This window comes from Saccoglossus kowalevskii, chromosome 20, assembly GCF_978046115.1.
Source record: "Saccoglossus kowalevskii chromosome 20, keSacKowa6.1, whole genome shotgun sequence".
In the NCBI taxonomy this organism is placed as follows: Eukaryota; Metazoa; Hemichordata; class Enteropneusta; family Harrimaniidae; genus Saccoglossus; species Saccoglossus kowalevskii.
The window spans coordinates 14017919-14090007 of NC_140660.1; the positions used below are offsets into that span (position 1 = coordinate 14017919).

A 72089-nucleotide genomic window follows, 5' to 3' on the forward strand; every position below is an offset into this window, starting at 1 on the left:
CCCACGAAAAGTTTGACCACTAGTGATGTAATGAAAAATTAATTCCTCTGTTTTCTTATCAAAGAGAAGCAGAGGTCTGGCTTTTGTCACTCTGTACATGAAATTTGAGATCTATGAATGAATTCTGGCGATAAAAACAACTTGTATCTGCTGCGAAATGCCCTCAATATCGGGTATAAAACGGGCTGTGAAGTCGACGACAAACGTCGGCTTTGCCTGGCGTAATTTCGCCTCTAGAGGGCCAGTTCAATGATGTCATCAGTCAACACTGATACTTGAACCCATTCATTTCTAGTACGTCCCATAGAAGTGCTACTATGAAAGACCTTGTTAACTGACAATTTAAAAGTTGAAACATGGTAAGGTGTTGTTCGTATGAATGCCATAACGATTCATGTTAAGTCTCTCGAAATCCCATATGAAAAATTTTACCGACGGACATTTTACCTAAGCTATTTGTTGATCACTTTGAAGACGATGATATTGATTTCATTATTTGATCTATGTTGTGATGGTTCCACTTCGAGAATTATTAAACGACAAGGACACAACAAACGGTCTATTAATGTGCTTGATACGATAAAGCTCATTCATGAGACTGATGAAGAAAATTAACCTTGTTTCGTGGCAAAGGGTTTGACCAAGTTACCCCCAATCGATATAACACATGTGGACGTATCTGTTATGGCAAAGGAGTTGAAATCATTAAGACGTGAGGTATTAGAACTTAAATCAGTGACAAATAAAGATTTGCAGGATTGCATAGTACTGTATGGTGACATCATGTCAAGATCCCATTGAAGTCTCATCTCGTAGATAGCGAGACTGAGGCTACGACCTTCTGACATGATATATATCAATGTTCAAGGTTTGTAATGAAAAAATAAAACTTTTCTTGCCACTATCTTAGTAAAATATGTAATACATCGAAAATGTACAGAAAATATAGTTCTCGTAATCCGTCGTATCGTGCCTGGGCAGCTATTTTGATCCACCTGGACATCCCAGTCTCCTAGTTACCTCGGGCATGCGCATTCGCATTTTTCTGAGTTGGAACGCTTATGCGAGAGCGAGATTGTAACGGGATCTTGGTATCATGTCACCGTAGTTACAAACCCCAAGTAATGTACCTCTGATATTATATATTTGAAATAGGGCTATATAAATACGAATTTTAGTTGCTAAAAACGAAGAACATTGTACCTGAAACATTCCTCTATAATATTTACATAAAAAAATATATTCAGTCGTGCTGCAAATAAATTATTAATTGCGTCATTAACCGTTTTACTTCATTTACGCTTGATCCTGTATCACGTGACTTGGCATTCGCACAAATTACAAAAAAATGGCATATTTTCAAAATTTGAAACAAGATCTTCATTATGGTATATAACATGTATGGGTAAAATGTATGTTTCAGTCTGTAAATTGAGGCCAAAAAATTGAACCAGCGAACATATGCTAACCCCTTAATCAGTTTAATCGTGGATGGATGGATGATGTCGATTTGATTCTGTCGTCAGCTGTTGAACGCGAAATCGCACCTAATGTCGATGAATTAGTAATACGTGAAACAGACTGTAATTTAAGTAGGCCTATATCCGGACATACGATTGGAAAAAAACACCAACTCAGATGTCCATGCAAACTGAATCAGTTTATGCTGATTAGACCATTTTCCGCTCACTGCGAGAATCACGCGTTATGCGTGAAATCGAACGTAAAAACAGGACAAACAAAGGTCATAGCGTCGTAGTGGCGTCAAACATCGCGTGGGATTCGACAAACGCGAAGTATTTTGGGGGGCATTTCCATGCATAATAATGTGCTGTTCACATTTGATGACGGGCAATTTCGATTAAGTAAGGGTATTCGGAAGCAATATTCCTCTGTCGAAGATCGGCCGATCGATGTGAGTTACGAAATAAAGAAATTCTAGCTCAAAATCAAATCGTTCGACTTTTGCGGCAGACGTTCGGCGCGCGTCTTTCGTACATCTCGCGAGATCTCGCAATTGTACGGAAAATCACCTATTGCAAAAACACACCGACATGACGTAACCAAGAATGTGCCACTTTAGTGTCGAGTAAAGTCATCAGTTAATCAACAAACAACTATAATAATGAATTTACTATGGTACTACCCCAGACCATTCGTCCCGGTGTTATCGCTATCGCCACACGAGACTCCAGCTTGTCTCCTATACAATTTGACTGCGCACATCCAGAAAGTAGATGTAGCTGTGATTGGTGGAATACTAATGAGTTGAGTGTCAATCAAACGCCCACGCTATCTTTAGTAAACAAAGTCACGTGACACGCGCCATTTTAGTTTTGATTAGTTCATCGGATCGGAGTGTCGGTGCTCGCCATCCATAAATCAAATCAAAATGATTTCTAAGGAAATTGTCGCTAAGTACATTTGAACTGCGGTCATCATTGCAAATTGAATGTGAGAAAGTTATGGAACGTCGTTTTGAACTTGAACGTGGTCGGGCAGGCGATTTCAAGGCAGCACGCTTAACCCTTTCGTTCACAGGTTGGGAGATATTAGAATGACTGACAATTTCACGCCACTGTTTTACATTATTGGCGGATTTTTCTGCGCTATCAATCTTTCTCTTACAAACTAGACATAGATGAGACGACAGAGTCGCTCCTTTCACAACGTCGCACTGGATCAAATTGGAAAGACGATTTCCATAAGTTATCCCTCCTGCTTTTCCTGGCTTGAATAAATTCACACACGACTTTAACTGTCCACAAACTCGAAGACTATACTACACGAACACAGTCTACAATAGTCGTCCGCAACAATATGTATGTATTTCTTCGGTGTACTGATGCACGAATGCACCGTGACACGGTGTTTCTCGGGTGTCACCATCGCTGAGAATGCCGCCGGCGCAATTTTTCACCCAACTCGCGATTCTGTTTTGCAACATTTTATCAATATTCCCTTTGACAAAATCGCCGACAAAAGCACCGCTTTGCTGATCTTTTGTTCTATAATTCTTAATGCAAACACCGTCCCTAGTAGTAATTAGTAACGTCGCCTAGTACATATGAACGGTTGTCATTGCAAATCGAACATCCTTTTGAAATTTGGACGTCGGGCAGGCGATTTCAAGGCACCGCACTTAAATATTAGCAACATATTTTTCTGAGCGGTTGTTTATTCTCTTTCATACGAGACATAAATGTGACGACATAGTCGATCCCTTATCCACCGCTAAGAATGCCGCAATGTTTCGTTCGTTTTGCAACATGCCACAAATCGTCGAAAAAAACACCACTTCGACGGAAGCTTGCGTAATAAGGGGGTTAAAACAAGAAAACAAATGCCATGTTTAATACATATCGACCTGTTTTACTTGCGAAAGATAACGGAACATGAACTCGTTTCGTGCGACTTCGGAACCCGAAGGAACACACCAACAACGTTGAATTTACCCGCTATCTTCCAAATATGGTATATTAATTTATTCAGTTGTTTATTTAGAGTGACGTCCGCGGTCGAATGCGATTGGCTATCGATGTCAGTGCAAAGGTCATATGAATATTAAAATTAAGTGGGCGGAAGGAAAATTGTATAGGAGACAAGCTGGAGTCTCGTGTGGCGATAGCCATAACACCGGGACGAATGGTCTGGGGTACTATGGTACACAAAGACGACGAAAACGGCGCCAGCAACCAACAGTTGGGAGAGCAAAAGTCGATGATACTTGTACTATCAAGGTAGCTCATTCTAGCCCTCCTTTTAAATTATTTGTCACGAGACTTGCTCCATCTACCACGGAACAGGATATCTGCAGTTATGTAAATAAAGCGTTTGATATAAAAGTGAAATGTGAAAAACTTGAGTCGAAATTTGATACATATGCCTCTTTCCAAGTAGAAACCACCCGTTCTCTCGCGAGACGAGATGTCCTTTAAGTCCGACGTCTTGGCCAATTGGTGTTTCAATGCGTAAGTTTTATCAATCGCATCAATATGAGGAATATTGAAATAACTACTTTAAAAAAAAACACTGGTTAATTGTAGCAATGTAAACCATATTAAGAATTAGGTTACTTCTATTCGGAAATACTAGTAGTTCATTCTATGCAACGGGCATCACAGCAAAGTATACCGGCTATAAAACCTGCGTCCGGTTATGAAATCCCCGGGTAAAATGTAAAATGTCCGCGAATATCATCACATCGCTCGGGACGCCTTCAAGATGTGTGTATCAAACGGAAAACCGCGGAGTGGGCCGCTTTTGGAACTTGTGCGGAAAACTCGAGCAAAATTTAAACTCGTGTCACGTATTTGTAGAAGAAATGAGAACGAGGCAAGGACCAACGCGATGGCCAACAAACTGTCCAGATGTGACATAGATAAGTTTGGGAAATTGGTTCAATCAGATACAAATAAATAATGCCCTTCTCCAAGTATTGTGGGTGGCTGTAGTGGGCATTTAAACATTACCAATATGTGGAAGCATCCCTACGAAAGGTTGTTGAACTCAGTTTCTGGCTGTAAGTATAACAATCACGTGACCTCATCATTACAGAATATTGTATTTCACGATGACATGATTGTTACTACACAAGAAATTGTTGAAGCAGTCAAAAAATTAGAAAATGGGAAGGCTACAGGAAAAGATAATTTGTCCTCGGAGCAATTAATTTTTGTCAATCCGGCTTTTTATCCGTTGTTGAGTATGTGTTTTACTGCCCTATTTGTTCACGGTGACTTACCTGGTGATTTAATGAGCGCGGTTATTGTACCTATCATAAAAGATAAAGCTAAAGATGTAACATCTACTGATAATTATAGACCCGTTGCACTGGTGTCTGTGATTTCTAAAGTGCTTGAATTGTGTATTTTGACAAGATTAGAAATGTATATTGGGACGAATAACTTCCAGTTTGGGTTTAAAAGTCACCACTCAACTGACCTGTGCATATTTATTCTCAATGAAATTGTTGATTTTTATAAGAGGCACAACTTTCCTGTTTTTATCCTGTTTTATCGATGCCGCAAAGACATTTGACCGAGTCAATCATTGGTCTTTGTTTCATAAGCTTATAAAGAGACAAGTGCCTTCAAGTTTGTTCGTTGTGCAGTGTTTGACCAGGTGGTACCGTAACCAGTTAGTTTACGTCCGTTGGGTGTTAGGTGTGTTCGAATCTTTCAAGGTCTCCAACGGCGTTCGTTAGGGAAGCATTTTTCCCAAAAACTATTTGCGGTATATGTAGACGATTTAAGTGAAAAACTAAGGCTGGCGAGGGTCGGGTGTCACTTACGAGCACGTATTCTGAACCATCTTTTATATGCAGACGACATAGCCTTGATGTGTCCATCTGCTAAAGCTCTACAAATGCTTGTGTCAATTTGTGAGAAATATGGAGTAGAACATGATATTAAGTTTCACACTATAAAAACAAAATTTATGGTCTTCCTTCCCAGTGCATGGAAACCTAATAGTATCCCCAACGTCTATTTGTATGGTAAAGCTTTGGAATATGTTTCAGTTATCAAATATCTTGGTTACATTGTGTTATCGTCAGGCAGTGATTGTCAAGATATGCAAAGACAGCTAAGATCAATATATGCAAGGGCAAATATTATTTTGCGTAATTTTGGTCTCTGTTCAGAGAATGTGAAATGTACACTTTTTAGAGCGTTTTTAAACAGTTTTTATTTTCTTGATATTTGGTGTAATTATAGTGTTCGGCAGCTAAACAAAATGAAAGTTGCCTATAATAATACCATACGATTAGTTTTTAAATTAAGACGTTCCTCAAGTGCTAGTTCTAATTGTGTCGGTAGAAATATTTTTAATTTGTCATCTCTACAGAGAAAAGCGCTGCACAATTTTAATATGCGACTTTTTCAAAGTAAGAATAGTATAATTTCCGATTGCATTAATTGCGATTCTTTTTATAAATCAATCTTTTGGCGCCATTATAGACGCCTTTTGTATGTTTAAATGTTTGTTATTAATAGTTTTATTTTAGTATGTTTTCTTTTTTGTGTGTACTTTGTGGGCTGTGTACCTGAAATAAATAAATAATAAATAAGTAAGTAAGTAAGTAAGTAAGTAAGTAAGTAAGTAAGTAAGTAAGTAAGTAAGTAAGTAAGCAAGCAAGCAAGCAAGCAAGCAAGCAAGCAAGCAAGCAAGCAAGCAAGCAATCAATCAATCAATCATGTTTGATGTTCCATTACCAATGAGTGTTGAATTGCCTTCCCATCGTTTACTGTGTATATACACACACGTTGCAGCGTTTGTTACTGTAAAATACTTTATTTTAGCTGGAATTATTTTCGCTGAAAACTTTTTGTATGGAATTTATTTTCACTGATTTTTGTCAAGTTGAATGTAAAATATAGAAAAAAAGGTATATTAGCTGAATTTTATTTTCACTGAATCATTCCTTCAACTGTTTGACGTAGAAACTAATTCTGGCCCAATCGTGGAAATTTTATTTTCCTCTAGAACGAGTTTGTAGAATCTTTCGCGTTGACCACGATTTAGGATTGTTTTTTTTTTTATAAAATTGGCACCAGTCCAGGCAGAAGTCTACTCATAAATGCAACCACGCGGAAGGTTGTTTCATGGTGCCATGGAACAATAGATCTATGATTGTACATAATAAACAAAGAATTTTGACATGCGATTTATGACCAACTTTCTCAAGTTACTACTACTTCAGAAATTACATTCACAATCACACTTAACATCAAAATAAACATCCAATACTGTAATTTATACCATGCGGTAGGTCATGTTCGTAAATGATACAATTTGAAGCGGATATTACTCAGGCATGCTTCACAACTTGTAATTAATCACCCCTTTTAAAACAACTATATATTGGTAAACAATTTTGACAAGTCAGTTTACTTTGGTGCGTGGTTACGTTCACTTCGTTCGAATCGATTTTCAATATGGCTTCCTGCTTTGCTCTATTGTCGCTGTTTTTGGTCTGTGATGTTGTCAATGTCGTTGTCACGGCCGACGATTTTGATTTTCAATGGGAGCAGTGTGGAGGTAAGTGAAATATACCTAGAAGCCTACTCATAAATTGAAATACCCAGAATTTATTAATTTTGCAATAAATTGTACTCCAAGGCAATATAAGGATATTGACCTAAAAAAAGTTGGGTGTCATTAGCCTTTTTTCGAGAAGTTGATGGTTGTATTTTAGTGGAAAATCGCCATTTTGACACTATTATAACACTTTTACCACAGGTTTGTATGGCAGAGATATTATGCAATATCTCAAAATCTAGCCTGGTGACATAGGCTGAAAAAATCATATATTGTTAATAATGGAGTACTTTTTGTTGTTCTAAATTATTTAAAAAATGTGAGTTTTAAAAAGTGTCAAAAAATGCAATTTTTCTTTAACATTGTGTTCTATGGAATTGTTATTATATTATATTATAGCAATTTTCAAGAAATATTAGGACGCGTTTCTCAAAAAGCATAACTGCAACACACAAAATAATGCTATTTCATTGTACCATGAGACATTAGCTTCATGATTGTACATAATAAACTAATGAACATTGTCATGCGATTTATGAACAATTTTGTTAAAAATTATGACTAGTCTTCTACCTTAACGTGTATTATGTGTATTTTCTGTCTGCGCAGTTGTTCCGACAAAAATTGGCCGAAAATGGTAATATTACAGTTACATTACAAAACGTATGTATGAAAACCATACATGTTGCATACAGTCAGGACGCAACCCACTGTCATAGAGGGCGCTTATTAGACATAAGTCATGTGACAAATTTTAATACATTCCTTGATTTTTGATCGAAAACCTATAGAACAACGTTGCATTTGAGACCTGCACATTAGTTCATCATTTTAAATTATGATTTTTGCCAAAGATTCTAAAATAACACAAAAAGAAAATACCGCGGGAAATTACCACATCACTTCCGCATTTATATAAAAACAGGATTTCGTGCCGTTGGTGGCGCTACTCAAATCTAATAATCGCGCCCAATAACGGTCAAAACGCTTGGCTGCGTTCCGGCTGCATAGTGAAATTGGATACACATTTGAAACCGCAATATCCTGAAAAAAATTGCTGATTCATTCACTGTGACTGTTATTTTGTTTTTAAAAGAATCCGACAAAACGATGGGATATCCGAACTAGCTTTCGAACTAGCAACCTAAGTTGAATGCATATTGTCAGCCTGAGGTTTTTAATTCAGTATCGCCATAGGAATAGGGTTTAACGCTGCAGGGAGATCACAATGTCATTGTTTCTATAGAAACAAATTCCTCTAGTTATTTTCTCTATATCATTTCACACTGCAAAATGCAATTAATTTCCGTTCACTGCGAGATCCCGTGTTATACGTGGGAATTACTCGATTTTGCGACAGACTTTCGGCTCGCGCTTTTCACGCATTACGCGACACGTCGAATATTGAACATCCCTAACACCATGGAACTAGTTCCATGCTAACACCGTGCCAATTTTATTCACTTTTCTATTCCGTAATACGAGATATGCACCCTTTTGCGGCACCCTTGCAATAACCTTATTAATATACATCTTCCCGACGTTATACATCTTCCCGACACAATCGCTTGGTGTGTGAAGCAAACGTACCGTATTTGGAATGTGGGTTTCCTAAATGGCAGCGCGCAACTATCCCGTAAAATATCGTACAATGACGACACACAATGACTTATGGTAATAAGGTGACACATTTATAATAATATATCATTTAATTGAACCTTTTAATCATGTAAAATAACCGAACACGAAATTCCATTTAATCTGACTTCCGATATTTAATTTTTGGTAACTGTAGTTTTTTTAATAATTAACAGGGAATTCTATCGAATTTATAGAGCTGTCCATTACACCCATGCCAATCAGGTCAATTCAGGATATTAACATCGCATTTGATGTGGAAGTTGGCCAGTTAGGTCCTGATCTGGAACTGGATATCAGTATAAAAAAAGTGGTTGACCTCGGGTGGTTCGGAAATGCTCGGGTTTCCGTGCCGTGTGTGTTCGATGTCGGATCATGGTAAGTGTCTGTTTTGCTGCGTCATCCAGTGATAAATCGCTTCTATGTCACAAGTCATTGGTTCCCGGCGTCCTTTGCACAAGCCGCATGCGCAATGGCGTTCCTGACAATCTAAAAACAAGTCGTCTGCGCAATTATGTAAGCGAAACGCAGATTGGTGACAGAAGAAACCTTCACTGCGTCGTTGTTATTGTCCCTATCTCTCCACGTCATGCTGACTTCACAGAAGTGCTTCGTACGCCGTTCATTGTTTTAGTGATATATTTATAGGCGAATAAATAATAAACAAATAGTTACCAAGGTAGTAGAGGTCAATATTCAGTTTTAATGAACCAAAAAGGAAATAATTGTCCACCCAACTGACGCCTAGCTGCGACCTTAGTAATATCTCATCGCGATCAGTTATTGACCATAGATTTGATTGGTTGATTAAAAATGACGTCAACGAAAACACCGGAAGTTGCGTAATTATGGGTAATTCTTCGCGTTCTGCTCTCGGTTAACTAGGCAATGAAAATAGAATTTGAATAAATCTGAAAGGATAATAAAATATTACTTAGATTCCAGGTTGTGTACGTTAAAGCAGGGGAGTCGTCACCTGCGCATGCGCCACATGGCCATAGCGTGTCATTGTTTACAAACAAGCGTCTACCCATGAGCCTTTGCGTTTTTAGCGTGTGTTGTTATCGTCGCTTGGGACTCAATTCCCGCGCGTGCGCAGGTGCCCTCCCGCTTTAAACTCTCCCCTTTATGGTCAGTCACTCCTCATAAACAACGTGTGTAATGTAATTTCTTTGTTTTTAGGGCAACTACGAGGCCAAGTTCACGTTGACACAGGGAAACGGGGCTGTCGAAGCATGTGTGAAGACAAAGTTTAGCCTCGATTTATAGCTTACCTACTATATCTAATACAGTGTGTACTGCGTAACTACACCAAATAAAAGAGTTTAGAAAAACAAGTACCCGTCCGTGTATTGCCAAATCATAGTGAAATGAAAGGTTTACTGCCCTCAAGGTAACCTTCACGCCACGCATGCGCGAGAGTATGAACCAAGATGGCGACTGTGGGAGTTTCGCAAATGAACGAGCATAAAAAGAAGACGTTACAAATATTTAACAAAATAATGCCCTTTATGACTAGAACGCATAGCAGAATACACAAAAGTCGGTATTTAGTCCACATCGCACGCAGTTTAAAACTCGTATTCGTATTTACTATTAAAGGGCGGCAGTCGTCGTGCCGCGCCCTGTTCGATATGGGACTAATAGCGACGTATACAACGCGCGTTAAATACATAGTTTATTTACATGAAATTCGAACACGCGCTCCCCGGGCACCTTTTATCATAAAAGATAAAGCTAAAAATGTAAAATCTACTGATAATTATAGACCCGTTGCACTGATATCTGTGATTTCTAAAGTGTTTGAATTGTGTATTTTGACAAGATTAGAAATGTATATTGACATGTGCGTATTTATTCTCAAAGAAATTGTTGATTTTTATAGGAGTCACAACTCTCCTGTTTTTAACCTGTTTTATGGATGCCACGAAGGCATTTGACCGAGTCAATCATTGGTCTTTGTTTATAAAGAGTCGGGTGCCTTTGTTCATTGTGCGGTGTTTGACCAGGTGGTACCGTAACCAGTTAGTTAATACGTTCGTTGGGTGTCAGGTGTGTCCGAATCTTTCAAGGTCTCCAACGGCGTTCGCCAGGGAAGCATTCTTTCCCCAAACGTATTTGCGGTATATGTAAACGATTTAAGTGAAAAACCAAGGCTGGCGAGGGTCGGGTGTCACTTAGGAGCACGTATTCTGAACTATCTTTTATATGCAGACGACAGAGCCTTGATGTGTCCATCTGCTAAAGCTCTACAAATGCTTGTATCAATTTATGAGAAATATGGAGTAGAACATGATATTAAGTTTCACACTATAAAAACAAAATGTATGGTCTTCCTTCCCAGTGCATGGAAACCTAATAGTATCCCAACGTCTATTTGTATGGTAAATCTTCGGAATATGTTTAAAGGGGAACCGCTCAATCCCATGGATTGCACCAAAGAATCATGGGACACTATTGTTTATGTTGTTTACAATGTTAATCTATCTTTTGTTATCCATTGTTATTTTAATCCAGAAAGTAAATTTGTTGTGAGATTAGGCTTAACTGGAAGGTGCCCCTTTAAGTTCAGTTATCACATATCTTGGTTACGTTGTGTCATCGTCAGGCAGTGATTGTCAAGATATGCAAAGACAGCTAAGATCAATATATGCAAGGGCGAATATTATTTTGCGTAATTTTGGTCTCTGTTCAGAGAATGTGAAATGCACATTTTTTAGAGCGCTTTTAAACAGTATTTATTGTCTTAATATTTGGTGTAATTATAGTGTTCGGCAGCTAAACAAAATGAAAGTTGCTTATAATAATGCCATATGATTAGTTTTTAAACTAAGATGTGCCTGAAGTGCAAGTTCTAATTGTGTCAGTAGAAATATTTTAAATTGTTCATCTCTACAGAGAAAAGCATTGTACAATTTTAATATGCGGCTTTTTAAGAAAGAATAGTATAATTTACGATTGCATTGATTCTTTTTATTAATCAATATTTTGGCGCCATTACATACGCCTTTTGTATGATTAAATGTTTGTTTATTTTAGTATGTTTTCTTTTTTGTGTGTACTTTATCGGCTGTGTACCTGAAATAAATAAATAATAAATAAATAATAACCTTGTTTGATGTTCCATTACCAATGAGTGTTGAATTGCCTTACCATCGTTTACTGGGTGTATACACACGTTTCAGCGTTTGTTACTGTAAAATACTTTATTTTAGCTGGAATTATTTTTCACTGAAAAAACTTTTTGGGTGTTTTGTATGAAACTTATTTTCACTGATTTTTGTCAAGTTGAATGTAAAATATAGAAAAAAGGCATATTAGCTGAATTTTATTTTCACTGAATCATTCCTTCAGTGAAAATAGCGAAAATTAATTCTAAGCGAAAATAAAGTATTTTACAGTAATCGCGTGTTCTAATACATTATGGAAGTATTGTCACTAACAGTTTGGAATAAAACTTTGATTTGAATGAAGCATGTTATTAACTTTTTCGAAGACTCAAAAAGCTGTTCTTCAACTGTTTGACGGGAATTGTTCTGAAGGTTGAAACTAAGACTGGCCCAATCGTGAAAATTTGATTTTCCTTTAGAACGAGTTTGTAGAATCTTTCGCGTTGACCACGATTTAGGATTTTTTTTTTTTATATAAAATTGGCACCAGTCCAGGCAGAAGTCTACTCATAATTGCAACCACGCGGAAGGTTGTTTCATGGTGCCATGGAACAATAGCTCTATGATTGTACATAATATAAACCAAAGAATTTTGACATGCGATTTATGACCAACTTTCTCAAGTTACTAGTACTTCAGAAATTACATTTACAATCACACTTAACATCAAAATAAACATCCAATACTCTAATTGATACCATGCGGTAGGTCATTATATTTGTAAACGATACAAATTGAAGCGGATATTACTCAGGCATGTTTCACAACTTGTAATTAATCACCCCTTTTAAAACAACTATATATTTGTAAACAATTTTGACAAGTCAGTTTACTTTGGTGCGTGGTTACGTTCACTTCGTTCGAATCGATTTTCAATATGGCTTCCTGCTTTGCTCTATTGTCGCTGTTTTTGGTCTGTGATGTTGTCAATGTCGTTGTCACGGCCGACGATTTTGATTTTCAATGGGAGCAGTGTGGAGGTAAGTGAAATATATCGACAACAATTGACCGAAAATGTTAATATTACAGTTACATTACAAAACGTATGTATAGAAACCATACAGTGTTACATAGTGAAATTGGATACACATTTGAAACCGGAATATCCTGAAAAAATTGCTTATTCATTCATTGTGACTGTTATTGTTTTAAGAATCCGACGAAGCGATGGGGTATCCGAACGAGCAACCTAAGTTGAATGCATCATGTTGTCAGGTTTTCAATTCAGTGTAGCCATGGTAGTAGGGTTTAACGCTGCAGGGAGATAGCAATGTCATTGTTTCTATAGAAACAAATTCCTCTAGTTATTTTCTCTATATCATTTCACGCTGCAACCATTTTCCGTTCACTGCGAGATCCCGTGTTACATTGTATACGTGGAACCGAACGTACACACAAATAAACAAAGGTCAAAGGTCGTAGTGCCGTCAAAACATCGCGTGGGATTTGACAAACGAGAAAGTATTTCCAGGCTTTAATGTGCTGTACATTTTTGATAATGGTCAATTTTGATGAAATATCAGAATCTGAACGCCATATTTCATATGAAAAGGTGAAATTCAAGTTCAAAATTAAACGATTTTGCGACAGACGTTCGGTCCGCGCTTTTCACGCATTACGCGACTAGTCAAATATTGAACATCCCTAACACCATGGAACTAGTTCCATGCTAACACCGTGCCAATTTTATTCACTTTTCTATTCCGTAATACGAGATATGTACCCTTTTGCGGCACCCTTGCAATAACCTTATTAAGGGCTCATACCACTAATTGAATTTCCATACACGACGATGTTAACATATGACGAGATTGCTATATGAAAATGATGAAGAAAGTTGAAAACATGGCTCAAAAATGGGAAATCAACATGCTAGTAATCAACCATATGAAAAAAACTAACATGTTGGCCAGCTCAAACTCTTGCAAATCTCAGGTAAACAAGACACACCTACTGTATTTGTATTGCACCAAGAGAAATCACTGGAAAAACATCCAAATACACACAGAATAAACCCACAGGTACACAGCCGCTAAGTAGTAAACAAAAGACCACATGTTGGTCTCACCTTTGACCCAGGTGATTACGCCCTCAAACAGGGGGCACCTGAGAAAAAAAAATATATAAAAAATGTCATTGGTTCTTACAAGGCATTTAAATTGAGCAGCCATTGGTTGATTAGTGGCATGAGACCATTATTATACATCTTCCCGACACAATCGCTTGGTATGTGAAGCAACGTACCATATTTGGAATGTGGATTTCCTAAATGGCAGCGCGCAAATATCCCGAAAAATATCGTACAATTACAACACACAATGACTTATGGTAATAAGGTGACACATTTATAATAATATATCATTTAATTGAACCTTTTAATCATGTAAAATAACCGAATACGAAATTCCATTTAATCTGACTTCCGATATTTAATTTTTGGTAACTGTAGTTTTTTTTTATAATTAACAGGGAATTCTATCGAATTTATAGAGCTGTCCATTACACCCATGCCAATCAGGTCAATTCAGGATATTAACATCGCATTTAATGTGGAAGCTGACCAGTTAGGTTCTGATCTGAAACTGGATATCAGTATAAAAAGAGTGGTTGACCTCGGGTGGTTCGGAAATGTTCGGGTTCCCGTGCCGTGTGTGTTCGATGTCGGATCATGGTAAGTGTCTGTATTGCTGCGTCATCTAGTGATAAATCGCTTCTATGTCATAAGTCATTGTTTCCCGGCGTCCTTTGCACAAGCCGCATGCGCAATGACGTTCCTGACATTCTGAAAAGAGGTCGTCTGCGCAATTAGGCCAAAAAAATGTTTTGTTGCTCTTAGCGACCGACCGAAAAATATGAAATATCGGGTCTCGTTTTTTTTTTTTTTTTTTTTTTTTTTTTTTTTTAATAGGCCCAAATATTAACCACGTCTTTTGCATTTCGGGCCATTTTGCCATTTGCGATTCGACGGATAGTTGGTTCACAATATTGAAAATATTGCCGCACCAAGTATTGTCTCAATTAAATAAAAACATTATTTTGAATCAAAAACAATACGTTTGTTGTAGTAAATATATTTTTTAATTTATGAAATGCACAAAAATGTATTGAATTTACAAAACGTGACATTTTATATTAGAACTCTCGTGCGCTTACATCACAAACAAAACGACGGCTTTTGAACGTTGTTTTAGCACTGTCAGTATTCTCACTTCCGGGTTTGTCATCGTGTGTACGTACATGTGTACAGCAGTAGCGAACATGGCGAACACGTTTGCTGTGCGCATGCCAGCAAAAGCTGGATCAACTATTGAATTTTAAATTAAGTTTTAAAAAAAAAAAACGACCGACCGACCCATTTTTTTCAATTTTCCGACTTGAGGGCAACATAAGTTTTTTTTTTGCCGTATGAAAGCGAAACGCAGATTTGTGACAGAAGAAACCTTCACTGCGTCGTCATTAAAATAGAATTTGAATAAATCTGAAAGGATAATAAAATATTACTTAGATTCCAGGTTGTGTACGTTAAAGCGGGGGGAGTCGTCACCTGCGCATGCGTCAGATGCCATAGCGTGTCATTGTTTACAAACAAGCGTCTACCCATAAGCATTTGCGTTTTTAGCGTGTGTTGTTATCGTCGCTTGGGCGTGCGCAGGTGACGACCCTTTTCGCTTTACCTTTTCGATTTACTGTTTGTTTTCCAGTGAATACAATATGTGTGATTTGATCGAGACACGAATCGGTCATGTATGCCCGGCAGGAGATAATGGGGTATGTTCCTGCATCGACAAAATTGGTCATTTTACTGACGAGATAAAGATCAGCCTGGGTGATCCTTCTATCGTAGTCTCCGTACTCGGATCTGTAAGTAGAATGCTTAGTTGTTACTAAAACTATAACACTCCTGCCAGTCGCGCCCTCTAGCGACAGACACATCTGTAACGTCAGTTTGACATTGCAGACGGACAATTCTATTTGGATGTTATGTCATTGCTCATTTAGAATATATATCACGTTTCTCATTTTTGTTTCAGTTCCGAGATGTATTTGAGTGATATTTCCATACGGATCATTGTTCGCATCATAAATCTGAATTAAGAGAGACATTTGTTTTTGCCAATTGTATATTTAAAGCGGGGTAGTCGTCACCTGTCAGATTGCCATAGCGTGTCATTGTTAACAAACAAGCGTCTATCCATGAGCCTTTGCGTTTTTAGCGTGTGTTGTTATTGTCGCTTGTGACTCAATTACCGCGCGTGCGCAGGTGACAACTCTCCCGCTTTAACCTCTTCCCTTTATGGTCAGTCACTCCTCATAAGCAACGTGTGTAATGACGTAGATTTCTTTGTTTTCAGGGCAACTACGAGGCCAAGTTCACGTTGACACAGGGAAACGGGGCTGTCGAAGCATGTGTGAAGACAAAGTTTAGCCTCGATTTATAGCTTACCTACTATATCTAATACAGTGTGTACTGCGTAACTACACTAAATAAAAGAGTTTGGAAAAACAAGTACCCGTCCGTGTATTGCCAAATCATAGTGAAATGAAAGGTGTACTGCCCGCAAGGTAACCTTCACGCCACGCATGCGCGAGATCCCATCTGAACCAAGATGGCGACTGTGGGAGTTTCGCAAATCAACAAGCATAAAAAGAAGACGTTACAAATGTTTAACAAATGCCCTTGGTGACTCGAACGCATAGCAGAATACACAAAAGTCGGTATTTAGTCCACATCGCACGCAGTTCAAAACTCGTATTCGTATTTACCATTAAAGGGCGGCAGTCGTCGTGCAGCGTCCTGTTCGATTTGGGACTCACAGCGACGGATACAACGCGTGTAAAATACATTGTGTATTTACATGAAATTCGACCACGCCCTGCGTGACGGCCACCGCGCTTTAAGATCGCGCTGATGCCTGTTATGAGACTCATAGCAGCGTACACGATGCGTGTAAAATACATTGTTTATTTACATGAAATTCGACCACGCCCTGCGTGACGGCCACCGCGCTTTAAGATCGCGCTGATGCCTGTTATGAGACTCATAGCAGCGTACACGATGCGTGTAAAATACATTGTTTATTTACATGAAATTCGACCACGCCCTGCGTGACGGCCACCGCGCTTTAAGATCGCGCTGATGCCTGTTATGAGACTCATAGCAGCGTACACGATGCGTGTAAAATACATTGTTTATTTACATGAAATTCGAACACGCTCTGCGTGACGGCCACCGCGCTTTAAGATCGCGCTGTTGCCTGTTATGAGACTCATAGCAGCGTACACGATGCGTGTAAAATACATTGTTTATTTACATGAAATTCGAACACGCTCTGCGTGACGGCCACCGCGCTTTAAGATCGCGCTGTTGCCTGTAATGAGACTCATAGCAGCGTACACGATGCGTGTAAAATACTACCATCCTTTAACCAATGAGCATGATCACCATACTAAGTTTGAAGAAAATTTCCTCTCGGGAACTGCTTCAATTTAATGCTTAAAATCTAATTGAATTGAATCACAAAATAAAATATGTTTTAGTTTATACTACATATTTTTATTCATATTTTGTATTTTTATCATGCAATACTGGTTTACAGGTTGACATCATATTTCTTCTTTAATAATTCAAACAAGTATGGCCAATTTGTTTTTCTATGATGTCAATGTAGATTCTTGAAAGTGCCCTCTAGTGACAAGAAAAGAAAATTCTTCACAGTGCCCTCTACGGTCAACACATGTAAACAATAATCTGTTCGGAACAAAGAAATAGTATGTGCACAGTAGTCGGGCATTGCGCATAGATAAACTGATGTGTTTCACTAACTTAAAGGGCGGCGGTCGTTGCTCTGCACATGTGCATTGCGCATAGATGGACAAATGAACAGAACACAAATCAACAGTCATCAATATCATCTGAAAGTTTGACTAGCAAACTGATGTGTTTCAGTAACTTACATAACAGCGACATTTGATTTTCCCCACAATCCAATGCGCTCTTCAAATGGAAATCACAAGTATGAGGTTTGACCTAGGCGCGACTTGCACTAATTACCGCCAGTGATTCATTTGATACCTTCCAATCACCTAAAAACGTGGGTGTCCGTTTATTGCGCGTCATATGATGATTGGCTGCGGAGATCCGCCAATGGCGTTATTATCATCCACGACAGCCTCCCGCCCTGTAACATATGTGATGTTCATGCCAAGCTAGAAAAAAAAACAGGCATGACTGCAAAAAGTTGTGATTAACTATACACTAGTAATTAACAAGTGCTGGTACCTGTAGCGCTTACATACCCACCACGACCACGAACACCACTTACCCCAGTATATATTCAACTGGGAAAAAAAAAAATACATTTGAAAGAAACTCAGTGTGTGTTAATCTAGATGACAGTTGTATTGAAATATGCAAGTTTATTTTTTGCATTTGCCACCCACTTCAGACCCCCTGGCAATGTTATGAATATTACCTGAGAATTGTGTCAACACTATACACCCAACTGTTTTTAATAAGCACTCAGTTAAAGCGCGGTAGTCGTCGCACCATGCATGTGGAGACATATGGGTCTCGTATAAACAAAGATGGCGATTGTGACTGTTGCCCAGATCATCGAGTACAAACTGAGACGTTACGAAGCTTTAATTAGGTATTTTTAGGTGATTGGAAGGTATCGAAAGAGTCGCCGGCGGTAATTAGTACAAGTCGCGCCCAGGTAAAATCTCATACTTGTGTACCATTAGAAGAGCGCATTGGATTGTGGGAAAAATCAATGTTTATCAACACAAATTTCACACATGTGCAGCGCGACGACTGCCACCCTTCAAGTGTTGATTTCAGTTGGAAAAAATTAATTAATTTTAATTATTTTTAATTTTAATTAAATTTAGCCAGAAATGGGTCTTCCATATAACATAACATAACCTCCTACAAGTTGACATACATTGGAACAGAGAACATTCAGAATTCACGACTGACAATGCATAATATTTAGCTCTTAATTCCAAAAGACTGTGCATAGGCTTATATTTCCAAAGTGATTAGGAAAAAACAAGTCATTGTCAATGACACGTCCCCGTTCCGTTCATATTTGAGTGACATATACATTCAAAGCAGATCATGACCGAAATGCACCTGCATATGTACAACACATTGTGCTAAATCTGAACAAAATCCATCCATGCATGCCTGAGATCCGGTTCTGGAATTGTGAAAATACGTGATTTTGATGCATTTTTGGCCTTAAAATGGCCATCATTCCGCTATTGTTAAGCAGATCATGAAACAAATGCACATATCTATTTGTGACATGATGTACCATGTGTGTTTGAAGTTTGAACTTGATCAATCCAGACATGTCTCGGATACGGATCCAGAACTGAATTCTTTAAAACAAAATGGCCGCCAGTCGGCTATTTCGAACTTGATCCGAAAAAAAAAAATGACGTGCATCAAGGTCCTATTATGTTTAATGTATGTACCAACTTTGAATGAAATCCGTCCATGCATAACTGAGATCCGGGTCCGGAATGGTGAAAATGTGCGATTTCAATGCATTTTCGGCCTTAAAGCGGCCGCCATTTAGCTATCGTTAATGAGATCATGAAACAAATGCACATACATATTTGTGACATGATGTACCTTGTGTGTGTCAAGTTTGAACTCAATCAATCCAAGCATGTCTCAGATACTGATCCAGAACTGAATTCTTTAAAACAAAATGGCCGCCAGTCGGCCATTTCGAACCCGATCCAAAAAAAAAAAGACGTGCATCAAGGTCCTATTATGTTTAATGTATGTAGCAAATTTGAACAAAATCCGTCCATGCATAACTGAGATCCGGGTCCGGAATGGTGAAAATGTGCGATTTTGATGCATTTTCGGCCTTAAAATGGCCGCTATTCGGCTATCGTTAATCGGATCATGAAAAAAATGCATGTGCATATGTTCCATATAATGTGTGATGTATGAGTGAAGTTTGAACTTAATCGGTCCATGCATGTTCGAGATACAGGTGATCACGGACGGACGGACGGACGGACGGACGGACGGACGGACGCACACAGGGCAAAACATAAGTCCCCGTTTTCGGACTGCGTCCGAACGGGGACTAAAAAACAATACGCACAAACCAAGATGACGTGATTCTGCAATCTTTATTGTTGGTTACCATGGTTACACATTGAGGATAGCAAAGAAGATGGCCAATGTCACAACAAAAATGAGAACAAATTCTGGCACTTCTTTTCTACAAAAGAGTGGAGGGATACTGCGCAAAGTGGTCACCAATGTACAAAAATCACAGACACACCAACATGAGAGTAATAGCTTGATACTCATAAGTTTACTAACAATATAGCGATGAAAATTCCAATTAACCTTTCCACCACCAGTTTCCTCTTTTCATCACAAATTCACAAAATAGTCTTTCAGATGATTGGGGCAAAAATTAGGGTTCATTTCTAGAAATATTGAAGAATATTAGAAAAGTCTGGTGGTGAAAAGGTTAACTGTGCTTATGGAAAATATAGTTGATTAACTAAGCTCTCCAGATAAGATTATTAGTAAAACTATCTAAATTGACAGTGCCCTCTAGTGTTATTACACGGAAATTGACAGTGCCCTCTAGTGTTATTACATGGAAATTGACAGTGCCCTCTAGTGTTATTACATGGAAATTGACAGTGCCCTCTAGTGTCATTACATTTCCCTTGGTTCGATAGTATAGAGGGAAAATACTGTCTTCAATGATACGGTGACAGTAATTGATGAGATGGGTGGGGCAATCAGATAGGGAATAGCGGGAAGCAGTAGGAAGTTAGTCAGTCTAGTCAGCAACTCAGCAGCTCACAGACGTTCAAGTTCAATTACATCAAATATTAATTTTAAAAGTTCATTTAGTTTTGCCCTTATGTGATAACAGTGTAGTCCGACACTGTCCCTGTACTATGTGCTGCATTGCTTTCGGACACAGGTTTCCAGAGAATTTCCCGCAATATAAAGTATAGGGTTTTTACCTCTGGTTTTTCCTGAGTGGCGGGCATAGTATAACAGGGAGATCACAACAAGTAACAGCCCACCCTGGTATAACGTGTCACGTAATAATTTCTTTTTCTATCCACGTCTGTAAATAAAGCTGCCGCATCTCTGGCTCATCCATCATTATTGAATCAATGAAGTGTAATGGAATTTATTCAATGGTATAAGAGTATAGTGAAAACATGGAAATATAATCTAAATTGACAGTGCCCACTCATGTCATTACAAGGAAATCAACAGTGCCCTCTAGTGTCATTACATAGAAATATAATCTCAATTGACAGTGTCTCTAGTGTCACTATAAGGACAAAAAATTCTCAATTGACAGCGCCCTCTGGTGTTATTATATAGAAAATATAATTTGTCCTAAGAGTGTCATCAAATGACAGATATAATGTAAAATGTTCATTTTAAAATGTTCATTTTAAAAATACAATTAAAGTAGGTAAATCTTGCTTTTTAACGTTTCTCTGGCAACAGTGAAAGCATGTACAATCAATGCTGTGTGTTTTATCTGTACTCCTGAAGGCGTAATCCAAGAAAATGTAGAGAGATGTCGATCATCTACTTAGACATCCCAAGATGCATCAGTTTTCTCCACACACCCGGTCCATTCCACAATCCTCTGTGATACAAAAAAGGTATACTTAGATTAGAGTTGAAAGCATTATAACTGTTTTAAAAAACAAGAATCCCTTAAAGGGCGGTGGTCGTCGCACCGCATCCTGTTCGATATGGGACTCATAGCGACGTATACAACGAATGTAAAATACATTGTTTATTTACATGAAATTCGAACATGCATGACGACCACCACGCTTTAAGTAGTCTTTGTCACAATATTTTTACTCACTCAAGTAGCCTTTGTCAGTATATTTAATACTCACTTAAGTAGTTCTTGTCACTATATTTTATATTCTTTTAAGTAGTCATTTCCTTGTCAGTATACTTATTCCTCAATTAAGTAGCCCTCATCTCTATAATTTCTACTCACATAAGTGGCCCTCATCTTTATAATTTATACTCACTTAAGTAGTCAATTTATTTTCCACTCACTTAAGTACCCCTCATCTCTATTATTTCAACTCACTTAAGAAGCCATCATCTCTATCATTTCTACTCACTTAAGTAGCCTTCATCTCTATCATTTCTACTCACTTAAGTAGCCTTCATTTTTATCATTTCTTCTCACTTAAGTAGCCCTCATCTCTATTATTTCTACTCACTTAAGTAGCCTTCATTTTTATCATTTCTACTCACTTAAGTAGCCTTCATCTCTATTATTTCTACTCACTTAAGTAGCCTTCATTTTTATCATTTCTACTCACTTAAAAAGCCTTAATTTTTATCATTTCTACTCACTTAAGTAGTCTTCATTTTTATCATTTCTACTCACTTAAGTAGCTCATCTCTATTATTTCTACTCACTTAAGTAGCTCATCTCTATTATTTCTACTCACTTAAGTAGCTCATCTCTATTATTTCTACTCACTTAAGAAGCCCTCATCTCTATCATTTCTACTCACTTAAGTAGCCTTCATCTCTATAATTCTACTCACTTAAGTAGCCTTCATCTCTATTATTTCTACTCACTTAAGTAGCCTTCATTTTTATCTTTTCTACTCACTTAAGTAGCCTTCATTTTTATCATTTCTACTCACTTAAGTAGTCCTTGCCAGTAAATCATTGGCATCATATCAGTCTTCATAATGTACATTATTCGACTTTCTTTTCCTTGATCAATTATCGGAAACGTTTCCAACACCTCGGCGTTGTATCCGAACTCAGCTAATATAAGTTTGCCATACTGGGTGATAAGTGGACAAGAAGTATAACCATCGTACTGGAAGAGAAACAGATAGAATAATTAGGATTGTTGAAGGTTTCGGCAGTGGAAGTCAAGATTACTGTTTTTTTTCAAAGGTGGATGCTTCGTGGGATCATCGTTAATTTTAAACAAGCAGCCTCTCGGCTGAGATAGCTCTACTGTTAGCAATGCACATTACAATTAAAGAACTGAAGATATCATTAGAAAATGAACAATATATATATAAAAGCAATGGGACAAATCTGAAAGAAGTCCACACGTAGTACGTATATATGTAATATAAAAGCAATCGGACTTGCGGTTTTCAACAAGAAGTCAAAAATATCACTTTTCACCAAAAAATGACAAAAATAATCATCAAAATTAAATAAATGAAGATTTCACAATGAAATTAACAAATCTGAAAGAGGTCCACATGTAGTACCTATATATGTATTACAAAAGCAATCGAACTTGCGGTTTTTAACGAGAAGTTGAAAATATTACTTTTTACCAAAAATGACAAAAATATTCACCAAAATTATAGAATTGAAGATATCATCATGAAATGAACAAATCTGAGAGAGGTCTACCCAAGGTACATATACACCAAGTATCAAAGCATTCAGGCTTGTAGTTTTCAAGAAGAAGTCGAAAAAGTAAAACATTGACACGGACGACAGACACCGGACGACGCCGGACGACGCCGGACAATCACTCATATGAGCTAAAAAAAGAGAATTGAAGTTTTTGTCATGAAATGAACAAATTCCACCCAAAGTACCTACTTGGTACCTACATTTCAAGAAGAAGTCAAAAATAGATTTATTCATCAAAATGAAAAACATATTGCACAATCAGCCGGTCGGCTGAGATAGCTCCACTGTTAGCAATGCACATTTCAATTAAAGAACAGAAGATATCATTAGAAAATGAACAATATGTATAGTATCAAAACAATCGGACTACTGCTTTTAACAAGAATTCAAAAATATCACTTTTTACCAAAAATGACAAAAATATACAGCAAAATTAGAGAATTGAATATATCATCATGAAATGAACAAATTTAAGAGAGGTCTACCCAAGGTACATATACACCAAGTATCAAAACATTCACGCTTGTAGTTTTCAAGAAGAAGTCGAAAAAGTAAAACATTGACACGGACGACGGCGGACAATCACTCATATGATAAGCTCCGCTCGACAAAGTAGACAGCGGAGCTAATAAAAGAGGTATATTCACTGAATTTTATTTTCATCCCTACAGCAAAAATAAAGTATTTTGTTTAGGCAACCACTAAAAACTTTTTTACAAAACCTAAAACACTGTTTGAATGTGTTCGAAAGTGTTATGGGCGTGCTCAAATGTGTTCCTTATTTGTAAAATTTGGGTCAATTTATGCAATTGAACCACACTTTAATTAATTATTTAAATTGAATCACATTAATTAACATCAATTAACTATTTAAATTGAACTACATTAATTAACTTTAATTAATTATTTAAAATGAACCACACTTTAGATCATCTACATCAACTGGCAAGTATTCTTGATGAATTAATTTTGATGGAGTATGAATAGTTTGCATATAATTAGCATATATGATTTGCATATAATTAGCATATATGATTTGCATATCAATGCCAAACTTAAAATTATTCAGTTTTTAATAGTTTTTTTCAAATCAAATCATTTACCAGTTGTTTCGGTTCCTTTCCTTGCATGACTGACTTGATTGTTTTGTCCAGAACGCCGCATTGTCCAGCTGTAAAAATATAAAATTAATAATGCAATTTATTACACCGAGAATACTCAATGTAAGATTTAATAGACCATTTTCCGTTCACTGCGAGAATCACGCGTTATGCGTGAAATCGAACGTAAAAACAGGACAAACAAAGGTCATAGCGTCGTAGTGGCGTCAAACATCGTGTGAGATCCGACAAACGCGAAAGTATTTTGGGGGACATTTTCATGTCAATAATGTGCTGTACACATTTGATGATAGGCAATTTCGATTAAGTAAGGGTATTCGGAAGCAATATTCCTCTGTCGAAGATCGGCCGGTCGATGTGAGCTACGAAATGAAGAAATTAGAGTTCAAAATCAAATCGTTTGATTTTTGCGGCAGACATTCGACGCGCGTCTTTCATGCATCTCGCGAGATCTCGCAGTTGTACGGAAAATCACCTATTGCTACCATGCTCAAGATGCTAATTGATATGACAATGTTCCTGTTTTATAAGAGAGACAGGATATACCGTATTTATAAGAGCCCATGCCCGGGGAAATGCCCCCCCCCCCACTTTTGATACAATAATAGGCGATTTTCCGTTCAACTGCGAGAACATGTGAGTTGCGATAAAGATGCGCGTCAAACGTCTGCCACAAAAATTTGATTTGATTTTGAACTCGAATTTCTTTATTTTGTAGCTCATATCGACCGGCCGATCTTCAGCAGAGGAATATTGCTTTCGAATACCCATACTTAATCGAAATTGCCTATCATCAAATGTGTACAGCCCATTATTAAGCATGGAAATGTCCTCCAAAATACTTCGCGTTTGTCGAATCCCACGCGATGTTTGACGCGACTACAACACTATGACCTTTGTTTGTCCTGTTTTTACAGTCGATTTCATGCATAACGCATGATTCTCGCAGTGTACGGAAAATTGAGATAATTATTGGGCATACGCTCAGGGGGTCTTTTTCTACACATAAAATAACAAAAAACCTATTTTCTATTCATTGACCTGTGGTTGTATTAATAATTGACTTTCTTGCAGTCTGTTGTGATGCATGATGCTGATAAACATTCTTTAAAAATAATTGTTAATTACATCAAAGAAGGGGTGAACTCGAAATAGGTGTGACAGCAAAATAGGTAATTTCGTGTTCTGCCTTCACGGCAGCGTGTTCAACGCTGATTTGAATTTATTTTTCAAGATTTTTTATTAGAATCATAACAGTCAGCAAGTCTACAAAAATGTATATTAAAGCAGAAACGATAGTTCTCTTTTTGAAATATGTTGTGGCCCTAAAATAGGCCGGTCGTTTGGTTTGTGCTTCCTAAAAAATGATTCAAGCAAATTTTACAGTTTATGGAGAGCTGCGAAACAAGTGTCGCACTCAGTCGGCCCTAGCGTCATCGACAATGAAACCAAGGTTGCAATATTGTAGCAGCCCGTACGAGGGAGAGTGGTTGAAATCACGTTATTTTGGCTTTATAAATATTTTGTAGCAGTTTGCGAATCCGTAACTGGGGCCAGCAATTTTGCAATGTCACGCTGAAGACTGCCAACTTTTTTACCATTTTTCATCACAGCTATTACATTTCTGTGTTGAAAATTATTCTTGTGTCGTTGGAGAAAAAAAAAACTTTCCAACCGCTGAAACTTGCTGAATGAAAACTTTCACCATGATTGATAAGCGTCTTGTCTGATAAGAAAGCAATGTTGATTTGACCTCTATGATGAAACACGAGTAGTGATGTCATTTTTAGCCAATCAGTAAAGCAGATGCTTAAAGGTCATAGAGGATTGCCAGACTGTAAACAAAAGCATCGTGTGCCATCATAGCAGAGCGACCCAATTTTTCTTGTCTTTTTATTGTGATTAGACATGAATAAAAAGTGCCAAGCTGACAGACTGCGAAATCAGTGGATTAAAAGCGCTAAGTCCAAATTGTGTGGGACGATATCGACAAACTTCAGGAAGAAGTTGTAGGGATTTTGTTCGTCAGCTACAGTGATGCCGACTTGGACTTTGAGGGTTTTGACTTTTTCGAAGATGGCAATGAACAAACAAATAAAGATCTGAGAAGTTTTTTTCAAACAGCTATGAATTTTTATAATTTTTACTCTGTAAATTTGTAAATTATTATTGATCTTATATGACAGTTGATTCGTAATTTGTCGAGACCGGAAATCATTTTACGCAGTTTAACCCCTGACATTTTAATTCATTTTGAGTTCACGGTCGAGTTTGTCGGCGGGAAAATCCTAATTCAAATGATGTCAATTTTTTATTATTTCTGGTTTATTTGTCACATTATAAGCAATACATTATTTTTGTTTTACTTCCAGTGTTGCATATTGTTCATTTATTTCTGTTGCATGTTTTCATTTGTCATTCTATTCCCTGCCGCAGTTTGTTCTGCACGTTGTCAATCTTCGTGAATTTTCGTTTTTTTTTTGCAGGGGATGTCCGGGCAACGGCCCACCCCACTTTTTGGGCAATTTTCCATGTTCAGAACCCTTGGCTCTTATCCGGATAAATACGGTATATGACCTGATGTTTGAAGTTTGAACTTTATTGGTCCAGGCATGTTTGTACATGTGAATGTGGAACTGTATTAAGTTACATACAGAATGACCACCAGTCAGCCATTTTGGATTTGAAGGTGACAAAAATGCAAGATCATGTCATATGTCCAATAAGATGTATGTGTGACGTTTCAGCGTGATTGGTCCATGTATAAAATATGGCTCCTTGGAACTGAATTCATTTAAACAGGATGACCACCAGTCAGCCATTTTGGATTTGAAGGTGACAAAAATGCAAAATCATGTCATGTGTCCAATAAGATGTATGATGTATGGTGTATGTGTGACGTTTCAACATGATTGGTCCATGTTAGAAATATGGCTCAAATTTTGGATTTGATGGGGACGAAAATGCAAATGCATTTGTTCCATAGTATGCCTGGTGCATGCGTGAAGTTTAAACTTGACTGCATTCTTTGAAACAAAATGGCCACCAGTCAGCCATTTTGAACCCAATCTGAAACATAAAATCAAGTGAATCAAGGTTCCATTATGTTCAATATATGTACAGAATCTGTCCATGCACGACTGAGATCCAGTTCCGGAATAGTGAAAACGCATGATTTTTGGCTTTAAAATGGCTGCCAATCGGCCATCTTGAATCCGATCATGCAATAAAAATACCACATAAGTCTGATGAACAGTGTATGTATAAAGCTTTAACTTAATCAGTCTAAAAGTGAAGAAATGTAATATACAACAGTGACGTTGGCCATGTTGCTAAGGTAACATAAGGTCACTGACCTACTGCAGCAGCAGTCTTTGAAGTTGGCCAATTGCCGCAATCACCGATCGCAAACACGTTGGGATACTTAGTATGTTGTCCCGTGTACATGTTGATATCGCAAAAACCAGTGGCGTCTACGAGCGAACTGTTTCTCAACACATCTGGTGTCATCATTGGTGGGCAGACATGTAACATGGAGTACTGAAAAAACAAAAATATTTTCTCTTAGTCCATAGAGGGCATATACAAGAGAACTGATTCTCAACACATCTGATGTTATCATTGGTGGGCAGACATGAAACATGGAGTACTGAAAAAACAAAAGTATTTTGTAATTTAGTATATAGAGGGCATGTACATGTACAAGAGGACTGTTTCTCAACACATCTGGTGTCACCATTGGTGGACAGGCATGCAACATGGAGTACTGAAAAACAAAAGTATTTTCTAATTTAGTATATAGAGGGCATGTACATGTACAAGAGGACTGTTTCTCAACAGATCTGGTGTCATCATTGGTGGACAGGCATGCAACATGGAGTAGTGAAAAACAAAAGTATTTTCTAATTTAGTATATAGAGGGCATGTACAAGAAAACTGTTTCTGAACAAATCTGGTGTCATCATTGATTGGTGGGCAGACATGCAAGTGATACTGATTAAAAGAAAAACAAAAGTAGCCTCTAATCTAGTCGATAGAGGGCCTGTATAAGGAAACTGTTTTTCAATGCATTTGATAGCATCACTGGTGGGCAAACATGTATTATTGGAAAATTGAAAAACAAAAGAATTCCCGAATTCAGTCTATAGAGGGCATACTCACAGGAAATGTAACTGTCTCTTTTTTCTCCCCAGAGTTGAGAATCTCAAACACAGCTTCTTTTTTTTCATGTCTCACTTCAATTAAATTGTGGAGGAAATTCCGAGCAATACCTCGGCTACTCGCAATCTCCGTGAGGGCGTCTGCATATTTTTTCACAGTGAACATTTTGTCGAGCGATGTATTGAACTTGATGTTGACTTTCTCACGCTTGCCGTTCTGTGGAATAAATACGAGATGATGACGAGAATACAAAATAAAAACCGTTCACACTAGGTCAAACAAGCAGCCTATTGGCTGAGATAGCTCCGCTGTTAGCAATGCACATTTCAATTAAAGAACTGAAGACATCATTAGAAAATGAACAATATGAATAGTATCAAAGCAATTGGACTTACAGTTTTTAACAAGAAGTCGAAAATATCACTTTTTACCAAAAATTACAAAAATATTCACCAAAATAAATTAATTAGAGAATTGAAGATATCATCACAAAACGAACAAATCTGAGAGGTCCACATGTAGTACCTATATGTGTAATATCAAAACAATCAGACTTGCAGTTTTCAACAAAAAGTCGAAAATATCACTTTTTACCAAAAATGACAAAAATATTCACCAAAATTAAAGAATTAAAGATATCATTACAAAATTAACAAATCTGAGAGAGGTCCACATGTAGTACCTATAGATGTAGTATCAAAGCAATTGCCCTTGCGGTTTTTAACAAGAAGTCGAAAATATCAGTTTTTACCAAAAATGACAAAAATATTCATCAAAATTAGAGAATTAAAGATATCAACATGAAATGAACAAACCTAAGAGAGGTCTACCCAAGGTACATATACACCAAGTATCAAAGCATTTAGGCTTGTAGTTTTCAAGAAGAAGTCGAAAAAGTAAAACATTGACACGGACGACGGACGACGACGACGACGGACAATCACTCATATGATAAGCTCCGCTCGACAAAGTCGACAGCGGAGCTAAAAATGTGTTCGCTTCTTTGTTCTTTGAGTTAGTGGATACAACTGAAACTCTTCTAGAAATGACTGTGGGTTACAATCAACTTGTTGTCATTGGCAACAGCAACTGATATTTTTTGGTCTTATATTTTTTTAGTATTTTTAACAAAACAAAAAAATCGTTTTTATTATAGTAGACATACCTTCCTCCAGTAATCCTCAGCAAGGTACATTATTTTCTGCGGTGCTCCTGCACATTTGACAGGTGTGGATGGGAAAGTGAAAATGGCATTGCCCTCACTGAAGTTCTGGATAGCTGGGAATGTTTTCTCCACATATAAACTTGAATAATTGGAGCACACAGATGGGTCATGCTTGAGTGCCTCTTGAAGTCCCTTAACCTACAGAAGACAAAACATGTTGACCCCCCCTAAGTCAGCAAGTTTACCATTTTATTTGAATCAAAGTTGGTGTACAATATTTTGTTTACTAAAAGCACACCTCCAATCGGGGGGAAGGGGATTGCATGACACGATTGGTTGAAATAATCGTCTCAATGAAAAATTTGTCTTTCTAGAAAAAATTTCTTATAGCATACATGGTAGTTCTAGATTGACTGATTCTATCATTAAGAGCTAAAAAAAAATATTTTAAAAGTGTTTTTTTGTTGAGACACGTTTTTTCAGAATCCAGCGAACTGTTGAAAGTAACCACAGGTTTATTCTTTAACGTGATCATAGCAAGTTATGAAATTCATGGAGAATGAAGAGAAGAGACACGTTGATACTCACCCTAGTACTATTACCTAATTAGTATTCATTTTGAGAAATTACTGGGTGTGTGCATACACAGTTTGAAATAGAACAATTTTGAACGCAATAAAATCATGTGTAGAACTCGCTGCTAGTAGCACCAAACCCATTGTCGGTTGAATTTTTCTGCAACAGACACAATTTTAGGGCCTGTATATGTAACTACTGTAGAATACTTTATTTTCACTTGAAATTTATTTTCGCTATTTTCGCTTAAGGGATGATTCCGTGAAAATAAAATCCAGCGAATATGCTTTTTTTCCTATATTTCACATTAAACTCATCAAAAATCAGTGAAAATAAATTCCATACAAAATGCCCAAAAAACCTTTCCAGCGAAAATTAATTCCAGCGAAAATAAAGTATTCCACAGTATGTAATGTTTCTAACTTTTGTTGAGGATTATTTGTGTGCAGAAGTCACTGAAATGATTCCAGCTATTCGTAAAGGGGACGTTGTTGATTTGACAGTGGCCTACGGATGACTGTTTTCGAAACGTTCCATCCTGATCGAACAGCACCCCCTCGTGCCAATACCTCCTGCCTTCTGTAGTACATGAATCAGATAATCTTGACATTTGATTGGCTCAGAAGAGATTGACTTACCCAATCATATTGAAGCATCAGTCTCCAAAGAACTTAATGTTCTAATTTAGCTTTTGAAATTTGATTGGCTCAGAGAAAATTGACTTACCCAATCATAATGAAGTGTCATTCTCTAAACAACAACTTAGTAACTAATTTAGCTTCTGAAATTTAATTGGCTCAGAGAAGATTGACTAACCCAATCATATTGAAGCATCAGTCCCCAAAGAACTTAATATTCTAATTTAGCTTTTGAAATTTAATTGGCTCAGAGAAAATTGACTTACCCAATCATAATGAAGCGTCAGTCCCACAGCAACAATCAAATATTCATATTTTATTTCATCTCCATTTTTAGTTAGAATTAAATTATTTTCAGGTTGGAATTCTTGCACCTTGTCTTTCAGCCAGTCAGCCTTATTGGAAATGACTTCGCTGGAAGGTTTGCACGAGTTCTCAATTTTTTTGAGGCCAGCACCAACTAGAGTCCAGTAGGGTTGGTAGTAATGTGTCTGCGAAAAAAGACGAGTGATTGCATTAACACAGCTCTGAAGAATTATTGAGTAATTTTAAAATACAAAAGGTAGCTCGACCCGTTCTCAAACTTCTTGAATAGATAAAATAAAAACCAACGTTTTGAAGATGTTAGGATCATCTTCTTCAGGGTAACAGCTAAAAGAAATAAAATAACCAAAAATAGCCGTTGAAACTAGTAACTATAACTGATAAAAACTGGAAAGCCGATTGGATAAAGAAAAGGGCAGGGAAAAAAGAAGAGAGAAAACTAACATGTACATCCAAATGCAAACTGTGATTGAATGAGTAAAATGAAACAGAAGACTGCCTAACATAGTGGTGGAATAGAGGAAAGGGCTCCCTAAGTGTGGTAATAAAAAATGTGCATAAAAAATGAATAAAAAATGAATAAAAAATGAGAGAAAAGATGAATACAAAATAAAATACTCTATCCTCATCAACAGAGAGCGCTGTGCAGTGGTTTTCTTCCTATCATGATAGCATTATGGCAATTAAATTTAATAACCCACTACGAACACAAGCACCTGCAGACCTTAATTAAGGTTCCCTCAAAATCGCATTCGTTAGTGAATGAATCTTGGCCTGAGAATTTAACTTTCACATACACACTGTAGTCTGCACCACAGTCACCAATACCACTTTTTACTAAAAATGACAAAAATATTCACCAAAATTAGAGAATTGAAGATATCATTACAAAATGAACAAATTTGAGAGAGGTCTACCCAAGGTACATGTATCAAAGCATTCAGGCTTATAGTTTTCAAGAAGAAGTCAAAAAAGTAAAACAATGACATGGACAACGACGGACAACAACGACGGACAAACACTCATATGATAAGCTCTGCTCGACAAAGTCGACAGCGGAGCTAATCAGTCAAAGCATTTAAGAGATATGGCTCTAGAAGCCCGATCATTAAAACAAAATGGCCGCCGGTCAGCCATTTTGAATCCAATCTGAAAAATAAAATGACGTGCATCAGGAACCCGTAATGTCTAATGTATGTAACCAAGTTTCAACGAAATCCATCCATAAATGCCAGAAATGCTTGATATTTGATGATTGTTTAGCACAAAATGACCACCATTCGGCCATTTTGAATAGGATCGTCAAACCAATATATCTGTTTATCTATGACATGATGTATGATGAAAATTTAAATTTGAACATAATCAGTCAAAACAAGTCGGAGATATGGGTCTAGAAGCCCATTCATAAAAACAAAATGGTCGCCAGACAGCCATTTTGAATCCGATCTGAAAAATAAATGATGTGCATCAGGAACCTGTAATGTCTACTATATGTACCAAGTTTGAACAAAATCCATCCATAAATGCCAGAAATGCTTGATATTTGATGATTTTTTAGCACAAAAATGGCCACCATTGGGCCATTTTGAATAGGATCGCCAAACCAATATATCTGTCTATCTATGACATGATGTATAATGAATATTTAAAATTTGAACATAATCAGTGAAAGCAAGTCAGAGATATGGCCGAGAACCACATTCATAAAAACAAAATGGCCGCCAGTCGTCCATTTTGAATCTTATCTGAAAAACAAAATTATTTGCATCAAGGTCCCATAATGTCTAATGTATATACCAAGTTTGAACATAATCCATCTGTAAACAGCAGAGAAATGCTTGATTTTTAGGATTTTTTAGCACAAAAATGGCTGCCATCCAGCCATCTTGAATCAGATCGTCAAACAAAATGATGTGCATCAAGGTCCTATAATGTCCAACGTATATACAAGTTTTGAACAAATCCATCTGTAAACAGCTGAAAAATGTTTGATTTTGATGATTTTTAGCATAAAAATGGCCGCCATTCGGCCATCTTGAATCAGATCGTGAAACAAAATGATGTGCATATGTATAATATCATGTATGATGTATGTGTAAAGTTTGATTGTGATTGGTTCAGGCATTTCTAAGATACAGGTCCAGACGCACGCACGCACGGACACACAGAGGTCAAAACATAAGTTCCCGTTTTCGGACTGCGTCCGAACGGGGACTAAAAATAAAGGAATAAGGTTTTCTATGCTACAGCGATCTTTTGATGTAGTCCCTAATTGGTGATTGGCCTACATTACAAGAAAAAGTTCATAAAAAATAATCCTCCCATTTCCTACCTCGTGTGGCTCCACTACGGCTACTTTTCCCTTTCCTAGACGTCTCCCAATCTTACTAGCCATAGCACAGCCACCGGCACCGCCACCAACAATAACAACTTCATAATTCTTTTTCGCCTTGGCACATGGTGTTGTACTGAAGTGCATAGAGGGCGCTGTGCAGGCCCTCGCCATGCCGTGGACGGAACTCCCACTTCTCTGCAGTAATTTCACGCAAGCCATAGTCACTACGGTTATAGTGCTCACCTAGAATTATACAAAAACAAGAAATTATGAGAACAAATAAATACACTATATTATTATACATCTGTCACCGTAACGCCATAGGTTACAGCGTGCCGTAATTTTGCGGTATTTTACGGATTATTTTCATCCTACCATATTAGGAAATGCGAATTCCAAATATGGAATTATTACGCGCGTAAGCGCCCTCTAATAATAAAAACAAACATGGCTGCCACCAGAATTTAACCGGACTCCATACAAAGAAGTTCGCTGATTTCGGCATTCCCATGATGTATCCTTGGTAGGAAAAGATGTATATTAATAAGGTTATTACGAAGATACCTCAAAGTATGCACTCAGACAGTACGCTGTCGCATCGACCTCTGCTGCGCGTCGGTCGATACTGCCGCTGTACTGTCTTTGTGCATGAATACAGGCTAAGAAATACTAGGTACAGAGTAAATCTGGTCAGTCCAAAGCCTTAGCACAGGCAAAACAAAACATGCATGAACGCTTAGCTCGGCTAAAAAAACCATTGTATTTAATGTTCATTTAGGAGATTTACTACTATATTCATAACTTTTTATTTTGGTGTGCCATTTCCTGCATGACAATCAACGCTAACACATATAGAGAGATTGACTCAAGAAAAAATGTACCGATGATGAGATACTGTGCTACTTCCTGTTATTCTGCAATTTGCACTTTCTGAATTTGCTTTGGTATTGTTTTATAACTGTAGAACTAACCTTCCTACTTACTCATACTGAGCACTCATAGTTAAAATTTCTGAAGATTTTGCCTATTCTTAATAAGTTTGGGTGTTCCTTACCCCGTGCTAACCATTGTTTCCTTCTGTGCATGAACTCAAACATATGAGATTAGCTTAAATCTTAGCCCGTACTTTGTGTAGCATGAACACTACTATTGAAGATACAGGGGGCAAATGGGCGAGACTTAAACAAAATATAATGAAGGTGTAATATGCAGTCAGTAAATGTCCTAGGCATTTCTGGGTCAGCCAAATTGATCATGGGTACTCTTGCTCAACTTGGACAAAAAAATATTTAGTCATAGACCTTAGAGAACAGGGACATGCTACTGTGGCTACCCCTTTCATGTAACCTTAGTTATAATCCCCCTACCCAAATTAACACCTTAGAGAAACTGATAATAAATCTATGTCAACACCACTGTTACATCTTCTCCTGTTTCATAAGCCAAACATGGCTGCCAGGGTGTAGCTACACAAAATGAGACAATTGTCATTGTCATGTAAACTCTCTGTGTGCCCTTCATTGCAAGTAACTCTATGTAATGTGATACTTTTGATAGCCTACAAAAGGTCTCTGTCCTGTTGCTTTCCGAGGGTATTGACTGACTTACATTTTAGTCTCTACTTAACTTTTTTTTTGAAGCTCGCTGTGAGCTGGCTTTGCTTTTTCATAATAACTTATCATTTTTAAAACAAGTATTATTTCAACTCAACTTATTTCAACTTATTTTTTGTAGTATTTGGATGGTCGGCAAAGGGTATTTTCATAAGCTGTAATCAATTGTTTTTATTTTCGTAATAATGTAATTTAAATAAATAAAAAACGTAAATTTGTAGACATGGACAAGGTGTAAAATGTAATCAGCTATTTTATTCGTCCATAATTCGTACAAAGATCTTATTTTTTGTAAGCATATAAACCATTTTCAAATTAAATGTCGTACGTAATTCGTACACAATTTCTAATTTTGATTCTTAAACACAAATTATCAAGTATATTATGAAAATGTAATTAGAAATTTGTTTTATCTGTAAAATGTTAAAAAAACTACTTTTTACTGTAAATGGAACTTTCTATTTTAATTCCTGTAAAAACGTAAAATGCATTTTTTATTTCCTGTAAACTGTACCAGCTATCCCTCCTTGCCCCCCTCCCCCCTCCCTCTATTTACCTATGCGAGTAATACAAGACATATTTAGACAGGTCACTCTGGATTGGATATTATACATATACATGTACTGGAGTAAAATGGTTTGAGTATGAAGTCTGTGATAGCAAAACACACCAGAAAGTAGGAAGATCAGAATAATTTGTTAAAAAGACTTGGCTGAGCTATTCCCAAGCTGGCAAGGGTATTGGCTGATAATAAACTTAATCTTTTTCACCACCAGTTCCCTCTTTTTATCACAAATTCACAAAATAGTCCAGTTTGTTATAGTCTGTACACTCCTTCAGAAGAATGAGACAAAAATAGACACATTTTTTGAGTAAGAACTGAAAATTTACTCAAATTTTGTCTGTTGGCTCCAAAATTAGTGTTCATTTCCAGAAATATTGAATAATACAAGAAAAAAGTGCAGAAAAATTTGAATGAGAAAGTCTGGGGAAGAAAAGTTTAATAACTCAGAAAATTCAGTCCAGAATAAAGAGCGGAATTGACCTTGTGCACGACTAGGCACGAGACAAGCCACAAAACGAACAGATATAAGTAAAAAGATCCAAAACGTCACGAGTCCAATAACCCGAACTACGTGTAATAATTAATCATACATCATACTGTGAAATGCTATATTTTCGCTTGCAATTAATTTTCGCTATTTTCGTTGAATAATGATTCAGTGAAAATACATTCAACTTGTCAAAAATCATTGAAAATAAATTACACACAAAACACCCAGAAAGTATTTACAGCGAAAATTAATTCCAGCTAAAATAAAGTATTTTACAGTAGCTTTTAGATTGATGAATACCGGTAATGTAACTGAAAATGTGTTAGGATGTAATCCTACAGTCTACTTAACACATAACACCAGGCCTTTGTACGCAACTCATAAATCAGTCGACTCATACAGCTAAGGGACGACTACAAAAGATTCTTTAGTTTTTTTCCAAACCCCCCTACCCCCCACTGAAACTTAATTGATAATTATTGATCATGGCATCAGACTACATTCATCATTAAATACAAATTGATAATCGGACAGTAGTATTGCATAGCAGTTGGTTGTCGGATGGGTGTAAAAAGACTTTACAAATGCACCTCATTTGATGCACAGATTTACGTTTGAATGAATGCTTTCATTTTGTCTGTGTAATGCAATAATGTTTTTTTTGTTTTTTTAACATACGGTACCGGAAGGTTTTCGCAAAGTTCTTGAGTAGACAGCTATATTTAGAAGCGAAAAGTCAAAATGTGACACGTTTCTATAGGTTGCGAGTATTAAAAACACAAAGTAGCCGACTAAACAAGCTGAGTAGACAGTATATTTAGCCAGCAGCTGATGCAGGTACTTAGAGTATATCGGTTATTGGTTATCACTTTCAACTCTTTGTCTAATTTATTTACAATAGCAAGGGAAAAATGCAGAAACTATATTTGCTCTATGAGGCAGCACTTACAGAGGTCTTTCTTACAGTAAAAATAAATCCTTCTGGCATCAAAAATAATATAAATTACTGGTCTGTAAAACGCTTTTCGAAAGTGTTCGAAATTATTATGATGTGTTAAAAAATTTCTTTGTTATTTGAAAACTGTGCGCCACCCCAGATGTGGAAGCACTATCAGCGTCACTAAGCAAAAACAATCTCACAAAACTTTCTTCGCTGTCATTTTGGGATGTTATCTCTCATTAAGTTATTACTACAAGCGCAGGGAAAATAGATATATAATAATAAGGTTATCATGAGCAGTGTTCTCACCAGATTCTGTTTTTGTGGGGCCATAAAGACCCATCGTTTGAAAAATGCAGGGCCATAAATTATAAAATAGGGCCGGGGGTAAATTGGTTTAGGGAAATGTCCACCTACCTGTCAAAGGATGCAAATTTCCATGGTGTAACCATTAATGGGTAAATAAAATTGGATCAAGGTAAAATTGCAGCCCTTATTGAGTTAACATTTATAAATAATCATAAAGCCATCATACACATTAGTTTAACACATGTTTATTCCATTACTATTAGTTTTGAAATTATTACTTCCCCGTGTCATAGCAGTATCATTTTTTTGAAAATACACACCAACTTCAGTACGTCAAATTGTCATCATCCAAGTATTTCAGCCATGGATGACTTCGCTGAAATTGTCGATGTTCCTTGGCTTCATTATTAGTGACACTCTCCACAGTCACCGCTACACTACCAGACTCAATACCATCGGCATTTTGCATGATTTTGTCGCCGGGGTTTTCAGTCCATCGCTGATACTTTGAGCATCATGTACCGAATCAGGGTTTCGGGAAATTCCAAAATTCAATAAAGTCTGTGGCGTTTTGGTTTGCTCATGGCGCCCATTCCATGAGGCTTGAAATGAGTTGCGTATATTGCAAGACATTGCTTAATTGTGGGACCCCTCTGGGGAATAAATTACTACATTGATAGCGCCACCATACGGTCAAAATGGGAAAGCCGTTAGACGCAATTTTTTTCCTGCGCCAAATGCGACCAGATTTAATTGAAATTTTGCGCCAAATTTTGAAATATTGCGCAAATGGCGCAAGGGCGCAGCATGGTGAGAACACTGCATGAGAATACCGCAAAGTATGCTCACAGGCAGTTCGGGAATGCAACGATCTCAGCTATGCGCCGGTCGATATGATCACTGCACTGCCTTTGTGGATACTTTGCGGTATTCTCGTAATAATGTCTTTGTTTGTGCTTCTAATAGAGCAGTGACGACACACGTGTATTAATCAAAACGTTTTTTAAGTGAGTAAATTGTGAAAAATGAAGACGATTCTACATAATTTTTCTCATACTTCCTTAACGTTGTCTGTACCCAGTGATGTGAGAATGAGCAGCCGAGCAAAACAACCACCTACTTCGAATAGAATACCAGCTTTTTTGTTGTTGCTTGGGACTACCTTTATTCCTATTTCATTTCATTCTTTTCCTTGAAAACAAATCTGCAAGGTTGTTTTACCTACAATGTACCAAAGTGACATCATCATTCAATTTACTAAAGATCCGTTGAAGAGCTTTGTCCTAGTTTCCAACCCATGTAATTCCACGCCAAAATAACCTTTGTGTGACCAAATGAACTCGCATAAATGTACAGTCCTGGTGTAACATAACTTCCAAGCTGACTATCAGCTGACTTTGCCTTTTCATAAAAAAATAATTTTAACTTAGTCTTTTTGGTATTTACTAATATAAGACATACAGTACAGTTCACGTGAACTTACATAGCTCAACCAATCAGGGTTTTCAAATATTTAACATGTGACATAGCTCAACCAATCAGGGTTTTCATATTTAACATGTGACATAGCTGAACCAATCAGGGTTTTCATATTCAACATGTGCAATAGCTCCACCTGCAATCAGGGTTTTTATATTTAACATGTGACATAGTTCAACCAATCAGGTTGGAGAATGGGTACTCTTTAAGCATCAGAATTCTTCCAACCAAAATTTTGGCGCAACATTATGACTATTTTTAAATGTATTTTTCCATAATATTTTTGATCATTTTGAAGCACAACAATTTGTGAAAAAAAATAACATTTTATTTAGTGAATAGTGTCGAAAGTTGACTTAAATAAATGAACGGCACATGTATGCAGTGATGTAGTTTTATTTTCAAGCGAGAAGGAAAAAGAATGTAAGCGATCTCCAAAAATCTGGAAAGCCACTGTGTTTTGATATTTTTTTTTGTCTTTCGCTGCTAAAAACCTACAAACTCTTCAGTATTTCATTCAAAGTAGGTAGCCATTTTGACATTTTGATTTATACATCACTAGATAAGAAATGGCTACTCCCCAAGACTGAATAGGTCCTGTAGGATTAATATGGTTAATAATTTATTTTGTTTTCAAGCTTGAAGCTAACTATCCAAAGCAAATGTTTTCTTTTAGATTTTAATCAGAATGTTCAATCAAGAAGGTAGGCAGTTAAATTGTATAATGTAACCCATTTTATTTGAAAAAAGTAGGTGGCTAGCAGGTCATTACGAACAAGCTGTTGGCTGATAGTTCTATAATAGCCTTGTAAAGAAACTCCTGCAAAACATTCAATTTTTTGACTAACCGCAGCTGCATTAAATGGCGGTTGTTATCGCACAGTGCGTGTTCGAATATCATGTAAATAAACAATGTATTTTACACACGTTGTGTACGTCGATATGAGTCCCGTATCGAACAGGACGCGGCACGACGACCACCGCCCTCTAAATACTTGTGGTAGGAGTTGAACAATTTTGAATAGGCCTTCGGACTTGTTTATGTTCTGAGCATGCTCAGTGACTGGTTGGGAGGAAATGGCTGTTCACACTCAGAGATAAAATATCGGTTTTGTTCTATGCGCTTGTTTATATATTATTAAGTACACAGGTTCTCATTAATATAACAACTTACAGACGATGTTATTGTAGCAGATTACAAGCCTGTGTTGATCAACATTTGTTTTTACACTGGTTATCAAAAATGTAAACATATGACATCACGGTACAGCCCCCCTATACTGGTGTCAGAGCTCGGGTCGTTGCTAAACACAGTTCAATGCCAAACAGCTGCCTGATGATGGTTGTTATGACTATTGGGCGGTATCCCTGAGAGAACCAACCATCGCTATAACATCACAACACATGCATTTCATGGCAAAGTATGTTTAAGTGGAAAAAGCTACAATAATTCTTTAGTTTTAGACTGTGTGCAGACCACGTTAATAACTCTACAGCACAGTGCAGTAAATACATGGTACACATGCACATACAGTTAACTGTGTCACTATCTGGTGAAATGCATTCTGGGTAACAGTTATGTCATCAGACGTGCATTTTAATACATAGACAAAGAAAGACAGAAGACAGAAAATAAATATAAATTAAATTAATATAAAAAGTTCCTGAGGCTAGCTTTCGGGAACTAAATATTTACTGCTACAAACTCATTGATTATTAATATTTTTTTTCAATTTCATTAACCCTGTATTACCTTAATTTATAATTTAGCATTAACTTTATTAATCAACAAGTTTTGGTGCAGTTTCCTTGATTAATTGATGAACTAAATAATACTTTATTAAACCAGGCATTGTTTACAAACTTGTCTACATGGTAGTGATTACATCACTCCTATAGGTGAGGTCAAAGGTCGAATTACATGACTGAATCCAGATACTTGTTCTCACGAATGCATTGTGCGAGTGTAAAATCTTTTTCACTTCATAGATGTATGTTGCAATTTTACTTCATTTTTTCACAATTATATCAAATTTTTTCCCAATTTTTGCTTAATATTCCTAGATGCTATAACAGGATTTCCATTCTGATTCAAGTCTATTCAATTCTGTTTCGGCCATTTAAAACAGAGACAACCTAATACTGTAAAATTTTTCATTTTTGCTGAAAAGGCTTTTGGTTTGCTTTTTGTATCGAATTTATTTTCACTGATTTTCGATGAGTTGAATGTGAAATATAGTAAAAAAGGTATACTGTAGAATACTTTATTTTCGCTTGGAGTTTATTTTCGCTATTTTCGCTGAAGGGGTGATTCTGTGAAAATAAAATCCAGCGAATATACTTTTTTTCCTATATTTCACATTAAACTCATGAAAAATCAGTGAAAATAAATTCCAAGCAAAACGCCCAAAAAGCCTTTTCAGCGAAAATTAATTCCAGCGAAAATAAAATATTCCACAGTATTTGACTAATATGATAAAGCTAAAAACATTTTTGTTAAAATGAGAATTCAAACTATTTGCTTATATAAACTGTTATTTTTCCAGGCAAATATTATTTATTCAACATCCTGTTTTATAATGTCTCAGTTCAGATACTGAAAAAATATTTTATTTTCGCTTGTAATCAATTTTTGGTATGTTCGCTGAAGGAATGATTCAGTGAAAATAAAATCCAGCAAATATACCTTTTTTCTTAAATTTTACAACAAACATCAGTGAAAATAAATTCCATACAAAACACTCAAAAAGTCTATTCAGCAGAAATTAATCCCAGCTAAAATAAAGTATTTCACAGAATGGGACCAATTTCAGATTATACCCACGTATTTTTATTTTCACTCGCAGGTGTGTTGACTTAATATCCAACTTTTAATTCATTTAAATACTACGGTGAGCCTATTTTTGTTTCATGTTTTTAGGGGCTCCATCCAACAAGATGAACATTTGCACTCACTCAAATATTTCACCATATTTTGCACAACGTCTAACACGTTTATACCTAATAAAACAGACCCAGACGAAGGTCGATCAGTTCTTGGATTATGTTATGCAAATTGGTACTAAGTCAAGCTTTTTTCCCATGATGCAATGCACAAGCACTTCCCATGTACAAATTAAATTAAATTAGGACACCTTATTGCCAACAAGATAAGGACGATAGTCGCTGTGCCGCACATGCTCGAGGTATGGGTCTCATAGAATCAAGGATGGCAACTGGCACAGACCAACCCATACAAACTGAGACCTTACCAAGCTTTAATTAGTGTCACACGCAACGTAATATTACCGTAATTGGTATAGTACAGGCACAGTCACTTGGGGGCTAAAAATCAATAAATACTAATTTTCAATAAAAATCATCCGCTATACGTATATAAATAAACAAGTTGTGAAACACGGCACCGAGTAAATCGACACCCTGTCGGTTTCAAATGTTGATTTCTTACCGTAAAATGCGATACAAACATTTTAGAGGGGATCAGGTGTTACGTTAATAACCATTGTTCATAATTGCTAACTTGGTTTTATTCAAAACTGCACAAATCCCGCGTTTTCTGACGATATCCGACGATTTCATGAACGAAAATGGCCAGCAGCCAGAATCAAGGGGGATTCGCATAGAGTTCTGGGTATACCAAGGAAATACTCGCAGTTACGGCACGCCTGATTGGCTGAAAATGAGTATGCACACTTGATTTACCCATAACTCTGCGCGAATCCCCCTTGATTCTGGCTGCTGGCCATTTTCGATCATGAAATTGTCGGATATCACCAGAAAACTCGCGATTTGTGCCGTTTTGAATAAAACAAAGTTAGCGATTATGAACAATGGTTATTAACATAACACCTGACCCCCTCTGCACTTTTTGTTTCGCATTTTAAGGTAAGAAATCGACATTTGAAACTGACAGGGTGTCGATTTACTCTGTGCCGTGTTTCACAACTTGTTTATTTATATACGTATAGCGGATGATTTTTTTTTGAAAATTAGTAATTATTGATTTTCAGCCCCCAAGTGACTGTGAGTACAGGTGTGATGGTTCAAATACCAAAATGGCAACAGTAACAAAAAGACTTCCCTGGCGGCGATGATAAAATACGAACACGGTATAGTTTTAGTATTAGTATAGTATTAGTATTTTCTTTGGGCGATTGTAAAGAGTCACCAGCGGTAACAGACCATTTTTTTATCACCCCGAGATCTTGCATATTGCGTGAAAGGCACGGACCGACCGGCTGTCACGAAGATCGAATGATTTGATTTTGAATTTACGTTTCTTTTTTTATAGTTCAATGTCATAATGGCGATCCTTGAAAAAGGAATATTGTGTTGAGCCACCCTAACTTTATAGAAATTAACCATCATCAAATGTGTACAGCACATTATTAAGCATGGAAATACCCAACAATATTTCTACGTTTGTCGAATCCCACGCAATGTTTGATGCCACTACGACGCTATGACCTTTGTTTGTCCTGTTTTTACGTTCGATTTCACGCATAACGTGGAAAATGGCCAAAACACATACTCGTGATTTCTATTAGATGAGCGCATTGGATTGTGGGAAAATCAATGTTTATCAACACATATGTCGCGCATGTGCAGCAAGATGACCACCACACATCAATAAAATATTATTTTTGAAAATGTTAATTGGGAAGAAGTAGCTTATTTGTTTTACATTTTTTTTTTTTTTTTTTTTTTTTTTGACTGATAAAGCACAAATATTCAATTTTGCGAAGGATTTTTGCTACTTCAGTTAGTGATTCAGACTTCGCAGATCGTGAATTCCTGCAAAAGTGCAATAACTAATGCTGACCATGTAATGCTACATACTGTATGCACTAAACACGGATTCCATGACATGGACTCTTTTGATGCGTTATGAGCATCCCCACGAATTACCGTGGTTAAAACTTGGTAGTGTCATTTTTTTTTTTAACATGTTGATCTGTTCAAAAGAGCCATCTTAATTAAAATAGAACCAATATTTCATGCATGTGAGGCATGAAGACAGGGTTCCTTTAAAATACAAATCAAAACATCATTTGATGCTGGTACGTTGTATAGAGAAATATACATACTGTAAAACATGTTGAAAAGGTGACATACTAATTTAGCGAATTGTGGTAAAATGACGTAATAGCGAAATGTTGATTTAACGAAAAAAAAATTGTCAAGTGTGATAAGGAAGTGCTCCAGATTTTTACGTTTTCTGTGTTGTTTACGAAGTGTGTGTGTGTGTGAAAAAGACGTTGAAAAAGCGAATTAGTTCTCTCGCTAAATTCGCTAAAAAGACATGCTCGCGAAAAAGACATGTTTTACAGTACATTGTATGTTAAACCTTGTTGAATTTTTTTTTGTCTGTACATGTTGATCTTATCAAAGTTGCCATCTTTATTGAAATGGAACCAATATTTCATCAGTGCACATGTGACAACTAGGTCCCTCCAAAAGTACAAATCAACACGCCATTTAATGCCCATGTATGTTGTTCCGTGTATATGCAAATATAGTCAATTTTTATTAGGACCCATAAGGTATGTTGCCTGGCAACAAGATAATCCTCATTAGATGTCCTTATGGCTTGTAATTTGGATTAGAATTTTAGATTTAACTGACATTTCAACTACATGATTGCTGCAAGGAATCAAAGGTCACAGGTCAAAGATTACATAAGACTACTACAATAACAGAAGAGTACATGTACTCTTGTCCTTACAAACATCTCAATGTAATTTTCGCTGACAAGGCTTGTGGGGTTTCTTGTATGGAATTTATTTTCACTGATTTTTGATATGTTGAATGTGAAATATTATAAAAAAGGTATATTCGCTGGCTTTTATTTTCACTGAATCATCCCTTCAGTGAAAATAGCGAAAATTAATTCCAAGCGAAAATAAAACATTCAACAGTAGAAAGGGTTAAAATTGGCATCCAGAACCTGCAAGTCTTAACAATGAAATTAACTGCAAAAATAAATTAAAAGTGAAAAAAATAATTACCTAAAAATTAAAATACACTTGCCTTGAATAAAAAGTCACTGTGTAAAATTGAATAACATAATTTCCCTAAATTATAGTATTATTTATTATTAATTTGCAGACATTTTGGCAAGTAAACAAAAAATCTGGTGGTCAGGTATAAATTTTCATATTTGAGTTGACTGGTAGTTTTTAAATCAGTAGTATGGTGATGACCTGGAATCCATTTTGAACTCTACATTGAGCAATTAAACACAAATTTTTGATCAATAAAATCCACAACACTTTTTCAAGATAATCAAGAATAATTTGGTTAACCTTGTTAAACTAACAGTACCTGAATTTACAAAATTTCTGCGAACGGTGTGGGGGGGGGGGGGTCAACTTGTGTTGATGCAGTTGAATGGGAACAGGGTCAATATAAGGAATACCACTAAAGTGCAAGTCACTCCAGCATTTTAAACACGCCCGCCTGTGACGTAAAAGTGTGCCAATGTCCGGAAACCAGGACAAGCCATTCATGTTTCGGTGTCATTGATACTAGTACGTTGGTGAATAGCTACGAAGCTGTAAGAATAGAACGTTCGAGTCAGCTGGCGTACAAATTTTATAAAGTATATGCGATTAATATGTAGATATTTATTTGGACGCCAATAGCCTCAATTTCGGTGATAACAGAATTCGAAATTTGACAAAATCATGTCGTAGCGTCTGTCGTGTTGAATCCGTCTGTCAAGCTTTGTTGGTCCATTAATGGAGCTACTTCTATTTTAGCGCTGTGGGTCGTACTTGAAGACTTCGAGGGGTAATGCAACCAACTGCCAACCTGAAGGGCATTTGCGAGTTGCGGTAAGAGTTTAAAGTTGGGTTTGAATTATAAGGTTAATATTTTACATAAAATACAGAGCTCTAAATCTGTGTTGCAAGTGCCGGTGCACTGGAATGAAGGAGGGGTGTGTTATGTTACGCCGATCGTACAATAAAATACAATAGTACCAGTAGTGGTAGTAGCAATTTGAGTCTTTGAATTTTGTGCCCGGATCAACTCTAGCTCGATGTACGGGTTATATGTCTTCCAACGTGGCGGTGCTCGTTTCTGTTGGAATCCTTATCAACCCCCGTCACGTTGCAATGTAAATACTACCTCTGAAATAGCCATGCACACAGGGCGAGGTCCAGACATGCAATTCGTTTGTATATAGCATATGGCAAGAAACCAGTACCGGGCAGCGTAAGTCTACGTTACCGCGTATAACAGTAAATGATATAACGACAATCTTACCTTGTTACGTGGACGTCGAGCAGAATATGTCGCTATATCCCGGTCGACGATGGGCGTATGTACAACGAGCCAGAACAGCGAGTACCCCTAGACAACACGTGTCAAAGTAGATCAATGGAAACACTCTGTTTACACCGTACATGGACCGGGGTCGTGTGCAGGGTTCACGACCTCTGCTGACTAAATGCCGAAGTTCTAACTGCAACAGTTGCACGGTACCGTAGTCCACGGTTAGTTAAAAAGGATTAGCCTACACTTGCATACATCCTTGTTTATTTATTTATTTTTTTAAATAAAATTTCATGGGAGTTTGTAAATGCCGAAAGCCGTGTTATCGCGAAATAAACAGTGCACTTGTGACCCTTGTAGACGCCCTCTTGCGATGATGATTGTCACCGGTCTTGATTCGTTGCGTGATGCAATGATTGGCGGACTCGTTAATATTCCACCAATCAGCGGTAAGATCAAAATAGAAGTTAGTTTTGTCTCGATAGAAACACGCTTGTTTATTTCGCGGTAACCGAGCTTTCGTCATTTATACACTGCCATATTTTCTTTTCTTAAAGGGCGGTAGTAGTCGCGCCAAGGGTACTCACTAAAACGAAGGACCGCGAAGGACCGAAGGACCTAACCAAAAGACCGAAGGACTTAAACGGGTGTAATAACTATAAAACGCTGATACGAATTACGTTGTTATACGTTGCATTTGTTCACAAATTATGCAGTAGCGATTAAATTTACAAAAATAATAAAAAAGCGAAGGACCACAATTATATTATAAATATGAGCGAAGGACCACGATTATATTATAAATATGAGCGAAGGACCGTGATTACGTGACAAATATGAGCGAAGGACCACGTTTATATTATAAATATGAGCGAAGGACCACGTTTTTATTAAAAATATGAGCGAAGGACCACGATTATATTATAAATATGAGCGAAGGACAACGTTTTTATTAAAAATATGAGCGAAGGACCACGATTATATTATAAATATGAGCGAAGGACCATGATTACGTGATAAAAATGAGCGAAGGACCACGTTTTTATTGTAAATATGAGCGAATGACCGTTATTACGTGGCTAATATGAGCAAAGGACCACGATTATATTATAAATATGAGCGAAGGACCGTGATTACGTGACAAATATGAGCGAAGGACCACGTTTATATTATAAATATGAGTGAAGGACCACGATTATATTATAAATATGAGCGAAGGACCACGTTTTTATTATAAATAAGAGCGAAGGACCACGATTACGTGCTAAATATGAGCGAAGCACCACGTTTATATTATAAATATGAGCGAAGGACCACGTTTATATTATAAATATGAGCGAAGAACCACGTTTATATTATAAATATGAGCGAAGGACCACGTTTATATTATAAATAAGAGCGAAGGACAACGATTACGTGATAAATATGAGCGAAGGACCACGTTTTTATTAAAAATATGAGCGAAGGCATGCGCGAGATATATAGGTCTCATCAGAGGTACCCATTACTTGGGGTTTGCAACGCGCATAGTACTATATGGTGACATCATGCCAAGATCCCATTCAAGTCTCATCTCGTAGATAGCGAGACTGATGCTACGACATTCTGACATGACATAGGCGGTTTATAATAAAACAATAACACATGTATTACCACATTCATAGTGAAAAAATGTAATACATCGAAAATGTACAGAAAATATAGTTATCGTAATCCGTGAGCTGCTATTTTGATAAACCTGGACATCCCATTATCAGGTCCCAGTATCATAGTTACCTCGGGCATGCGCTTTCGCATTTTTCTGTGTTGGAACGCTTATGTGAGAGCGAGATTGAAACAGGATCTTCCTATCATGTCACCTTGGTTGCAAACCCTATGTAATGTACCTCTGGCCTCATATAAACAAAGATGGCGACTTTGAATGTTGCGCAGATCAACATCAAATGTGTACAGCACATTATTAAGCATGGAAGTGTCCCCAAAAGTACTTTCGCGTTTGTCGAATCTCACGCGATGTTTGACGCCACTACGACACTATGACCTTTGTTTGTCCTGTGTTTACGTTCGATTTCCCGCATAACGCGTGATTCTCGCAGTGAACGGAAAATGGTCTATTAGTGCAAGTCGCGCCCAGGCCATACATACCCCATAGTTGTGATGTCTACTAGAAGAGCGCATTGAATTGTGGGAAAATCAATGTTTATCAACACATCATTGTTTTTATGAGACCCATATATCTCGCGCATGCGTGGAGCGACGACTACCGCCATTTAACCCACATGGAGATGAAACATGGATTATTAAAGCGACAATAGCTGTGATTTTTATTTTTTTGTTCAAATACTACCACATAATGATTATGAAATCTTGATGGAATATTGCTTTAAATTCAATTGCACAGTGAAAGTGTATAGGGTATAGAAACTTAGAGTTTGCAGAAAAAAAATATGCACGACACCAGAGGTACATTACTTGGGGTTTGTAACTCGCATAGTACTGTATGGTGACATCATGTCAAGATCCCATTCAAGTCTCATCTCGTAGATAGCGAGACTGAGGCTACGACCTTCTGACATGACACATATCAATGTTCAAGGTTTGTAATGAAAAAATAAAACTTTTCTTGTCACTATCATAGTGAAAAATGTAATACATCGAAAATGTACAGAAAATATAGTTCTCGTAATCCGTCATATCGTGGGCAGATATTTTGATCCACCTGGACATCCCAGTATTCTAGTTACCTCGGGCATGCGCATTCGCATTTTCTGAGTTGGAACGCTTATGCGAGAGCGAGATTGTGACGGGATCTTGGTATCATGTCACCGTAGTTACAAACCCCAAGTAATGTACCTCTGACGACACACATTATTATGGGAAATACTAGTAACACTTAAAATATTCTGCGAGAGCCCGTCAGAAAGAGACTTAGCGACGTATTTGACATTTCGCCTAGAGCCCCGACAAAGTTGCCATCTCGTACTTGAGGCTCGCTAAACAAAATTGGATTTCAATAGATTGCGCCTTCTAGGACCTGTACGCAACCCAGCGTCCATCCTTTTTCCACTTGCAAGTTATCATTGTGTCATCACAGGTGGCGCTATTCAGCATCGGTTGGTTAGTTGGTTAGTTATATCGGTTGGTTTGCGGCGATCTGAGTGTCAATGGCAAGTTATTTAATGTACAACTTTGGTATATAGCGTATATGCTATGTATTCAGTGTCCACATTTCGGCAATTGCCGTTACAAATTGACAATATTGAATCAGGAAATGTTTTATTAAAAATAAAAATCAGAAAAAAAATATAGGTAGAGCTATTGCCGCTTTAGGCAAATATTGAAAAATTAGTTTGTCTTTTATCTACCCCCTCCTGTACAGTGGACTGTTCTTCTTGCCAATTACCTCCGCCTCCTATTTACAGAATGGAATGATCCACTCATCGATGACCTTTATAGACATGAGTGTGCGCACGGTTACTAAAAAGTAGTAACCGTGGTGTGCGTTTTCCCGTATTACGTTCTGTAATTTCAGTATTGATAATCTATTCATTGAAATTCTCTTCAGTTGTGACAAGTTTATCCATGGAGGTAGAATAGATATCTACTAGTACCTCCATGGTTCATCCACAGTCCCTTTATCAGAGAGGGACTGTGGTTTATCTTTTCCAATTTTGCTCTGTTTTTTTTTTTTTTTTTTTTTTTTTTTTTTTTTTTTTTGTATTTTAAATCTGTTTTGGTCTTGTAGTAATGTCTTTTGCTTTTTGGAACATTACCTTACTTTTGTTTGTGTACGTTATCATTCATACAGGAGGGAGTAAATAAAAGACTATAATTTGTATTATTTTTCATATTTTGTCGACTCTCTGTGATTAACCGTAATTATAATCTATCAAAGACAACTAATAAACAGACTGGCAACGCGGATATTTCTTTTGATATAACGTGGGTCTCGTGTTTACTTTTGCGATAACGTTTTAAGCTTATAAACAATTGGGGAGATAAGAAAATTTCCACGAAGTCACGCGAAAATGCATGACCTCGCGAGATACTGCGGTGTTTCAACAGGAAGTGGTGCAGAAGATCAGACCAATGTTTCATATGATTCTTGTGTTCCCACAGACATTCATGAAACAGGTCCGGATAACAATAAAACAGAAAGTATAACATTCAGTTGCAGGTCGATCTAAATTATTAGTTGTTTTAGAATCTATTGATTACAGTAGTCATCGTGCCACGCATGCGCGAGGTACATGTATATCAGTCTCATATAAACAAAGATGGCGACTTTGACAGTTGCGCAGATCAAACTGATACGTTTTCAAGCTTTAATTAGGTGAGTTGACAAAGGAGTCACCGGCGGTATTCAGTGCAAGTCATACTTGTGATTAGAAGAGCGCATTAGATTGTGGGAAAACCAATGTTTATCAATACAAATGTCGCACATGCGCACATTTGAGCATAGTCGCTTAGTTTAATCATGGAGCTATTAGCTCCATGGTTTAATTTTCACGAATTTGTCAAGGAAACAATGAGTTTTATTGTTATTTTACATGTTCACCCAGATTTAATTTAGCGAATTTCACTTATCAGTGAAACTAGCGAAATTAAAACCCAGTGAATTTTCAATGCATTCACTGTAATAATACATTGTGATTTCCTCATTTGAACCTCAGACTAGTAATACAACAGACTCGCAACGCGGCGTTTTCTTTTGAAGTAATGCGTGCCGCGTTTGTTTAGGTTATCAGTTCTTATCGTACCGAGTAAACGTTGCTGAGCAACAAGATTTTCATTAGATCTCACAAAATAACGCGAGATCTATTTATATTACAATCAACTATCGCGATGCATCGCGAGACATAAAGACAGGAAGTGGCATAGACGATAATAGTTGTCAGTAAACTTCGAAAATGGCATTTATGGAAAAAAATGGCGAATCTGAGGACGATAATCACGAGTGGGAAGCTATTTTAGGAGAACATTTTGACGAAGATAATGACATTTCCTGAAATTAAGAATACAAAGAAATATACTGGGCTATTTTTAAACAAAACTATGACGGAAGTCAAACAAAATCAGTGAAACTCGAAATAGCAACAATACTGACACACAATAGAAAATTGAAACAGTCACTGAACAACGCGTACTATGAAGTCGAACGCGACAAAAATAACACACCTCCAGTTTTTACCGTTACCGGATCACGCTGATACGCTGAGAGATATCATATACATGACACTAGCTATCCCATGTTTCGGCATCCCGGAACACAAAAACAAAACGGGTAACACACAAAGAAGTATGATCGTTCAAAACGCAGCGATATGCTCTCTCCGAAAAAATATTGGAAACCTTCCGCAAAACCCGCACCAGCGAGAAATATCGTTTCAAAGTTGCTCATTATATATTCAAAAACTATTTGAGGTAAACACTAACACATTCAGTTACTTGTAACTCCCCTGATTCTTGGTCGATTCTTAACATTTTTACACAGCTGCAAAGGTCAAAATGTCCAGAACGCATCTCCCGTTTTTAAAAAAAATATCCGGATCCGTTTTACGAAGAAATGCGCAATTTCCGAAGAAGCGCGAAGTGTGCAGAATATCCAGTGTTCGGTAAACTTCGACGGTGTCTATGCCAATGCTACACGGCGTGGCACGCGTAGCATATACAATTAAGCCGATTAACACCTTAAACAATAGGCGTTGCGAGTCTGTTGTATTACTAGTCTGAGTTAGTACATTGTCAATCCAAACCTCATAACAGCTTTCTTAATAAAAACAAAAATTGAGATAGGGGGATATATTCATGGACATTTACAGGTTAAAATGCAGACATATTTAATTGCCTACTAAGGCAAAAACTCGATGGGTCGACAGTTCGTCCATTATTCCACTGTCCCCCTATCCTCGGGGCGGAGCTACGTCACAAGACGTTCCACGTTGCTAAGACGCACACCACTGTACATGTATTTCTACTATGGGCTCTGTGCGCACTGCTGTGGAACGCCGGTCGAGCCGGTAAAAAATCGAGAAAACAACACAAACTCAACTTTATATCACAGGGAAAATAGGTGCTGCTCGTTGTTTAGAAGTAAATTAACACAGTGTTTACTTTCGCAGGGGGAGGGGGCTAGGGGGGTAGCTGGTAGAAATAAAAATGGCATTTTACATTTTACAACAAATACAATGAAAGTTCCATTTACACTTCACAGAAAGAGCAAAGAGCGAATTCCTAATTACATTTTATGTTTCCATAATATTTTTGATAATTTGTGTTTAAGAATCAAAATTGGAAATTGTGTATGAATTACGACTTTACACGCTTACAAATTAAGGCGTATGTATACTCATTTACCAATAACTCGACCATTCAAATACAGTAAATGTACTAGGGTTGCCTATGAAACACGGAACCAAAACCAGGACTGCCAATATGCAAAACAACTGTATGACTGCAATTTGATTAGTAAAAGTAAAAATAACTAAAATTCAATTAAAGCGGGAGGGTCATCACCTGCGCACGCGCGGGAATTGAGGCCCAAACGATGATAACAACACACGCTAAAAACCACAAAGGCTCATGGGTAGACACTTGTTTGTAAACACTGACACGCTATGACCATCTGGCGCATGCGCAGGTGGCGACTCCTCCGCTTTAAATTGAACTTGGTAGATATTGGCATCGGGATAACATTTTTCGAACAAATTATATTGCAGCTATTCACGCTTTTCACAAGTTTAGCCATTTACTTGAAAATACACTCTCCGGGGTAAAAATGAATATTTCGTAGAATGGCTGCAGGCCCAGAAGGGAAAGCAGGCAAATGCCAACTGATATGATTCAGAGATGAAGTTTCAAGTTAAGGTAGAAGCCTACTTGTATTTTTTTTTTTAGGAAAGTTGGTCATAAATCACATGAAAATGTTCCTTGGTTTATTGTGTAAAAAGCTATTGTCCCATATGCACCATATTATCGTTGTGTCGTCACCGGAAGCGCTGTCCCAGCACAAACCTGTGTCATATGACGCCTTACTAGCCGATTTTGGCTAAAATAGCGCTCCGCCGCCTCTTTACAACAGTGTTTATACGCGGAACTTGGTATTGCTTTTTACAATTTGGGTTGCCTTTGAATCACATATTTTAGTGAAATATTGTTTATAGAGTGAAATATTATTGTCACACATAATTCAATCTTTGAAACAACAGAAACTAACACATTAATAACGATAATCAAATTTGTGTTTGAAGTTCGAAAGTAGTTGCGTTATTTCCGGTTTCAACTAGTTCGAAAATAGAACGTCCTTGAGCTCAATAAAATCACGCGTAGAACTCCATTCGAACTAGCGTAAACTTATTGCAATTTGCGCAATTTGGGCCCAGTTTGTTCTTACAAGCTTTCTAAGTTTCATTTATCATTATTTAGTAAACAAGTCTCTGAAACGATTTAATATATCCGTAAAATACGTGGCAATCGACAATTGACTTCGAAACGTTCGAAATTTCGAACAAACTCCCGGCACACCTAGCGCGATATGCGTCAGATCGGTGTAGAAGACGCCGAACTGCAGCGTCAATGCCATATTATAGCATTCGTTTGTGTGTTACAGTGACGTATTTTTAAAAAAAACCTCGTCTTTCAAAACGTCCAGGGTCGAACTGGATAGGGGTCGAGGTGACGAGAAATCAATTTGAATACAACACCTGGATGCAAATTACGCAGAACACCTGGGGTTATGAACACCTCTTGCGGTAGAATGTGGAGAGTAAATATGTAAATGGGCTGTCCTGTTGAAATTGAATTGACTGAAACAGTCCAAGGAAGCGGACCTCGTCATACTACACGACACGTAAGTTCAACACTGGTGCCACCGTGACGTGAAACAAACAAAAAAAACACAGTAGCTATAGCATTTTAGTATTTCTGAACCAGTGAGTCCTGGGCATTTATCGTCTACCTAACCAGAAGGCACATGCCTTACGCACGTGGTATTAGTTCAATTTCTCATTTATGATCAAGACTCCATACGAAGCTACTTAAAAACTATCCACCAGGAACCGATGAAACCCTCAATTTTAATCAAGTATTATTTTAAAAGATAAATCGACAAGAATATTCTTTCTTTTGTTTTATTGCCGAAATATATATATTTTCTTCACGTGTCCATTCGGTATTTTTTTCATGATGTACTTTCAAAATTGGCAAGTACTCGTATTTCTTAGCCCCCCCCCCCCACCAATAACTCTAACCCCTAGCCTCTACACCTTCAGTGTCTTCCTCATTCCAATTGTACTTGTCAAAGTATCGATATTTGAAGGGCAAGTTCAAGTTAGGGACGTACCGAAGACTGGTACGTTAAAAAATGCATGCATTTATGACCTTTTCGCCACCCGTTTTCTGCACTTTTTCTTGTGTTTTTCAATATTTTTGGAAATGAAATTCCGGAAGGGTCAATTTTCAGATTTTACTCGAAAACAAAGTACAGAATATAAACGGGACATTTTTTTTGAATTTGTGAAGAAAAGTGTGAACTGATCGGTGGTGAAAAAGTTAAATGTATATTTATAAACTCGGGAGTTGTACATTATACAGAGTGTAATTTGTGACGCAGGCTGTTTTAGCGTATGGATTCTGCAGATGGAGATGTACCATTCCTAATGGCCTTTAATTTGAGTAAACCGGAGCTTCTGACACTCAAAATGGCCGCGTTCATGGGTGCAGGAACAATGTCGTTTAAACCGACCACCGTCTATTCGTTCGTCATCTAGCCTTTTCATCACTAGATTTTCTCGCCAAAATTTGTCTGCACTTTTTCTTGTATATTCTATTTCTATTTGATTTTGGAGCCAACATTTTAATTTAAGTACATTTACACTCAACAAATTCGACCATTTGTCAATCTTCTGAATGAAAATACAGACTATAAACGAGATTATTGTGAATTAGTGACGAAGAGGGAACTGGTGTTGGGAAAAAAGGCTAGAATATAAACACAATATACGTTGAATGGTGACTGCAGATCAAAATGGTATCGTATTTTGAACGGCCTAAGAGACATCAATTTACGTTATGGAAGCATTTCGTCACTAGAGGGCGCGGTTTATAAGATTTCCAATGCAGTGGATTTACACATTTGTTTGTACAAATGCATGTATAAACATATCATGCTTGGCCTGGCTTCGGTGTATCCAAACGTATCAAGAGGCGACGCACAAGTCGGAATTAGATACTGGGGGGTCGACAACCGTGCTCCCTCTGATTGGTCTGCCTGTTGGGGTATACAATCGGACACATCTTGTAAGGGACGACGTCAAAAGATCGATGTCGGATAAAAAACTTGTTTCATGTAGTTTAGGGGTGGGGGGTTTTGACCTCAAAAAGTTTCCATCCTACAAAAACGATTTTATTTTTTAATGAAGTCAAAAAAAATCTTGGAGTATTTGTAGTTCGTTTTTTTTTTCTATCCAATCATGGACAGAAATAACCGAAAAGGGAAAAAAACAGGAAAATGGTTTGGCTCGAGTGTAAATTTGTGCGTCAAATGAGGTGCATTTGTAAAATCTTTTTACACCCACCCGACAACCAACTGCTATGCAATACTACTGTCCGATTATCAATTTGTATTTAATGGTGAATGTAGTCTGACGCCATGACCAATATTTATCAATTAAGTTTCAGTGGGGGTAGGGGGGTGGAAAAAAACTAAGGGAATTAAGTTTTTTATCAGACATCGATCTTTTGACGTCGTCCCTAAGCATACAGCTCTCAGCTGAATTGACTGTACTTGTATGTAATCATTGTTGGTCTATTATTCAGGTAACATGAAGTTGAACTCTGCTCTACGTGGCTTGGCCATCGCAATATGCACTCTTGTGGTCCATGTAAGTATTGTTTAGTACATTTTTTTACATGTTAAGATATCAAGTTTAATTGTACACAATAAAAAAAAATATAGAAAATTAAAGCATGGGAGTCGTCACCTGCGCATGCGTCAGATGGCCATAGCGTCTACCCATGAGCCTTTGCAATTTTAGCGTGTTATCATGGCTTGGGACTCGTTCCTGCGCATGCGCAGGTGACGACCCTCCGCTTTAATTTATTCACTATTATACGAGTTGAGTACGTCGTCGTGTTCCACTTCGAACAAGACACGGCGCTACAATGGGATCCGGCCAATTATATATGAATACACAAGTCTTGTGTATTAATATACGTATAGCGGAAGATTTTTTTTTTAAATTAGTATTTAATTATCAGCCCCAAGTGACTGTGGTGAAAATACCCTCGCAATATATTCTCGTTTGTCTAATCCGACGCCATGTTTTGACACCACTACGAGGCTGTAACCTTGTCTGTCTTGCTTTTACATTAGATTTCGCACATAACGCGGGATCTCGCAGTGAACGGAAAATTCTGTTAATGTACTCGTGCAATTGAAGATTATTTTTTACGTAATTTCGACTTTGCACACTAAATTTTGCAAGTCTGGCGTTTCACTGTACATTTGCACAGTTTCATTGCACATTGCCATTGAGAGAGTGAACCTGATGTGAATAAATCATCTTCCATCGTAATGGACGGCCAATGTCGCACGCGATGTACCATCCGACATCTACTGTACCCCCTAGAAGAGTTGAGATGGGGGGGTGAAAATTGTATTTGCACATTCACGTAGTTTCATGGCCAATTCACGTCGTTTCATCAAATAGCCCATTCACGTAGTTTCATGGCCCATTCACGTCGTTTCATTGCCCAATTCACGTCGTTTCATTGCCCATTCACGTCGTTTCATTGCCCAATTCACGTCGTTTCATGGCCAATTCACGTCGTTTCATCAAGATGGCCAATTCACGTCGTTTCATCAAGATGGCCAATTCACGTCGTTTCATCAAGATGGCCAATTCACGTCGTTTCATCAAGATGGCCAATTCACGTCGTTTCATCAAGATGGCCAATTCACGTCGTTGCATGGCACATTGCTTATCGATTTGACTTGTTGTACAGACACTTGCTTCGGGTCTTTGAAAATAGTATATACTTTGCGAAACCACAGAATAAAGGGAAATATTTCCATTGCCTTGGCTGGAATCAACATTGCACGAAAGTTTATTTAAAAAGAACAATTCAGAGGCACTATCCTACGATAACTCCTCGTGTAATGGGGTGTTCGTACGCAAGTGAGTTTTTCACACAAACGACAATTTCGATAGAATTTTATTAGCGTTTGGGATAATGGTGTCCAAACTAAAGTTTGGTACCCCCTCCCCCAAACATTTTTAATGTTATCACAAATTTATTGAAAACATAATTTTAATGTTTTTCGTTGCATATGAGGAGTGTAAAAATGATAAACCGTGCAAAAATGGAGGCGCGTGTAAAGAGGCCCCTTATTCCTATTCATGCAATTGCACAGATACTGGATACATTGGACCAAACTGTGAGACCGCTAAATCTGGTAAATGTTTTTTTTACTGTAATATTTTTACTTTTACTATTGACATTATATCAATAGCCCTATGCAATGTATTTGCAATAACACTACAAACTGTAAGAACTAGCGGTGCTATATAAAATATGTTTATGATATCTTATTTCTTGTCACGTGTCTTGATTGGTCACTTGATTCATGTCTGAATAGCGTAGTATATAGTGACAAATATGGTTCACTAAGCTGCAGTTGTCAGAATCATTAATAATATACATTCATAAAAGGTTCACTCAGTAAATGGCAATCAAAATTATAAATTCCTCAATTTGCCGCGAGAAAAGATTTCTGATTAGAATTGGATACAATGTTTATCACTGGAAAGATGTCACAAGGCAAATGGCGAAATGAATTAACATACAGTGTAATTTGAAAAGATGCTAAAAAAATATCTGGGAGCCTTTTACAATGTACAGAAAAAAAAGCGTAAAAGGCAAATTAGTGTTTAGTTTTTGTAACGAACGTCCGTTAACTTTATCGTTGGAGAGTATGTACAGTGTATATAGAACTCGACTCCCTGCGGTAGGTTTCGGTAAGACTATGTCGGCACGGGAACAGAACCAAACAGATCAGTTGTATGCAAAAACACGATAGTGGTTTATTTCGAGGTAGACTGGCATAGTAACCAGTAGCAACAGCTAAGCATCACTGAAATGCATAAACTCGGAGAATTTATTTGAGGTAAATATGAAGTATTTCTAAACATGAACCCAAACTGAAGCAATTAGGTAGGCTCATTTGATGTTGAGACTTGCACCCACTTTTCCTTGATTTCGTAAGATATTAAACTGATCACTTACATGGCCTGATTTATTGACAGTACGCACTCCTATGACGCCTAATATCGTCCCTTGCGCACGTGCGGGAATTGAGTTCGAAGTGATAACACGTGCTAAAAACGCAAGGCTCATAGGTAGACGCTTGTTTGTAAACAATGACACTCTAAGGCCATCTGACGCATGCGCAGATGACGACTTCCTCGCTTTAACCACATCCTCCAACTTGCAAGATTCTGCTCGATATTCTGCCCAACCCTAGTCAGACCAATCAGATCTGGTTGGTGACGTTTTTTTTTTTTTGCTTTCAGTCGAGGACGTCCTAACGCTCAACTGCTCCCGGTATGAAGTGAACAACATCACCACACATTGGCGAAATGCCAGACGAAGATGTGTTAACAACGGCGGTGACTTGGCAATGGTGACTTCACAGGAGATCCAGAACCTCCTGAAGACTTACATATATGACAATAACATACAAGTAGGTCTCAAAGGATTCTGGATCGGACTCAACGACCGTAGCAGGGAGGGAGTGTATCGTTGGCCTGACGGCACCCGGTTAAGAAGCGGTGATTTCAGCAGTTGGGCAAGGAGTCAACCGAATAACAATAGAAGAAGATCGTATCGCGGACAAGACTGTGCTTTAATGTGGTAAGGAACTGTTTATTCTCGTCCAAGGGTAATGGTGCAAATACTTGCTTCACACACAATACAAACACGTGTACCCAGCACGCGTCTGTCGTGTAGCAATGGCGACAAAATGACTTTCTCCGAAATGTTGAAAAATATTTTTACTGTTCATTGCTCTTAGGCGTAGCAAGGGTCTGAATTGGGCAGATGACTATTGTGGTGATTACTACCCGAGAAACAGAAACAGCCTTGGGTATATTTGTGAATTTAGTAAGTATTACGAATGTGAACTCATCTCGCTTCACATCACAGCTGTACTTTGTTGGAGGACAAAGTTTGTTTCTGGTCCGCAAAATTTCTTATAAAAACGATGCCATGTTTTTTTGGGGAGGGGGAGGGGCGGGGCAAGGGCGGTAGTTGATGGATTTTGCAAGAAATAAATTGAAAGTTCCCCATTAACAGTAAAAAAAATAGGTTTTTACACTTTACAGAAAAAAGAAATTACATTTTACATTTTTATATTATAATTGATTATTTGTTTTTAAGAATACAAATTGGGAAATGCGTACGAATTGTGACATTTGTTCACACAAACGACAATTTTGATCGAATTTTATTAGTGTTTGGGATCATGTTGCGAAACTATGACTGTGAAAGTTTGGTACCCCCCCCCCCTCCACATACACACGCACGCACAATATAGCAGGAAACGAGCGATTTCTCAACTATTTAGCGTCAAGCAGCACATGTACTGCGCATGGTTGTAGATGGTAAACTGTATTACAAGGAAATACTCCCGCTGTACTGCCTTCGTGCATACATTTCGGTATCCTCGTTTTCGTTGCAGATGATGAGTGTACACGTGATTTCCCGTGCAAAAATGGAGGCGAGTGTGAAGATACTCCTGATGCCTATAAATGCGATTGCTCAGGTACTGGATACATTGGAGTGGACTGTGAGACCGCTGAACCTGGTAAATGTTTTTTCTTACTGGAATATTTTTACTGTTCCTGTTTGTATATACATGCCTGAAACTAGTTTGAATCCTCGGGGGCGGAGCTACGTCACGGACGTTCTACGTTGCTAAGACGCGCACCACTGTACCACGTATTTCTATGGGCTTTGTGCGCGCTGCTGTGGAACGCCGGTGGAGCCGGTGAAAACTCGAGAAAACAACACAAACTCAACTTTGAAGTAATCCTGAACAACCAAATTCATATATGTTACACACGGAGGGCTAATCTTGTTACATTGTTCAGGGGACTCTCAACAACCATCGCAAAGTACCGTTTTCTGCGAGTTTTTGGTCTTTATTTTCACCGCGAGGGTTGCCAGGCGGTAGAAAATGCCCGGATGTCCGCCCCCGAGGATAGCACTAAATATGTTTTTGACATTGTATAAATGACCCTTATGCAATGTATTTGCAACAACACTACAAACTAATAAGAACTAGCGGTGGTATATAATTATGATTATATCTTATTTCTTGTCACGTGTCTTGATTGGTCACGTGATTCATGCCTGAATAGCGGAGTATATAGTGACAAATATGGTTCACTAAGCTGCAGTTGTTTGAATCATTAATACTAAATAGATGTTCATAAAAAGTTCACCCAGTAAATGGCAATCAAAATTATAAATTCCTCAATTTGCTGCCAGAAAAGATTTCAGATGAGAATGGGATACAATGTTTAACACTGGAAAGAGCTCACAAGGCAAATGGCCGAATGACATATAAAATTAATTGATATATACAATGTAATTTGAAAAAAAAAAAATTATAGCTATAATCGGATAGCTGTAGTCTAAAACGCCTTTTACAATGTACACGAAAAAACGTCAAACGCAAATAAGTGTTGTATCTAGTTTTTGAAACGTGCGTCTGTTTCAACTTAAAAATAACTATATTGTTGGAGTGTGTGGTACAATGTATATAGAACTCAACTCCCTACGGTAGGTTTCGGCAAGCAGTCCAGGGCGCCATCTACGACAACTTGTCGGGATAGGAACGAATGTGAGAAAGCATTTATATAAAGTAGCATTCATAATGTAATTAAATTAGCAGCAATGATTGGTCAAAAAAATCGCGCGACAGGCAAAAATAAAAAAAAATTCCTATAGGCAGAGAGATGCATCTCAGATTCCGAGATGTAAAGTTACAAAACTGCTCCCTTCAATTTATTTATTTTTAAGGTAAATATGAAATATTTCTAAACATGAACCCAAATTGAATCAATTGGGTAGGCTCATTTGATGTTTGCGACTTGCACCCACTTTTCCTCGATTTCGCAAGATTTTAAACTGATCATTTACATGCCCTGATTTATTGACAGTACGCACTCCTATGACGCCTAATATCGTCCCCTGCACACGTGCGGGAATTGAGTTCGAAGTGATAACACGTGCTAAAATCACAAAGGCTCATGGGTAGACGCTTATTTGTAAACAATGACACTCTAAGGCCATCTGACGCATGCGCAGATGACGACTTCCTCGCTTTAACCACATCCTCCAACTTGCAAGATTCTGCTCGATATTCTGCCCAACCCTAGTAAGACCAATCAGATCTGGTTGGTGACGTTTTTTTTTTTTTTGCTTTCAGTCGAGGACGTCCTAACGCTCAACTGCTCCCGGTATGAAGTAAACAACATCACCACACATTGGCGAAATGCCAGGCGAAGATGTGTTAACAACGGCGGTGACTTGGCGATGGTGACTTCACAGGAGATCCAGAACCTCCTGAAGACTTACATATATGACAATAACATACAAGTAGGTCTCAAAGGATTCTGGATCGGACTCAACGATCGTAGCAGGGAGGGAGTGTATCGTTGGCCTGACGGCGCCCGCTTAAGAAGCGGTGATTTCAGCAGTTGGGCAAGGAGTCAACCGAATAACAATAGAAGAAGATCGTATCGCGGACAAGACTGTACTTTAATGTGGTAAGGAACTGTTTATTCTCGTCCAAGGGTAATGGTGCAAATACTTGCTTCACACACAATACAAACACGTGTACCCAGCACGCGTCTGTCGTGTAGCAATGGCGACAAAATGACTTTCTCCGAAATGTTGAAAAATATTTTTACTGTTCATTGCGTTTAGGCGTAGCAAGGGTCTGAATTGGGCAGATGACTATTGTGGTGATTACTACCCGAGAAACAGAAACAGCCTTGGGTATATTTGTGAATTTAGTAAGTATTACGAATGTGAACTCATCTCGCTTCACATCACAGCTGTACTTGTTTGGAAGACAAAGTTTGTTTGTGGTCCGCAAAATTTCTTATAAAAACGATGCCGTGTTTTTTTTTGGGGGGGGGGGGGCAAGGGCGGTAGTTGATGGATGTTGCAAGAAATAAGTTCCCCATTAACAGTAAAAAAATAGGTTTTTACACTCTACAGAAAAAGGAAATTACATTTTACATTTTTATATTATATTTGATTATTTGTTTTTAAGAATAAAAAATGGGAAATGCGTACGAATTGTGACATTTAATGTTAAAAATGCAATAATCTTGATAAACTGGATAATATCTTTGTACAAATTACGGACAAATAACATAGCTGATTACATTTTACACCTTGCCCATATCTACTAATTTACGTTTTTATTTATTTAAAATGCATGTATTACGAAAATAAAATTAAGTTTACGAAAATACCACTAGCCGACCCTTTTTTTATGAATCCATGTATGCTAATTGACCTTGTATGCATGGGCAATATTATATTGCAAAGGAAAGCAAATTTACTCTATTTTTGCTTATAAAAATTCACAAATATCGTGTTTTTTGTGCGTTATTTACATCATGGGCCCTTAATGCCGGTCATTTTTGTTTAACAAATCAGACTAAAAATGACGAATTCAGTCCATACACCGTAGCACACAATGTTCATATACATTTGTTTCAAGAGCCAATTCTTGAAAGGCGACTGGTGGCCATTTTATTGTCAAATAGGCTTAAAATTGTTCTGCATAATCATAAATTGTAATAATTTCGGCACACATTTACACACATGTTGCATATATTCTTCGACTTAATTTCACCATTCAAGATGGCCGACTGGGGACGATTCAGTACTTGCCGGTGTATAAAGATTCTGCATTTGTGAAAGTGAACTAAATTTGTTAGGATCAATTTTACATCGATCAGCATTGGACTTCAAACTAATCTGTAAAAGAAAAATGCATGTATCGGTGTTGTATATGTTTATAAGTGTTTTTTTTTTTTTTTTTAATTGCAGTGTCAATTAGACAATGAATAATTTAGTATCCAGCAGCGTGCTATCTACAAACCGAGTGACAGTAACTTACAATAAGGTCATTCTCGTATCGCATATGGTCCGGGGAAATGTGAAATTGTCAACTAAGTAATCGACAAAGTGTACACGATCATTGCAATAGGCCCCCTCCCCGTGATCTGGAAATCAAATTGACAGACGAGACTTTATGCGACACTTCATGCGTCACTGGCGTTTTCTTGTATTAAAGCTGGGTCGTCACCCGCGCACGCGCGGTAAGCGACGATAATGCAAACTAAAAACCGCAAAGGACCATGGGTAGACGCTTGTTTGTAAACAATGGCACGCTATGGCCATCTGACCGTGCATGCGCTGGTGACGATACCCACGACGCTTTAACAAGAAAAACAGTAAATAATAGCAGTCTGTACATACATTTTTTTTTATTTTTACTTCTTTTTTTTTTTCTATACTTTATTGTACACTTTTGTCAAGATCCTAATAAGGATACGATTACAATAAAGATTATTATTTATTTACATGGACCCAATGATACAAACAATACAACTGCAGAAATATACATATTGAAATGTACGGAATCTGGTTGATGTCCGATAAATACTCTTGGCACAACAAAGGCGGAATGCATCACGTTTTATAAATTTCAATAGCAGTTGAATCAAACCACCCAATCAACGAGCACAATGACAAGGTTTCCTGGAGTTTAGCTAGCGCATATAAGGAGGATAAAGTTCAGACGTAATGTAATTAATCAACCGGTTTTGTTTTTGTAATTTTACAGATGCGTGCTGAGGAACTTGAAAAGTGAATGAAAACCTAATTCTGACGACCATGCTTGTCCGCAAATATTAATCGCAAAATAATTCAATTTATATCCAAATTTATATTATATTAAAAATTATATTAAAGTAATAGTTTAGTGTAAATTACGTTGTCGAATTTGTATTTCTTATGAAATGTGTGTGAACGCGATTTCAGGCGTTAGATTCGTAATGTTCAAAAAACAGCAATTTGAGTCGTATGGGTAACGTGGCTGGGAAAGTCCTCAGCAAAGTACAACAGCCCTGATCAAATTTGACCCCCATCTTTACAGCCATGTGCGCATATTGTTTCCCCCCCCCCCAAAAAAAGTGCTAGGTATTCAGTAACCTGATGTAGGCGTTCAACCTATATAATAATCGCAAATACCTCGATGGAGACTAACAAATATTGACTCGAAGATTGTACACATGAATAACATTCACAACATGCTCAATTATGAAGAGCCCTGGACTTTGTTCAAAAACCCACGTTTTAAAAACAAGCACGACTTTCACATTCCCCCATCATTTGGAACCCATATATTTTACTTAAATAGCGGGGGGCGTGTCGCATCACGACTTTTATGTTGATAAAAATTGATTTTCCCACAATCCAATGCGCTCCTCTAATGACAAGTTACGAGGGTTGACAAACGTGCGCCAATCATTAGATACCTTCCAGTCACCAAAAATGTTCAGTTAAAGTAGAAACCTACTCGTATTGACTTTAAAAAAACAGTAACTCTGTGTCCATGCGTGGATTTAGGGGAGGTGCGCCAGTCCCCCCCCCCCTTCAGCCAGCAAAAAAATTTACAAACCAATAGGAACGCGCCCCTTACCGAATTGCTGGGTCCGCCAGTGATGTTCATAACTCGAATAATTCAGCATTTGTACTATGAATGTTAGATTGCCAAAGTCGGGACTTCTTTTTTGTTTTACAAAAAGAAATAATTATTGTTTTAGTCCTTTTTAGCGTGATCGCGAAAACTAACCTGACCGCTAAAGAAATCCCGACTGGACACATCCTCGAGGTATGTGCGAGACTCGAAATCGGTACTCTGCGCCACCGGAATGAGCATTGTGCCCCACATGGTTGCGCCACCATTCTGCGCCATAGAGAAAATTCATACTGTGCCCAATTCTGGGTTCAAAATGATTGATTTTTCAATACTGTTTATCAACGCAATCGGGATGGTTTTATGTGAAATACTGTTATAACATTTGTAGGGGCATCGAAAAGTACAAAATTATTGAAAACTAACAAATCATTCTGCTCTCATTATTAGTGTACGAACTATTTTTGTATTCAAGAACGCAATCTAGGTCAATTGTAACTAAGTTTAAACAATGTTTCTATTTTTGATCTATTAATTTTACGGTCCTTTTTTATCGAAATTGCCCACTAGTTGAGTTGTCATTCTGCGCCATCAATGTAATGTTGTTTCATATGACGCAATCTCGGTCTACCATCATGTCTACCGGCCACTTTTGTATTTCGTCATGGGATTTTATGAAGTTCCGATTCCAACAAAATCCAACTCCACCACACTTGCGTGTCTTTGCACTGTCTAGTATTTTACAAAAACAGACGTGCTCATAGCTTCACATACACTCAACTGTAATTCGCACGGCTTCATACTCATAGCCACGCGATGAGTGCAACCCAACAAAACGAGCAAAATTAAAATTCTCAAGATGGTAAATGTAATTGCTTTGTCAGTTATTGATGTTGGTTTGCTTGTGAAGCGATAAACAAAATTGTAGCTCCCTGGTTTGCTACAATAAAAATTGTTTTGAAACATTCCTGAGCATCCAGACTTCAAGTCGCCGAAGCTACTGCCACTTACGTTCACTTCATAGCGAGAGTATTATTTACGTTCAAAAAATGATTTTTTCTTTATTTATGGAATGTACTCTAAACTTTCAAATGCCGAAGTCGAAATAACATCGAATGTCATGCAAGTTGGTTAATTTTGCAGCGCAACCTCACTAGTACCTACAAAAATAAGCAACCCAAGTTTAACAATGGCACGCTATGGCCATCTGACCGTGCATGCGCTGGTGACGATACCCACGACGCTTTAACAAGAAAAACAGTAAATAATAGCAGTCTGTACATACATTTTTTTTTATTTTTACTTCTTTTTTTTTTTCTATACTTTATTGTACACTTTTGTCAAGATCCTAATAAGGATACGATTACAATAAAGATTATTATTTATTTACATGGACCCAATGATACAAACAATACAACTGCAGAAATATACATATTGAAATGTACGGAATCTGGTTGATGTCCGATAAATACTCTTGGCACAACAAAGGCGGAATGCATCACGTTTTATAAATTTCAATAGCAGTTGAATCAAACCACCCAATCAACGAGCACAATGACAAGGTTTCCTGGAGTTTAGCTAGCGCATATAAGGAGGATAAAGTTCAGACGTAATGTAATTAATCAACCGGTTTTGTTTTTGTAATTTTACAGATGCGTGCTGAGGAACTTGAAAAGTGAATGAAAACCTAATTCTGACGACCATGCTTGTCCGCAAATATTAATCGCAAAATAATTCAATTTATATCCAAATTTATATTATATTAAAAATTATATTAAAGTAATAGTTTAGTGTAAATTACGTTGTCGAATTTGTATTTCTTATGAAATGTGTGTGAACGCGATTTCAGGCGTTAGATTCGTAATGTTCAAAAAACAGCAATTTGAGTCGTATGGGTAACGTGGCTGGGAAAGTCCTCAGCAAAGTACAACAGCCCTGATCAAATTTGACCCCCATCTTTACAGCCATGTGCGCATATTGTTTCCCCCCCCCCCCCAAAAAAAGTGCTAGGTATTCAGTAACCTGATGTAGGCGTTCAACCTATATAATAATCGCAAATACCTCGATGGAGACTAACAAATATTGACTCGAAGATTGTACACATGAATAACATTCACAACATGCTCAATTATGAAGAGCCCTGGACTTTGTTCAAAAACCCACGTTTTAAAAACAAGCACGACTTTCACATTCCCCCATCATTTGGAACCCATATATTTTACTTAAATAGCGGGGGGCGTGTCGCATCACGACTTTTATGTTGATAAAAATTGATTTTCCCACAATCCAATGCGCTCCTCTAATGACAAGTTACGAGGGTTGACAAACGTGCGCCAATCATTAGATACCTTCCAGTCACCAAAAATGTTCAGTTAAAGTAGAAACCTACTCGTATTGACTTTAAAAAAACAGTAACTCTGTGTCCATGCGTGGATTTAGGGGAGGTGCGCCAGTCCCCCCCCCCCTTCAGCCAGCAAAAAAATTTACAAACCAATAGGAACGCGCCCCTTACCGAATTGCTGGGTCCGCCAGTGATGTTCATAACTCGAATAATTCAGCATTTGTACTATGAATGTTAGATTGCCAAAGTCGGGACTTCTTTTTTGTTTTACAAAAAGAAATAATTATTGTTTTAGTCCTTTTTAGCGTGATCGCGAAAACTAACCTGACCGCTAAAGAAATCCCGACTGGACACATCCTCGAGGTATGTGCGAGACTCGAAATCGGTACTCTGCGCCACCGGAATGAGCATTGTGCCCTACATGGTTGCGCCACCATTCTGCGCCATAGAGAAAATTCATACTGTGCCCAATTCTGGGTTCAAAATGATTGATTTTTCAATACTGTTTATCAACGCAATCGGGATGGTTTTATGTGAAATACTGTTATAACATTTGTAGGGGCATCGAAAAGTACAAAATTATTGAAAACTAACAAATCATTCTGCTCTCATTATTAGTGTACGAACTATTTTTGTATTCAAGAACGCAATCTAGGTCAATTGTAACTAAGTTTAAACAATGTTTCTATTTTTGATCTATTAATTTTACGGTCCTTTTTTATCGAAATTGCCCACTAGTTGAGTTGTCATTCTGCGCCATCAATGTAATGTTGTTTCATATGACGCAATCTCGGTCTACCATCATGTCTACCGGCCACTTTTGTATTTCGTCATGGGATTTTATGAAGTTCCGATTCCAACAAAATCCAACTCCACCACACTTGCGTGTCTTTGCACTGTCTAGTATTTTACAAAAACAGACGTGCTCATAGCTTCACATACACTCAACTGTAATTCGCACGGCTTCATACTCATAGCCACGCGATGAGTGCAACCCAACAAAACGAGCAAAATTAAAATTCTCAAGATGGTAAATGTAATTGCTTTGTCAGTTATTGATGTTGGTTTGCTTGTGAAGCGATAAACAAAATTGTAGCTCCCTGGTTTGCTACAATAAAAATTGTTTTGAAACATTCCTGAGCATCCAGACTTCAAGTCGCCGAAGCTACTGCCACTTACGTTCACTTCATAGCGAGAGTATTATTTACGTTCAAAAAATGATTTTTTCTTTATTTATGGAATGTACTCTAAACTTTCAAATGCCGAAGTCGAAATAACATCGAATGTCATGCAAGTTGGTTAATTTTGCAGCGCAACCTCACTAGTACCTACAAAAATAAGCAACCCAAGTTTAACAATGGCACGCTATGGCCATCTGACCGTGCATGCGCTGGTGACGATACCCACGACGCTTTAACAAGAAAAACAGTAAATAATAGCAGTCTGTACATACATTTTTTTTTATTTTTACTTCTTTTTTTTTTCTATACTTTATTGTACACTTTTGTCAAGATCCTAATAAGGATACGATTACAATAAAGATTATTATTTATTTACATGGACCCAATGATACAAACAATACAACTGCAGAAATATACATATTGAAATGTACGGAATCTGGTTGATGTCCGATAAATACTCTTGGCACAACAAAGGCGGAATGCATCACGTTTTATAAATTTCAATAGCAGTTGAATCAAACCACCCAATCAACGAGCACAATGACAAGGTTTCCTGGAGTTTAGCTAGCGCATATAAGGAGGATAAAGTTCAGACGTAATGTAATTAATCAACCGGTTTTGTTTTTGTAATTTTACAGATGCGTGCTGAGGAACTTGAAAAGTGAATGAAAACCTAATTCTGACGACCATGCTTGTCCGCAAATATTAATCGCAAAATAATTCAATTTATATCCAAATTTATATTATATTAAAAATTATATTAAAGTAATAGTTTAGTGTAAATTACGTTGTCGAATTTGTATTTCTTATGAAATGTGTGTGAACGCGATTTCAGGCGTTAGATTCGTAATGTTCAAAAAACAGCAATTTGAGTCGTATGGGTAACGTGGCTGGGAAAGTCCTCAGCAAAGTACAACAGCCCTGATCAAATTTGACCCCCATCTTTACAGCCATGTGCGCATATTGTTTCCCCCCCCCAAAAAAAAGTGCTAGGTATTCAGTAACCTGATGTAGGCGTTCAACCTATATAATAATCGCAAATACCTCGATGGAGACTAACAAATATTGACTCGAAGATTGTACACATGAATAACATTCACAACATGCTCAATTATGAAGAGCCCTGGACTTTGTTCAAAAACCCACGTTTTAAAAACAAGCACGACTTTCACATTCCCCCATCATTTGGAACCCATATATTTTACTTAAATAGCGGGGGGCGTGTCGCATCACGACTTTTATGTTGATAAAAATTGATTTTCCCACAATCCAATGCGCTCCTCTAATGACAAGTTACGAGGGTTGACAAACGTGCGCCAATCATTAGATACCTTCCAGTCACCAAAAATGTTCAGTTAAAGTAGAAACCTACTCGTATTGACTTTAAAAAAACAGTAACTCTGTGTCCATGCGTGGATTTAGGGGAGGTGCGCCAGTCCCCCCCCCCCTTCAGCCAGCAAAAAAATTTACAAACCAATAGGAACGCGCCCCTTACCGAATTGCTGGGTCCGCCAGTGATGTTCATAACTCGAATAATTCAGCATTTGTACTATGAATGTTAGATTGCCAAAGTCGGGACTTCTTTTTTGTTTTACAAAAAGAAATAATTATTGTTTTAGTCCTTTTTAGCGTGATCGCGAAAACTAACCTGACCGCTAAAGAAATCCCGACTGGACACATCCTCGAGGTATGTGCGAGACTCGAAATCGGTACTCTGCGCCACCGGAATGAGCATTGTGCCCCACATGGTTGCGCCACCATTCTGCGCCATAGAGAAAATTCATACTGTGCCCAATTCTGGGTTCAAAATGATTGATTTTTCAATACTGTTTATCAACGCAATCGGGATGGTTTTATGTGAAATACTGTTATAACATTTGTAGGGGCATCGAAAAGTACAAAATTATTGAAAACTAACAAATCATTCTGCTCTCATTATTAGTGTACGAACTATTTTTGTATTCAAGAACGCAATCTAGGTCAATTGTAACTAAGTTTAAACAATGTTTCTATTTTTGATCTATTAATTTTACGGTCCTTTTTTATCGAAATTGCCCACTAGTTGAGTTGTCATTCTGCGCCATCAATGTAATGTTGTTTCATATGACGCAATCTCGGTCTACCATCATGTCTACCGGCCACTTTTGTATTTCGTCATGGGATTTTATGAAGTTCCGATTCCAACAAAATCCAACTCCACCACACTTGCGTGTCTTTGCACTGTCTAGTATTTTACAAAAACAGACGTGCTCATAGCTTCACATACACTCAACTGTAATTCGCACGGCTTCATACTCATAGCCACGCGATGAGTGCAACCCAACAAAACGAGCAAAATTAAAATTCTCAAGATGGTAAATGTAATTGCTTTGTCAGTTATTGATGTTGGTTTGCTTGTGAAGCGATAAACAAAATTGTAGCTCCCTGGTTTGCTACAATAAAAATTGTTTTGAAACATTCCTGAGCATCCAGACTTCAAGTCGCCGAAGCTACTGCCACTTACGTTCACTTCATAGCGAGAGTATTATTTACGTTCAAAAAATGATTTTTTCTTTATTTATGGAATGTACTCTAAACTTTCAAATGCCGAAGTCGAAATAACATCGAATGTCATGCAAGTTGGTTAATTTTGCAGCGCAACCTCACTAGTACCTACAAAAATAAGCAACCCAAGTTTAACTTGTGCGTAAAAGTTTCAATGACAATCCAATGTTTATATTCACAACCACTAGCAATGTTGATATTTGCATCTCTTTTGTTCAAATGATGTAGCTGTCTTTGAGAATGTTTTGCCTGTTTTCGAGAAAATAAAACATCTGTTGATCAAATCATCGTAATTTTTACTTGTATCATACTATTTAAAAGAACGTTGGTGTTTTAGTCCAACTGTATCTTTAAAAAAAACAAAAAAAAAACGTTTTTCTGAAAATTTCGAACTGTCTGAAAATCACCCGAGGCCGCAAATGATTGAATGCTTGCCTAAGAAGGACGAAATTACCGTATTTTTTTGTTGAATGATGCTATTTTCAAGAAAGTTGCCATATTTTAGTTTGGCAAATTAATTTACGAAAGTTGTTTTTCGAAACTTCTGAAAATTATTCTCCGAGTGCGTCTTTTGGGTCAAAATGGTGTCGTATGCTAATCACCTCACCGATGCGTGAATTACGATTTTTGATTGGCAAAATGCATTTCGGCGAGAAAAAACGTTCTGTAATCTGCAAACTCGTCTTAGCACCACGAATTTGACAACGCTCATACTATTGGGAAATAAAAACGGAATTGTACCAGGGCCACCAAATCCTAAATAAGATAAACCGTACCACGACAGAATGATTGGGAGATTTTTTTTTCGAGGCAGCGAGAATGAGCAGAGACATTGTTTACAAAACACTACAATAAACTCTTTCACTGTGTGGTGCTAGTGTGGTGCATGTAACGGCCGTCGGAACCTTTTTGTCTCGAAATCTGCGTTTCTTTCTCGTTTTTAT

The 72089-nt window shown here is 37.4% G+C and overlaps 4 protein-coding genes across 6 annotated transcripts; 3 read left to right on the plus strand and 1 right to left on the minus strand.

Annotated features, from left to right (window-relative positions):
* The first annotated feature begins 6875 nt into the window (after nucleotides 1-6875).
* On the plus strand, nucleotides 6876-10016 carry LOC102805253 (uncharacterized). The gene is made up of 3 exons (XM_006813156.2): nucleotides 6876-7041; nucleotides 8856-9057; nucleotides 9862-10016. The coding sequence occupies exons 1-3, from the start codon at nucleotides 6939-6941 to the stop codon at nucleotides 9887-9889; spliced, it is 333 nt and encodes a 110-aa protein (XP_006813219.1). The 5' UTR covers nucleotides 6876-6938; the 3' UTR covers nucleotides 9890-10016.
* Nucleotides 10017-12657: 2641 nt separating this feature from the next.
* LOC100367404 (uncharacterized) lies at nucleotides 12658-16356 on the plus strand. Its single transcript, XM_002732073.4, has 4 exons — nucleotides 12658-12829; nucleotides 14319-14520; nucleotides 15551-15710; nucleotides 16202-16356. The coding sequence occupies exons 1-4, from the start codon at nucleotides 12727-12729 to the stop codon at nucleotides 16286-16288; spliced, it is 552 nt and encodes a 183-aa protein (XP_002732119.2). The 5' UTR covers nucleotides 12658-12726; the 3' UTR covers nucleotides 16289-16356.
* Nucleotides 16357-19987: 3631 nt separating this feature from the next.
* LOC100378456 (sulfide:quinone oxidoreductase, mitochondrial-like) lies at nucleotides 19988-46495 on the minus strand. Its single transcript, XM_085494216.1, has 9 exons — nucleotides 46284-46495; nucleotides 33616-33861; nucleotides 31223-31447; nucleotides 29743-29940; nucleotides 28578-28793; nucleotides 27773-27956; nucleotides 24399-24466; nucleotides 22551-22732; nucleotides 19988-21514 (listed from the first exon to the last, which is right to left on the minus strand). The coding sequence occupies exons 2-9, from the start codon at nucleotides 33835-33837 to the stop codon at nucleotides 21454-21456; spliced, it is 1356 nt and encodes a 451-aa protein (XP_085350342.1). The 5' UTR covers nucleotides 33838-33861; nucleotides 46284-46495; the 3' UTR covers nucleotides 19988-21453.
* A 7539-nt stretch (nucleotides 46496-54034) lies between these two features.
* LOC102805030 (C-type mannose receptor 2-like) lies at nucleotides 54035-63851 on the plus strand. Of its 3 annotated transcripts, none has more exons than XM_085494271.1 (9): nucleotides 54035-54141; nucleotides 56109-56173; nucleotides 57627-57747; nucleotides 58865-59204; nucleotides 59365-59453; nucleotides 60031-60156; nucleotides 61786-62125; nucleotides 62286-62374; nucleotides 63426-63851. In XM_085494271.1, the coding sequence occupies exons 2-9, from the start codon at nucleotides 56114-56116 to the stop codon at nucleotides 63440-63442; spliced, it is 1182 nt and encodes a 393-aa protein (XP_085350397.1). In that variant the 5' UTR covers nucleotides 54035-54141; nucleotides 56109-56113; the 3' UTR covers nucleotides 63443-63851. The 3 variants fall into 3 exon arrangements, with proteins under 3 accessions (XP_085350397.1, XP_085350398.1, XP_085350399.1); XM_085494272.1 differs by having other exon boundaries at nucleotides 57630-57747; XM_085494273.1 differs by lacking the exon at nucleotides 57627-57747.
* The last annotated feature ends 8238 nt before the right edge of the window (nucleotides 63852-72089 follow it).

What these genes read in the sequence shown, in the direction of transcription:
- LOC102805253 (XM_006813156.2), top strand. Translation starts at nt 6,939, where the DNA reads ATGGCTTCCTGCTTTGCTCTATTGTCGCTGTTTTTGGTCTGTGATGTT. An exon ending in TCAATGGGAGCAGTGTGGAG is followed by an intron (nt 7,042 to 8,855) that starts GTAAGTGAAATA and finishes AATAATTAACAG; the next exon opens with GGAATTCTATCGAATTTATA. An exon ending in GTGTTCGATGTCGGATCATG is followed by an intron (nt 9,058 to 9,861) that starts GTAAGTGTCTGT and finishes CTTTGTTTTTAG; the next exon opens with GGCAACTACGAGGCCAAGTT.
- LOC100367404 (XM_002732073.4), top strand. Translation starts at nt 12,727, where the DNA reads ATGGCTTCCTGCTTTGCTCTATTGTCGCTGTTTTTGGTCTGTGATGTT. An exon ending in TCAATGGGAGCAGTGTGGAG is followed by an intron (nt 12,830 to 14,318) that starts GTAAGTGAAATA and finishes TATAATTAACAG; the next exon opens with GGAATTCTATCGAATTTATA. An exon ending in GTGTTCGATGTCGGATCATG is followed by an intron (nt 14,521 to 15,550) that starts GTAAGTGTCTGT and finishes TTTGTTTTCCAG; the next exon opens with TGAATACAATATGTGTGATT.
- LOC100378456 (XM_085494216.1), bottom strand. Translation starts at nt 33,837, where the DNA reads ATGGCTTGCGTGAAATTACTGCAGAGAAGTGGGAGTTCCGTCCACGGC. An exon ending in TGACGCTTCATTATGATTGG is followed by an intron (nt 29,941 to 31,222) that starts GTAAGTCAATTT and finishes TGTCTTCTGTAG; the next exon opens with GTTAAGGGACTTCAAGAGGC. An exon ending in CTGAGGATTACTGGAGGAAG is followed by an intron (nt 28,794 to 29,742) that starts GTATGTCTACTA and finishes TTTATTCCACAG; the next exon opens with AACGGCAAGCGTGAGAAAGT.
- LOC102805030 (XM_085494271.1), top strand. Translation starts at nt 56,114, where the DNA reads ATGAAGTTGAACTCTGCTCTACGTGGCTTGGCCATCGCAATATGCACT. An exon ending in CTGTGAGACCGCTAAATCTG is followed by an intron (nt 57,748 to 58,864) that starts GTAAATGTTTTT and finishes TTTTGCTTTCAG; the next exon opens with TCGAGGACGTCCTAACGCTC. An exon ending in CAAGACTGTGCTTTAATGTG is followed by an intron (nt 59,205 to 59,364) that starts GTAAGGAACTGT and finishes CATTGCTCTTAG; the next exon opens with GCGTAGCAAGGGTCTGAATT.